This window comes from Trachypithecus francoisi, unplaced genomic scaffold (assembly GCF_009764315.1).
Source record: "Trachypithecus francoisi isolate TF-2019V2 unplaced genomic scaffold, Tfra_2.0 Contig00025, whole genome shotgun sequence".
Classification (NCBI taxonomy): Eukaryota; Metazoa; Chordata; class Mammalia; order Primates; family Cercopithecidae; genus Trachypithecus; species Trachypithecus francoisi.
The window spans coordinates 46,951-119,039 of record NW_022680462.1 but is presented as its reverse complement, the minus strand read 5'-3'; the positions used below and the strand labels follow the sequence as shown (position 1 = coordinate 119,039).

Sequence of the window (72,089 nt, the reverse complement as noted above, 5' to 3'; positions counted from 1 at the left end):
GAGCAATCCAGGCCTCTTCAGGCCTCCTGTCCTGCCCGTCTGAAGACTGTCTTTCCCCAACCCACTTTAAAAATAAGCAAAAAAGAACTGCAGTCCATTTAAATGCCCCTCCCCCCTTTTTTGAAACAGAGTCTTGTTTTTGTCGCCAAGGCTGGAGTGCAATGGTACAATCTTGGCTCACTGCAACCTCCACCTCCCGGGTTCAAGCGATTCTACTGTCTTAACCTCCTGAGTAGCTGGGATTACAGGTGCCCACCAGCAAGTCCGGCTAATTTTTGAATATTTAGTAGAGACGGGGTTTCACCATATTGGCCAGGCTGGTCTCGAACTCCTGACCTCAGGTGATCCGCCCACCTTGGCCTCCCATAGTGCTGGGATTACAGGCAGGAGTCACTGCGTCTGGCCCAAATGCTCTCTTTTTGTTTTAAACTTTTTTTGTTTGTTTGTTTAACCAGAGAGGTAGTGATGTCTGCAATGATTCTCTAGAGTGGATGCTCAGAGCAGAATCCAGGCCTCTGCATGTGAGATACTAATAGGAACTCTGAGAACTTCAATAGTGAAAGAAATCAGATAATGATGACTTATGACAGTAAGACTTGAATCCCTTTGGCAATTAAAAGGTTAAATTTGCTGGCGAGTTTCCTCTTTATGAAAAAGTCTAAAAAGTCAAAAGAAGAGCAAAAGCATGGTGTCTGGCTGGATCCAACACATTCTCCTCCCGTCCCTGGTGCCTCTTCCCTCCAAGGCTGGTGGGAGGGACAGAGAGGGATAGACAGAGAGAATTTGAGTCTCACTCTGAGAACCTCAAAATGTCAATGTTATTATAATGTGAGGCAGTAAGGAGGTTTCACTAAAAAACAAGTAACAAAAAGAAAATGCTCAGGTGAAATACTATCTTACGTTCTGCCTTTTCCATGGCAAAATCTGTAAGAACCATTACCTCCATGTCTTTCGGCCTCTGTCATCGAGCTGCTGTCCTCTCTAGTCACTTGAATGAACTCTTCGGGGTTTTCAGTGGCTTCCTTTTCTACTTTTCCACAGCCTCATTCTTCTTCTGTTCTTTTTCCGGAGTCAGGGTCTTGCTCTGTCACTCACGCTGGGGTGCAGTGGTGCAGTAATAGCTCTCTGTAGCCTCTGACTCCTGGGCTCGAGGGATCCTCCTCCCTCAGCTTCCTAAGTAGCTGAGACTACAGGCATGTACTACCATTCCCAGCTAATTTTTTAAAATTATTTTTTGAAGAGATGGGGTCTCACCTTGTTGCCCAGGTTGGTCTCAAACTCCTGGCTTCAAGTGATCCTTCCATCTTGGGCTTCCAAAATGCTGGGATTGCAGGTGCGAGCCACTGTATCCAGTTTAGCCTCATTCTTCTTAATGTCTTGGTAGCATTTCACCACCGCTTCCTCCTGGAAGCTGTCTTTCTTCACTGCAGGGAAACTGCGCCATCCTCCTGTGTTTCTGAGCAGTTCCATCATCCTTTGCTCCCTCTTTGCTGGCCAGCTTCCCTCGAGTGCCCTCCAGCTTTTTTGAACATTAAATGAGGTGATATTTGTGAAAATATTTAGATGATGTAGCTATCCCAACAAAAAGTGTTGCTAATGTGATCATGTTCTGTTTCATGTCTTCTTAGCTGAAAAGTGATCTATTTTTCAGTTGCCTGTTCTCTTTGGGTTTCTTGCTTTTCCCCTGGGGAACCTCATCCTGCACTGAACCGATCACATTTCTCTCACATTGGCCCCTCGTTCTGCCATATATCCTGTGCTTACTTAAGTTGGACAGAGGTCCCAGGAGGACAGAGAATTGTGGTGCGAAGGTCACAGCTGCTCTGAGAGTCTGTCAGTGAGGAGACATTGCTGGACATTCCTCAAAGGAACTCTCTGTCAACAAGCATGAGGTCCTGTTAGAAGGACAGAGTAACCAGCACCATGGCCTTCAACACACCAGCAAGCTTCCTAAAATTGCTATTTTCTGGGTTAATTGACCTGTTCTTTTTTGTTTCCTCAATGCTTCCAATAGTTCTGTAAGCAGGTCGCTGTGTTAAATTCCCTCTGTTCAGAATATCCAGTGTTGTTTCCGTTCTCTGGGCCACCTTAATTTGTTCTCTCTGCCTTTCCAAACTCCAGGGGCACTGGAGCTTCCACTGGAGCAGGGTCATTCGCTTATCATCAGATTCTATAATCTTGTCTGCCGAGTCCAATCATAGTTGGAAATTTGACTAAGGCTTAGGATATAAAGGGCTCGTGTGTATGTGTGTCTGTGGAGGGGAGTGGTGGTGCTGTGATAATAAATAAAACATTTTATTTTTTATATTATGGATACATAATAGTTGTACATATTTATGGGGTGAATGTGACATTTTGATACAGGCATACAGTGCATAGTAATCAGAGAAGACCTCAATGCCCCACTTTCAGCACTGGGAAAACCGTCCAGACAGAAAATCAACAAGAAAACATTGGGCTTAATCTGCACTGTAGACCAAATGGATCATTCCACACTGGTAACATTTTCTAGTTTAGCAGTTTGCTATAGTCTTTTTCGAAGACTATGAAACATAAGTAACATTTTTGACATAGATCTAGGCTTTTCAGTACAATTTGATTTTGGATTGTATCAGGAGACAGAATATCCATGAAATCTTAATAGAATAATAACCCCAAAAGTAAACAGTGTCTGGTAGGATCCTTCTGTGTTCCAGCACTTTCTGGTTCTCATAGGCACCGGTTAGTCAGGGAAGGTAGGGGCCATGCTGGTGCCAGAGCCCAGAGCATCAAGCCACGTGGGCATCAGAGCACCAGGCCATGCGGGCCAGCTGGGGCTGGAACTTCCCCCTCTGTGTGCTTTCTAAAGAGCTGTGGACTCTGGCTCAGGCCATGTTCATCTCTGCAAGGAATTCTGCAAACCTATTGCTTCTGTTTTTGTTTTTTATTTGTTTTTTTTGTTTTCCAGACTTACAGTAATCGCAGAAAGAATTTAACTTTGCTTAATTTAAAAGGATTTGGAGTGGGAGGAGCTTTTCAATTACGCACAGGTGCTGTAGGGGTTGGTGCAGGCAGTGGGGTTGGGGCAGTTCCACTTCAGAAACTAAGGTCAGCCACACTCCCTGGTGGGAAGATACTGACACATATCCCAGTGAACACTGCCAGCCTAGTCCTCTAATTGTTGAGTAACTCCTGGGGGACTCGTGTCTGATTGCTCTTTGGCAGAGTCTGAATCTGAGCTTCAGTGCTTAAAATGCATGGCATCTAATTCTAATTGAGGATAATTCCACGTCCCCACATTGATTTCAGCTCCCTGCTTCTTATGACCAAGGAACTACATTGAAACGAGTGTTTCCTGGCTGTTGAACGATGATGAAACTGAGTTCCAGCTTTCTCGGTTTGGATCTAACTGAACTGGAACAGGTCGTGGGAAGCTTCTCTTGGCATTTTAGTTGCTGATAAATGAACAATAAACTCTGTTTAATACTAAGCTGTGATTTTTTTTTTTTTTAAAGATGCACCGCCCTTCATCTTTGGGCAACATGTCTGTGACAGTGAAAGTGATCAAGGCACACGACTAAGGGGAAACTCCATGAAATGACACCAATTTAAGAAAGAAAGAGCCCTAAGCCTCAAGCATGTTAAACGAGATCATCGAAGTCAGGTGCTCAGCATAAAGTCACCATACAGCACGTGCTCAGTAAGTGTCAGGGGCTGAGACAGGTAGTCTTTCCAGGGAGGAGAAATGAATATGAAATAATGGGTAATCACAGCTAGACAGGAGGAAAAAGTTCCAGTTCTCTAGACCACTGTAGGGTGACTATAGTTACAATAGTATATATTTTTAGATAGCTAGAAGGATTTTTTTAACTTATATTTTAGGCTCAGGAGTAAATGCACAGGTTTGTTTTATAGCTGAGCTGCATGTCACGAGGGTTTGGTGTACAGGTTATTTCATTACCCAGGTAATAAGCATAGTACCTAAGAATCTTTTTTGCTGATCCTCTCCCCTCTCCCACCCTCTACCCTCAAGTAGCCCCCAGTGTCTATTTTTCTCTTAGTATCCATGTGTTCTCATTGTTCCCACTTATTAGTGAGAACATAGGGTATTTGATTTTCTGTTTCTGTGTTAATTTGCTGAGGATAATTACCTCTGGCTCCATCCATGTTGCTGCCAAGGGCGTGATCTCATTCTTTTTCATGGCTGCATAGTATTCCATGGTGTTTATGAACCACTTTTTGTTTATCCAGTCTACTGTTGATGGGCATTTAGGTTGATTCCATGGTTTTGCTATTGTGAATAGTGCTGCAGTGAACATATGTGTGTGTATGTCTTTATCGTAGAACAGTTTATATTCTAGAAGGAGAATACTGAATGTTCCCAAAATAAAGAAATGATAAATGATAGAATTGATGGATATGCTAATTACTCTGATGTGATCTCTATATATTATATGTATGGAAACATTGCTATGTATGCTATAAATATATATAATTATCATGTATTAATTAAAAATAAAAATTAAAAAATAGGTAATCAGTATTAATCAATAAATCCAAGAGATCAAGTATTAAAAGGTATTCTTATGAAATAAAGTTCACATCATTTCCACATTTCTCCAAGACTGGCCTGAATCATTTCACTCCCAACATCCTGAGACATGAATCAGAAGCACAGCACACTGCTCACTCGTGAGCTTTGGTTATGTTTTTTATCTAAATGGTGATGGTCATATTTACATGACCAGGTCCCTGTGGCTGCTAGCCTGCTAATTGTACCAACAGACTTAACAATGCAGCAAGTCATATGGTTAGCCCTGTGTCTGATGGGCTGCAGGACCTAGACCTGAATACACAGGAAAGACATGCAAAGTCCTAATTCATGTCTGTTAAATTCTGGCTGGCCGCAACGGAAACAATGAAGTAATTGAAAGACAGAAGTGTAACAGAATAAGTTGCTTAAATGCTTAGTGGGGAATAAATTCTGTAGACCTATTGCTTTTGTTCTTTTAGCTCCAAGATAGCAACATCAAACTATGTCGATAAAGGCTGGGGCCTAAATAAAAACTGGAATGACTTGCTTAGTTTTCAAGAATTACTTCCAAATTTCAGCCCACTTCACAAATCACCACTAGATCAAATATTTTTTAGACTTCAAGCAGTTTAGAATAAAAGCCAATTTAACTTTACTTAATTCAAAATGCTTTTTTTTTTGCTAGTTTAGAAAGCTTTCTTGCCCAATATATCTATAGAATATTAAGAAGAATCTAAAACATTTGCAAGCAGTTTTCTCCCACTGAGAATGATGATAGAAATTTAAGAACAATTCTTGACCCAATTCAAGGTTTGAGTGTATAAGGTACTTTCAGTGATTGTCACTTAACAGAGGTATACATATCCTTCTTTTAATGACTAGGACCCCAAAACCAAATGACTTAGCTTGCAAAAAGCAAAAATGAGAAGGCATCTACCTAACTGCATTTCATAGGTAGTGTAGAAATACCACAGATACTATAAAATTCATAGCTGACAGCAATGCCATTGGTATGAGATTATAATTTTATAACTATAAAAATATTTTTATAATAGCTGATATTAGGAGTTTTTGTATAATTTCCTATATAATCATATTTCACAGCTTGGAAATCATAGACAAAAACTGACTCTTACAGAAGGTCAAGAAAACTTAGTCTCAGTTGTGAGAGTTGGAAAAGGAAAATATACAAATAGGAAAATGCAAGACACAAAACATCTTAGTACTGGGGAAAACAAGAACTTCCAGAAATCTTGTTTGCCATCCCTGATGGTGAAATGTTCATTCTATTTGCCAGAACTTCAATTCAGAGGCTTACTAGACAAACAGAATTCTATGGGATAGTAATGTTTCCATCTTGAAAGTCTTATTACTTCCCAGCAACAATTTTGCTGCTAAGAAGCAAAGATCTTCACACATTACTCTTGTAAGTTGATATGAGTGAAAATGCTTTAGGTGAAAAACATTAAATTAAAAATTGCAAAGATGTGCTGTTATTTAAAACTTGGGTCTTTTACTATGAGGATTATATTTCCTTGTAGTTATTTTTTCCCTCTAATGATTTGGTGGCTTTAAAAGCTATTTCCCCTCCTTTTACTGTTAAATTTAAAAACTCTATTAATGCAGTTTTCTCTAATGATCAATTCCATGAATGAAATAGCAACTACCTACTCCTTTATTATAAGAGGATAAATTCAGAATGAGCTAATTCCTCCCTTACTCTTCACTCTATTTTCTAGTTCTTTTTGATAAAACTGGAATTATAGATCCAGATAATTATTATCTACTTATCTTTCGCATCTTATATGTCAATAATTACCTTTGACCTTGAATTCTGTAATCACATGAACAATGATTTAGAATTGGTTTTGTGTCCTGTTGAGGTACATTTTTTTGCCTATAATTTTTACTACAAAATTTCCAAACTTGAGTTACTTAATTTTATTCATCTCTTCAGATTACGTCTTTCAGAAATTTCCTCTTTTTTCTTCCAACTTTTTTAAACTGAAAATTTGAAAGGGACTGGAGGATATTATAAAATAGGAATATATTCTTTTTTATTTTTTGAGACAGGGTCTCACTCTGCTGTCCAGTCTGGAGTGCAGAGGTGCAATCATAGCTCATTGCAACCTTGACTTGGGCCCAGGTGATCTTCCCACCTCAGTCTCTTGAGTAGCTGGGACCAGGGGCGCAAGCTACCACTCCTGACTAATTACATTTTTTTTTTTTTTGTAGAGACAGGGTCTCACTATGTTGCCTAGGCTGGCTTCAAACTCCTGGGCTCAAGTGATCTTACTGCCTCGGTTCCCCAAAGTACTGGGATTACAGGCATGAGCCACTGCACCAGCTAGGAAAAAGTTCTTAAGCACGATGCCCAGTAGAATATTCCATAGAGGCTAAGGGAAAAAGAATGGAAGAATATCAATGTTTGATTGGGATCCCTTCCTGGCTTCACCCTGTTTCTGGGCCTTGCTTCTCTGCCTTGAGTCCCCACCCTCCATTCTCCTGGGTGGGCCCACCCTCCTTCAGTTCTTCACAGTGAGCCTCACCACACAGTTAAAGAACATCTCATGCTCTGGCCCCTGCGGCCATTCTTCAACTGAGGTACAACGTGCATATACTAAACCAATCTTAGGGGTCCAGATAGGTGAATTTTTATAGTGTAGCTCATTTCCCCAGGACATTTTGGAGGTCCCACTAATCCATAGCCTCGCATTTCCCAAAGCATGGTATATGTGGTCCAGCTAGTAAGCAGAGCTTGGGCATAGTAGACTTTGGTGGGTTCTGGCTTCTGAGTCAAGCGAAATAGTGCAGGGTGTACTGTGCACCCCATGGATGCGCTCCTTCCCAGGTCCCTATCAGCGCTGGGGTGAAGATGTGCTTCCTCCATCTTCGTGGGGCCTGCTGGTCTGTGGGAAAGTCTCGGGCAACACACATTCAACCTTCCCAAAATCAGATGATCATTTGCAGAGAGAGAATCTTTTAAAATCTCTTAAAATCAACCCAGAGAACTGTTTTCCCAAAGGCAACATATTCAGGGTTTCTCTGCTTCTGGTGAAGACAGTGTTTCATATTGTTATTGAAAGCTGTTGTCAGGGTCCCCTTGTCACCCTCCTGGCTCCAGATCACGCCTTTTTCATACAAGTGGTGCCTACCCTGTGCCTTTCCAATTCAACATCAGTCTGCTCCAGTCACGAACATTAGATACCTCAAGAATGGGCAGGGGAACTTTCATTTCTCTTCACTTAAGTTCAGCTCAAATTGTGGGCACGGCTCCTTCCCTCCCCATCCATCTCTCTAAGCATAACAGGAATTAACAGATGCCTTCATTTCTCCCCTTGTGCAGAGCACGATCTGAGGCACCAGGAACATTTTGCTGGGATATACCTGGGTATTGCACTCTTTTCATTAATGTTCCGAGCTACTTGTTGTGAACTACGGATGTCCAGGTTCAGGGCTTTCTCCAGTCTAGGAAGAAAGATCTTCTCAACTCTGATGACTTCTTCTCTTTCTGTGCTGGTTTTCCCTTCTGCAGTATTGCTTGTTGCAGTGAACTTTCTGTCTTCATCTTTGAGTTTTTGGCTGCCCATCATTGACCCCAGCTTGATTTCTTTTTGGGGAATTGCATTTCCCTCCTTGGGTGCATTCTGTTGGGACTGGTTATCTGGGAGTCCTGCCCTCTCCTCACTAAGGAATGTGAGTCTTCACCCTGGAATTTGAATTTCCAGCAGAGTGATAAAAAGTCTAACTGTGGCTGGAGTTCGTTTTCTTCCACGATTATGTCTGGATGAGACTGTTGAGTAGTCCCTGCTCCCCTGACCCGGGCAAGCATTCTGCTCTGTCCCAGCCTGGATCTCTAGCCTTGCTTGGATGATGCAGTGAGCTCCCTGGCTCCTGCCAGTAGCTTCCCTCTGAACTTAAGAACCAGAGCTGGTTCTCGGAAACTTAAGCAATCAAAGAAACATCGCTGATGTGCATAGGCTGCCTCTTTTTGATATCTTTCCCTCCTGTTTATTATTTTCATATCTTTTCTTCCTTTCATTGAGTTTTTCTTGCACTTCAATGATTTTTTTTTGGCAGCTTCCAAACTTTTGAATGTTGCTGTCATGTGTTTGTCGTAATCTGGCCCTGACTTATTTCTTGTAGCTTCATCTTTAGCCTTTGCCCCTCTGTCCTGCTCAATATATTCAGCCACAATAGTTGGATCTTCTTCCTCATACTGTCATTTTCACTCTGACCTTCCTGCAAGCACACATTGGGTATTTTCTTGTCCTAAACTATTATTTCCTCGCTTTTCATTCGGGCACACTTTCACCTGTAGAAAATATTGCTCAAACACCATCTCTTCTTCAAAGCCTGTTCTTTCTTCTCTAAAAAATGAAGAAAAACTCCATTTTTATGCTCCCTTTATTGGAAACCCTTAGCACTTGGTCTTTTTTTGATCTGTCACTTGAATTATATTTATTTTCAGCATGTCTCTCTTTTCCAATAGACTGTGAGCTTCTTGAAGACAAAGTCTGTGCTTTACTTACCTCCTTATTATGTATTTAGTATCTTGCATAGTGCCTGACATTTTTTCATGTTCCCAGCAAATTACTGGCTGATCGAATGTCTAAGTGAATTGATGAAGGTTGCTAACAGAACACCCTTCTCTGCAGTAGAGGTGGACTCATTGGTTGTGTGTCCTTAGCCTGCTGTTGGGCTCTGGCACATTTTGAGCATGCATAAGTTGTTTAGATGTGTGACCGTCCTTTGTAGGAATTAGACAGTGACTCTGTTGGTGATTATTGGACCTGGGCATCCTACTTCTGACACCAAAATTTTTGGCCTTGCCAAATATAAGAAAGCATTGATTCACTTCTCTATATAAGCAATATTTATTGAGTATCTGCAATGCAAAAAGCTCAGTACTGGTCACTACGTGAGACGCACAGACAAATGTGAAACACACACGGTCCTCAAGGAATACCCAGTAGAGAAATGTGTTGCTATAAATAACCATCACCTAGGTGAAGAGTGTTGGGAACCACAAAAGATATGCACCCTAGATATTTGAATAGGCCCTTAAAACGTGGTCCATGATTCATTATAAGGAGATGAGAAGGAGGCAATTTTGATGTACTCACTTACGAAGAGGTAACTTTTTTCATTTTTCATTTAATGAAGTGTATATTTCTGATATTATAAAAGACCTATTTGGAGATTTTTCATTCATAATTTGAACTGGTCTTGACTTTCTCATGGAGATCATTTACCTTGGAATCTTTAAAAATGTCTTTAAGTGACTCTTTGGATAGGAAAACACTCCTACACAGTCCAGGGAGATTTGGTTTTCCTTGACATTTTCATCAAGTTTTCACAACAAAAGAGAAAATTTAATTCAAGCATTTTGAGGTTTTGTGTTCAGGTCTTTTTCCCATGGTTACCACACAGGAGAGAAATCTGATCCATGGAGAGACAGCAGTCATGAAGAAGATCACAGACCCAGGCCAGTCAGCATGGAGAGGCACCTGTGATCTCGGCCAGCCACAGTCAGCTTTGATCTGCCTTTCTAGAATCTTTTGTAGTTGGTAAAGTTGGTGAGGATTTAGTATTTACCTCTCTTCTTAAATTTAGTGCATGAACAAAGACACACTCAATTACGGTGGTCCTTAGAGGAAATGACCCCATACGAGAGATGCGGCACGAGAGAAATGTGAGGCCTTCAGAAGATCCAGACAGACAGAATGACATCCTTGGCTTGGCTGCGGTTACCAGATTATCAGCAGTGGGTTGGTCAGGAGGAACTGGGATTCTTATCAGAACAACTGCATTTTCCTTAGAGGTCATTCTACAAAAGTGTGTCCAGCAAATGGTCAGGATTCTCCTTGTAGGCCATGTGTTCAGCTATTCTCAACAAATCCATAACATTCTGAGTCAAAGAATCCCTCAAGATACAGCTAAATATACATATAATGAGTGAGTGCAATATATCTGATCTCTAGAGTCAGCACTGGGGTGGGAAAAACTAGATAAGTAGAATTCTGTTTGGATACACTGCAGATAACAACATTGTTTTCAAATTTACAGACCTAAACTCAATGATTTACACATGGGTGTGCATTTGTTTACTTATCATCCATCTGCCCATCCTACAAATTAGATTGCATTTATGAATATTTATTGAGTACCTGTTATAAAGAATTGTACCAAATATTTTTTCTGGGGAGTACAGATAATTTATGTCAAAAAGAGCTCTGCCTTTAAGAGTTTTCCAATGTAGTTGAGAAATTAAGACATATATATGCAAAATAATAAGAGTATGAGTGGTAAGAATGGCTGAAAGTGGCAGGGGAAGGTTTCTCCATGGTGTTGCAGATCCAGTGTTAAAGGAATCGTGCCAAGAGACACTCAGGGGAACAGGTCTCTGCACACCTTTGGGACCACTGCAGGACTTGGGGGGCAGGAATTGAGGTAACATTTGGAGGGGTTAGCAGGGTTTGCCTGGTCTATAGAGGAGGAGGGAAGGTATTAAGGGAGAATTCTCAGCTTGAGCGAAAGTCTAAAGACCAGAAAATGCCCAGGATAGACTGGGGTAATGAGTGAGCCAGCTGCATAGGGTATATATAGAGGGGAAGAGGTGGGAGGTGAGAATGGAAGATACTCTGGGGCCAGACTGGAGAGGTGAAATTAAATTATCTGTGTCTTAAAGGGCACACAAGTCAAAAAAAAGTAGAAATAACTTTTTCCTTTAAACCGTATAATTTTAATTTTTCTATTAACTTGCAGGCATAGCCTCGTATCATGAAAACACCGAAAAATTGGCAATGAGAGGCCTTGGAGTTCATGGCTGTCAGCTGGTCCACAGCAAATCCCATTCTCCCTGGGCAAAAGCACAGGAATGAATAGCCACTCAGGCCCCATCCAGCCCTGAGATCTTCCCGCCTCTTTGCTCCCTGTCAAATATCCTGGGTGAAGTGGTGCATTGTCCCACAAGTGGACCATTTTTGGAAAGCACAGGGCTCATCATTTGGAGAAATCGGAGTGACTGATTTCTGCTTTTATCTCTGTATTGAAAAAAAGGAAGAAAAAAAAAGAAACAGGCAGGTGAGCCCAGAGAAAACAAAAACCCATTTGATAAACATTCTCCCAGTCATTAGTAAATTCTGACAAAAGAGACATCTCAATCCTCAAATACCAATGGGTGGTAGACAGCAGTGAGAAGCATTCTGTCCAGCAAATCCTCCCTGCCTTGGAGCAGCTTTTGTTGGGTGGTACTCCAATTCCATCTGTGGCAGCCAGGGGAGCTTCACCGAGAGCCCTGAGGGCAGAGCATGAATGGTAGGTCTTAGGCAAGGCTCTGATGAGCTTCATGTTTCAATGTGCTTTCCAGGAAGGCACCCGAGAATTTGAGAATGAACACAACAGTGCACACCTTTATTGAGTGGGCAAGTCGTTACTTCCTCCCAAGAAACAAGACAGAATTAAAGACTTTTTTTTCTTTTCTTTTTGAGATGGAGTCTCGTCTAGGTTGGAGTGCAGTGGCACGATCTGGGCTCACTGGAACCTCCACCTCCCAGGTTCAAGCGATTCTCCTGCCTCAGCCTCCTGAGCAGCTGGGACTACAGGCACCCACCACCATGCCTGGCTAATTTTTGTATTTTTAGTAGAGACGGAGTTTCACCATGTTGGTCAGGCTGGTCTCGAACTCCTGACCTCATGATCCACCCACCTTGGCCTCCCAAAGTGTTGGAATTACAGGTGTGAGCCACTGCACCTTGCCAGAATTAAAGACATTTTAAGAAGAAAGGCCAATCTGTCTCAAAAGGTCCCTTTAAAATCTGAAGGGGATGTCTACTGGAAAGACAAAATGATCAGCCCCAAACCGCAATTACCTTTGCACCCACCTAGTTAATCCTCTGAAGGTATTGTTAAATGGAACATTTTAATATAAGTTTCCAGTTGGATTGGCCAGGTCATTTAAAAACAGTATCAAGTAAAAGAATGTTTGCACGAGTCAGGCACCCATCATTTACTAAGGCCATTCCCATTTTCTGCTGAAGAATGTGCAGGGCTGGGTGGTTTCCCATTATTTCTGGGGTTTGCAGCCACTTTCTCCTTTTCTGTGTGGATGGAATTAATTTCCCCATGGATAGGCTAGGTGGACTCTGTGGGATTCTGGTGACTACCACTTTTGGATTGTTTTCAAATGACAGAGTGCTCTATGGAATTAATTGTTTGAGTCATTATACAATGAGTAGAATTCCAGTATCTTCATTTTTTTAAAAAAAGGTTATGATTATCATTAGTAGTATTTTTTCTTGTTTTGAAGAGTTTTGTTCAACAATAATAAAAAAGCAATTAGAAATATAAAATCATGGAAACTCTCATACCATTAAGAGGTCATTAAACTTGGCAAGAATTGCTACATTCAAAATTTTGGTCTCATTCCCTGGTCTTCGGATTACATTAAAAAAACAGTGATTACATAAATTTTAATAAAATAAATGATGTTTGGCTAAATCTTATGTATTTCTTTGGGGAAAAGGCAAAACCTTGTGAATTTAAGATGGAGAAGCACACTTAATTCTTTATTACTGTTTTGAATCCAACTTTTAATTACCAAAAATGGATCCAGATTTTGGTGGGGGGGGCAGAAGCTTATACGACTTTGAAGGACGCTCTTTAAATTGTGAATATAAAGTTAGGTAAGAAATTGAACATTTATTTATTAATTATTTTTATAGTGATGGGGCCTCTCTATGCTGCCCTGTGTCTCTCTATTTACAGGCACAATTATTGCACTCTGCAGCCTGGAAGTCCTGGGCTCAAGCATTCTCTCACCTCAGCCACATGGGTATATGGGATTACAGGTGCTCACCACTGCACAGGGCTGAATGTTTGTTTAGGATAAAGAAAAATCACATTGCATCACAAACTTAGAAATTCCACAGACATTACCATAGGCAACAATGTCCTTTTAGACTAACCCATAATATGCTGCTAAAATACTTTTCCCTGATATTTCCTTGATTTTTATTGTACTTGTTAGATGGTTGAAGGATTTTCCACAGACTAGCTTCCACTTCTATTTGTTTCAAACACTTTCTCCTACCACTGAACAACATGGGACTCGTTCTCCTAACAATGAAACTTCTGGCCCTGACCTGTGTCAGGATGGCAAGTGAGTTGGCACGGTGGACAGGATTATTCCTGGAAGCCATTCCTACCTTGGATGGCTAGTAATACCTATCCACAGAAGTGATGCAAACTATATAAATATGTCCCTCTAGATCTAAATTAAAAGTACCTTCAATTTATCTCTTTAACCAGCATCCAAAACTAGCCCCACATCTCTGCCTGACACTGTGGTAAGGGTAACAGCGGAGAAGCTGAGGTGCAAAGAGACATGAGTCTCAATGGACTGTGGTTAAAATACCTACCTCTGCAAATTACACAGAAAACATGTAGTCTCTTGTATGTTCATTGCTGTGCTAGTCACAATAGCAAAGACATGGAACCATCCCAGGTGCCCAGCAATGGTAGGTTGCATGAAGAAAATGTGGCACATATATACCACGGAATACTATGTGGCCACAAAAAAGGATGAAATCGTATCCTTTGCAGTAACACAGACGGAGCTAGAGGGGCCAAATCCTTTGCAAATTAATGCAGGAACAGAAAACTAAATACCACATGTTCTTACTTACCTGCAGGAGCTAAGCATTGAGCACACATGGACACAAAGATGGGAGCAGTAGACACCTTGGACTCCTAGAGGGTGGAGGAAGGGGAGGGTGGATTTAAAAACTGCCTATTGGGGCCGGGCACAGTGCCTCATATCTGTAATCCCAGCACTTTGGGAGGCTGAGGCAGGCGGATCACTTAAGGTCAGGAGTTCGGGATCAAACTGACCAACCTGACCAAACTGGCCAACGTGGGGAAATTAATTTTATCACACAGAAAGGCAGAAAGTGGCTGCAAATCTCAGAAATAATAGGAAACCACCTAGTTCTGCACATTCTTCAACAGAAAATGGAAATGGCCTCAGTAAATGATGGTCACCTGACTCACTTAAATCACCTGACTCACTTAAAAGAGTGAAACCCCAACTCTACTAAAAAAAAGGCAAAAATTAGCTGGACATGGTGGCACGTGCCTGCAAGCCCAGCTACTCGGGAGACTGAGGCAGGAGAACTGCTTCAACCTGGGGACGGAGGTTGCAGATAGCTGCGATCACGCTGTTGCACTCCAGCTGGGGTGACAGAGCGATACTCCATCTCAAATAATAATAATAATAAAAACTGCCTATTGGGTACTATGCTCAATACCTGCGTGATGGGATCCGTACTCCAAACCTCGGATCATCCAGTATTCCCACATAACAAACTTGCACATGTACACGCTGTATCTAAAACAAGAGTTGAAATCACAAAAAAAGTGTGCCCTTGTGAATGGACTGCCAAGCCTTCTTCCAGGGCCTGGGAATGAGGAATCTAAACCACGGTGAAGCCACCTCTGCTAATGATATCTGTTTTTCCTAAATGACTTTTTTTTTTTTTTTTTTTGGCAAAAGGAATGTGAGACAGTCTTCTTCAGGAAGGTAATCCGTGTCCCCCTCCGTGTCCCCTCCATCAGTGCCTTCAGGTGCTGGGCATTTCAGCTCACAGCCCGGTTCTCTCCGCGTCCTTGCTGCCTGTAGGTCCTAGCTCAGTCCTGGTGACTTCCAGGTCATTTCCTCCCTCGCCCTGACCATGCCGGGCCCAGCCTCTTTCACTCAGCCAGGGCTTCCTCTGGGCCAGTCAGGGCCAGGCTTCTCCGTGTGACCCCCCGCCGCCTGCCCTCCCACCGCTGTCTCAGCCTCACCCCAGGACCTCCCAGGGCGCTCAGCAGTTCTGCCTTTGTTTCCAGCAGCTTCTCTACACCTCCGTCTTCCCACCGTGCAGCCTGGACGCCACGCCTGTCGCTCGCTGCCCTCTAGGGACCTTCTGTCCTCCCTGTCAGCCTTGAGGTCGGCTCTCATCAGAAGCGCAGGGCTCACTGGTTGCCCCCTCGCCTCCCACACCCACCTCCCACTCAGGAAATAAAGACTCTCCTCTGCCACTCCCACAGTTTACTCTGGCTAAAATCAACAGTGGCTCTTGATTGATAAATCCTGTGGATACTTAATTTTTAAAATAATGAAATAGATCAAGCATTTTGAAAAATACAGATCATAATAGGATATACTCTCATGTGCCCAATAGTCAGATATAAAAACCCTGTATTTTGCTTAAGGTGTGTAAAGTGGTTTTTTTTTTTTAGCAATAAAATGTAAAGTTTTTTTTCTTCAGTGATTATGAAGTTGGCATTTATTTAAGAAGCAGTGTTATTTTATGTGTTTTAAAAATGCACACAAATGGTAATGCACTGAGTATTGTTTGTTTATCCTTTTTTTTTTTTTTTTTTTGAGGTAGAGTCTCGCTCTGTTGCCCAGGCTGGAGTGCAGTGACACCATCTTGGTTCACTGCAGTTCTGAATCACAAAGTTCCAAAATGCTATATGCAGCACATTATTCTCTAACTTGCTTTTCTTATTCAAATCAATGTTTTCAACATTTATCCGTATTCCTAAAGCTGTATCTTGTTTATTTTAATTTTTTGAAAGTGGTTCTATTTTATGAGATCCTGCGGTTTCCTTGATCCTTTTCTCCATGGACAGAACTGCAGATTGTTCCCAGCTGTTCAATATTTCAAGCAATGCTGCAATAAAAATTCTAGCGCCATGCCTCTTGTGTCCACATGGTAAAGGCACACTTTGTAACAGTGTTCACAGGTCATAGAGCATGCCTATGGACACTTTACTAGATGTTACCAAACTGTCTCCAAAGTGGTATATCAACTGATGCAACCATTGGCATCATGGGAGCTTCCATTTCCCCATATCCTTGCCAATACCTGGAATTTTCATACTTCAAAGTTTTTCCAGTATTATGGATATGGAATGGCATCTTTTAATTTCCAATGACCTCGTGATGACACAGTTTGGGTATCTTTTTGTGAATTTCCTGTTTGCATTCTTCAACTGTTTTCCTGTTGTCTGGGGTTCTTTATATATTATCATTACTAATCTTTTATTCTTTGGGAGTAATTTTCTCTTTTTAAAAATTGTATGTGTGATTGGCATATCTATGGAGCCGAGGAGTTTGACAAATCATGGCCTTACAGTGCCATCTTCACTAGAAGTTCTTGGTTTTGCTTCCTATTTTGTGCTTTTTAAATGGCTTTTGAAGTAATACTTACTCACTGTATGAAATTCGGGAGTTTGAAAAAAGTGTCCAGGAAAAATTGCCCATTCCTAGGGCGATTACTGATAAAGTTTTGGCATATTTTCTTCTTGCCTATTTGATTTTTCAGTATATATTTGTTCTTTTTTAAAGATGCATTTTTGCATTCTGTTTTTCAGGTTTTTTTTTTGATATAGAGTCTCGCCCAGGCTGGAGTGCAGTGGCGTGATTTTGGCTCACTGCAACCTTTGCCTCACATATTCAAGTGATTCTCATGCCTTGGCCTCCAGAGTAGCTGGGACTACAGTTGCATGCCACCATACCTGGCTAATTTTTGTATTTTTACTATTTTTAGTAGGGTTCGTAATTTTGTATTTTTGGTTTCACCATGTTGGCCAGGCGGCTGTCTTGAACTGGCCTCAGTGATCCACCTGCCTTGGCATCCCAAAGTGCTGAGATTACAGGTGTGAGTCACTGTGTCTGGCCTGTTTTTTGGCTTATCCTAAAGGACATATTCTGTTTTTTTTTTTTTCTTGTTTATTTTAATAAATTTCTATTTAAATATATTCTATCAGGGAGGGAAATCTTTTTTTTCTTTGAAGGAAGTTGCATAGCAGGATACGTGTTCATCGTGGGATAATCCTGAGAGTTCAGATGGCCTGGGCAATCTGATCTTTCTTAGTTTGTGCACAACCAAAACCCAATACTTTTTCAGAAAGTGTCAAGGACTGTGGCTGTGGCCTCCTGAAGTGACTTTTCTCAGTCTTTCACTTACTAAGAGAATCTGGCTGAATATATTCCTTCGTAGAACTCACTCTTGCATTTGAGACACAAGGGCAACATTTTAAGCACTGTACTGCCTTTCCCAGTCTGAGATTTATATTCTTAGAGTAAAAATATGTGAAGATACAAATCCAGAAAAATTTTGTTTTGTATCTTTCGGTTTATCTTCTCAAATATGAAAACCACCACTACTTTCCCCTTCCTAGTAGCATTCTTGAACTTCTTCAATTAAAATGGAATTTCTTTTTAGACTAGATGATTCAAATAATTTAAAATATCAGACTCTCTTTCAGTAAGTAAAGTAAGATATTCTATTGGAAAGACTGTCTCCAAAGCTCTGAATGAGTAGTCAGAGAATGTACCAGCAACATAAAAATCTTCCTTCAGCTATGGGTGTCTTCTGATAAAGACATTTCTTAGCTTGTCCCTGTGAGAAATTAGTTCACAAGTCTTTTCTGTTGACACATTCTTCTCTTGTCCCAGGAATGTGGGTTCCAGAAATATGCTGAGCTGATTCTAGAAAGGTTTCAAAGTTCTCAGCAGCTCAGTGCTTTCGGGACAAGTTTGTTTCTTTGTTTTAATAAAAGTTGAAATAAATAATTTAGGCAATTAATTAAAAAGAGGAATATGATTTGAAGTCTTTATAGCAGTTGTCCTGGCTTACTCTACTTGAAAATTATTTGTACATACCCTATCCTAGCAGTTATTTGCCTATTATGATGTGGATTCTAGTGCAACTTTCACATGACTCTTTCAGCATTTGCCAATCTGTTTTGCTGATTCAAGATAAAAAATCTTGGAAAGAAAATACCTAGGCATTGAGCTGTTCTCTTCATTTTATTTCTGCTACCGATGATCATCCTCATCATTTTTCACTGAAATTCTAAATGGAAATCCATAATTGTGTTTTGGAAAAACTGTTATATATATAATTTTTTTATTCTTTGGATGCATTGATTGAATTTCCAGGCAGCAAAGCTAAGTGATTTGGAACTCACTTTTCAGTGCATATCTGTGGTTACACACAGGCCCTTTTGTAACTCTTTTCTGGAATTCCCTCTCCCCCACTTCTAAATCCCCTTTAGACTTTTGGTTAATATATGCTATTCATTTTCCTTAGGAAAATTCAGCTCTGGAGCCTGGTGACAGATCTGATTCTGTGTAATTGATGATGAGTATAAATTTCAGTTGCTTCTGTTCTTTGTAGCAAGGGCAGGGATGTAAGGTCATATTGGTGAGGCCCAGACTCTAAGACTAAGGGCCTTTTGTGTTTTCTTAAGATTTCAGGAAGTTTGAGTCGTTTATTTAGTGCAGCATAGTTAAGACACATGAGACGGGTTTCTCTGAAACTAAGACATTCACGTGTCTACCTTTTGCTAAACTGTGGAACGTTCCTGGTTCTGATAATGTCGCAAGGCCCTATGTGAAGGTGAGAAGCTATATCTTTATGTTTATGACATTTTAACTAGGAACGGCCCAATTAACCTCTGCCCTTTCTTGAGTTCATCAGGAAATAGACTTTAAATACTCATTGCTTAATGGTAGGTTTGTGGTTATAATTACACATTACCAAAATTAAGTCTAGTAACAGGAAATGTGTGAGAACTAATCTGTAGAAACAAAAACAAACCTTTGACTTACCTGGAGTTTCATTGGAATTTCTCTCTTGAGTCTATTTTCCTTTAAGTCAATAAAAACCTGGGGTTGGTTGTTAAAATTTCTTCGCTGGCAGCCACTTTGTGGCCCCTCTGCTCTGTTTCTTCAGGGGACTGTCCTGAGCTTGAGGGAGGCCTTAGGGAACACTTAGGATAATCATGGCAGATGCCCTTCACTCTGATTAGAGCTTCCTAATGTCATAATTTTTACCTTAATGGTACCCAGAAACACACAGTTGGGTCCATGAATGGATTGAACAGATCAAGTTTTGCTGTGTTTACCTCTGTCAAAGACGTATTCTCGGTGGTAGATACAGTGGGCCCTTGGGATCTGTGGGTCCCACATCTGAAGATGCAACCAATGTGGATCAAAAATATTTTTTAAAAAAGGATGATTAGGTCTGTATTGAACATATATAGACTTTTACGTCTTGTCATTATTCCCTAAATAATACAGTATAATAATAGTTTACATAGCATTTGTATTATATTAGGTATTATAAGTAATCTAGAGATGATTTCAAGCATGTCAAAGGATATGTGAATGTTATATGCAAATACCACACAATTTTATATCTGGGACTTGAACATCTTTGTGTTTCAGTATCTGCAGAAAGCCCTGGAGCCAATCCCTTTCAGATATTGAGAGACAACTGTATAGAACAAATGCTAAAATCAGCAAATAAATGAAAATATGACTTGTATTATTGAAGGAGATAAGATAGGTTCTTCCTACAGGAAGTCTTGGATGGGACCTAGGGGATATTTCTGTCCATGCTCTGTAATTGACTGAGGACCCAGGGCCACTAAGTTTCTGTCCTCACTTTTAAATGTCTAGAATGGAAATAACAGAACATGCACAGCCTCTGTATTTCCCAGAATTTTTTGACAGCAAGTAAAATACTAGCTTTTAAAAAGCACTTTATAAACATAAAGAAGTTAAAAGGTATAGTGGCTAAAATTCCAGGCTCTGGAGTTAGACAAACCTGAGTTTGAATCCTATTTAATAGTATTTCTCCTGTATACTAACTATGTGCTCTTGGCCAAGTTGCTTTACTTTTTTTTAAACCTCAGTTCTAATTTGTAGATGATGGTGAATCACAAACAGTTAAACCCTGAACAATGTGAGGGTTAGAGGCACTGACCCACTTCACAGTTGAAAATTCTTGTATAACTTTTGACTGACCAAAAACTTAACTACTAACGGTCTACTGTTGGCCAGAACCTTACCCATTACATAAATAGTCAATTAACACACATTTGTATAACATATGTATTCTATACAGTATTCTTTTTTTTTTTTAGTCAGAGTCTTGCTCTGTCTCCTAGGCTGGAGTGCAGTGGCGCAATCTCGGCTAACTGCAAACTCCTCCTCCTGGGTTCATGCCATTCTCCTGCCTCAGCCTCCCAACTAGCCGGGACTACAGATGCCCACCACCATGTCCAGCTAATTTTTTTGTATTTTTAGTAGAGATGGGGTTTCACTGTGTTAGCCAGGATGGTCTCGATCTCCTGACCTCGTGATCCACCCGCCTTGGCCTCCCAAAGTGTTGGGATTACAGGCGTGAGCCACAGCACCTGGCCTACAGTTTTCTTAAAGTAAGCTAGAGAAAAGAAAATATTATTAAGAAAACCATAAGGAAGAGAAAATGTATTTACTATTCATGAAGTGGAAGTGGTCACCATAAGGGTCTTCATCCTTATCATCTTCACTTTGAGTAGGCTGAGGAGGAGGAAGAGGAGGGGATTGTCTTGCTGTCTCTGGTGGCAGAGGTGGAAGAAAACCTACATGTAAGTGATCCCCTGCAGTTCAGACCCATATTCTTAAAGGGTCAACTGTGGTCTGTCATCTACTTACATAGCTGCAGTGAGGATTAAATCAGAAGACTGGCACAAAGCATTCAGAATGCTGTTTGAGATGCAGTAAATATTCCAGCACTTTTAGCTAGCTTGTGCTGGTAATATAGAAGAACTACATGGTCAATATGGATGAGGCTGATTTCATCCTCTGAGAAGTGGGAGGAGACATGTGTCTGGGGACTGCAGCAGGGTCTGCAGAACGCCCTTAGCTCTGTTGCAGGCTGAGCAGAGAATGAAGAAGGGATGAGGGGAGTGGAGCCCTTTCTGGCTCCTTCAGCTCCTTAGCTCCCTGGACAGGGGCATTTCTGTCTGGGAAGCTGAACTCTAGCATTGAGCGAAACATGCCTATTGGCAGCAAGGCCAGCATCCTGCTGTCCCAGGCTGTCACTAGACTCTCCCTTTCCCCCACAGCCTTTTTCTTCTCCCCCAGACAACTCCCCTCCCCTCCCCCAGGCCCAGCACCTATCCAGGTCACATTCCTGGCACACTTTCACTCTCAGCTGGTTGTCAACTAAGGTGTTGGCTGATAACAAAGCTATGAACTGATAAGGCTTAATACCTTGGAGTGGTATTTTAAAAGGCCAGGAAGCCTTCAAGAGCTAAAGAAATAGTGGAGTAATAATAGGCATTGTGTGTGTGTGTGTGTGTGTGTGTGTGTGTGTTGGGGAGATATTGCTAATTTGGGGCCAGGAGCCTGGACAGTCATTAGAATAAGCCCTCCAGAGACTATCTGTGCCACTAAGGTCACATTAAAATGCTTCTTCCATCTAAAACTGAAACCGATCCCACTTAGGAGCTAATTGCAGTCATGGTTTTTCTCTTTGAGATTTAATACATTTTACTCAGCCCAGCAAGCCTCAGGACAAGCATAATGAAAATGCAATTAGTTAAAATGTTAAAATATTTGTATGCCACATTATCTGTGATTGAATAAAAGAGTACTCACCATGGTCAGGAATATGAGTCTCAAAGAGTAAAATAAAATAAAAAATACCTCTTAAGAAAAAAACTGCTGGCCAGGCACGGTGGCTCAAGCCTGTAATCCCAGCACTTTGGGAGGCCGAGACGGGCGGATCACGAGGTCAGGAGATCGAGACCATCCTGGCGAACACGGTGAAACCTCGTCTCTACTAAAAAAAATACAAAAAACTAGCCGGGCGAGGTGGCGGGCGCCTGTAGTCCCAGCTACTCGGGAGGCTGAGGCAGGAGAATGGCGTAAACCCGGGAGGCGAACTTGCAGTGAGCCGAGATCGCGCCACGCCTGGGCGACAGAACGAGACTCTGTCTCAAAAAAAAAAAAAAAGAAAAAAAAAAAGAAAAAAACTGCTTGCCAAGTATTTTGAGTTGAAGATGCCCAAGTTAAGAGAACAGTAAATACAGGAAGGCAAAGAGTTCCTGTCACTTCCTTCACTGGAATTCCATCTCTTTCTCACCATACATAGGAAATTGCACCAAAATGGAAAGCTGCTGGCTGCCACAAGTTAAACCATACTCAGAAGATTTGAAATCCAAGTGTTCTGTTGCAAGTTGGGGGAAACGAAGACCCTGCAGGGAGCTCTCTTGTAAAGGATTTGCAAATATTCCACTCATTTTGAATCAGAACAATTGTTATTGGGCGTTGGGCAAGGATTTGTTGATTACAGTGCAGTCACAGGTAACCGTGGATACAGCCTCGTGTGTGTACTCTATTGCCTTTTCAATATCCTTATCATGCTTTTAAGGTTGCAACTAATAGTATTTTTTGAGGCTTAATTTTTTTAGTGCCGTTTTAGGTTCATAGCAAAGTTCAGAGGAAGGTACAGAGATATTCCATCTATCTCCTCCCTCTACACCTGCACAGCCTCCCCAGTTAACAATGTCACCCACCAAGGGGTGTATTTGTTACAATGGATGAACCCACACTGACACATCATTATCACCAAAGTCCATGGTTTATTTACATTAGGGCTCACTCTTGGTGTTGTGCATGCTATGAGTTTGGGCACATATACTACATTTGTCTAATGACATGTATCTATCGTGATAGTATCATACAGAGTACTTTCATTGCCCTGAAAATTCTCTGTGTTCTGACTGTTGTTTGCACCATCCAACCTCCAACCCCTGGCAACCACTAGTCTTTTCACTGTCCTCATAGTTTTGCAATATTCAAAATATCATATGGTTGGAATCATACAGTAGGTAGCCTTTTCATATTGGCTTCTTTTTCTTAGTGATATGCATTTAAATTTCCTCCATGTCTTTGCATGGACTAAGAACTGATGTCTTTCTAGCACTGAATGATATTCCATCTTGGTTGTTTCCAAGCTTTAGCAATTATGAAAAAAGCTACTGTAAACATCTATATGAATTTTTGGTGTGGACATGTTTTCAACTCTTTTAGGTAAATAGCAAAGATTGTGATTGTCAGATTGTATGTTAAAGGTATGTTTAGTTTTTTTGTTGTTTGTTTGTTTTTTATTATACTTTAAGTTCTAGGATACATGTGCACAACGTGCAGGTTTGTTACATATGTATACATGTGCCATGTTGGTGTGTTGCACCCATTAACTCGTCATTTACATTAGGTATATCTCCTAATGCTATCCCTCCCCCTTCCCCCCACTCATGGCAGGCCCCGGTGTGTGATGTTCCCCATCCTGTGTCCAAGAGTTCTCATTGTTCAATTCCCACCTATGAGTGAGAATATGCAGTGTTTGGTTTTCTGTCCTTGTGATAGTTTGCTGAAAATGATGGTTTCCAGCTTAATCCATGTCTCTACAAAAGACGTGAATACATCCATTTTTATGGCTACATAGTATTCCATGGTGTATATGTGCCACATTTTCTTAATCCAGTCTATCATTGATGGACATTTGGGTTGGTTCCCAGTCTTTGCTATTGTGAATAGTGCCGCAGTAAAGATATGTGTGCATATGTCTTTATAGCAGCATGATTTACAATCCTTTGGGTATATACCCAGTAATGGGATGGCTGGGTCAAATGGTATTTCTAGTTCTAGATCCTTGAGGAATCACCACACTGTCTTCCACAATGGTTGAACTAGTTTATAGTCCCACCAAGAGTGTAAAAGTGTTCCTATTTCTCCACATCTTCTCCAGCACTTGTTGTTTCCTGACTTTTTAATGATTGCCATTCTAACTGATGTGAGATGGTATCTCATTGTGGTTTTTTTAAGATGGAGTCTCACTCTGTCTCTGTTTTAAGATGGAGTGCAGTGGTGGGATCTCGGCTCACTGCAACCTCCACCTCCCAGGCTCAAGTGATTCTCCTACCTCAGCCTCCCAAGTAGCGAGGATTACAAGTGTGTGCCACCACACCTGGCTAATTTTTGTATTTTTAGTAGAGACAGGGTTTCACCATGTTGGCCAGGCTGGTCTCAAACTCCTAATCTCAGGTGATCCACTGCCTCAGCCTCCCAAAGTGTTGGGATTACATGCGTGAACCACCATGCCCAGCCAAGTATGTTTAGTTTTGTAGGAAACTGCCAAACTGCCTTCCAAAGTGGCTATGCCATTTTGCACTCCTACCTGCAGTGAATGAGAGTTCATGTTGCTCCACAACCTGGCCAGTATTTGATGTTGTCAGTCTTTTGGATTTTGGCCATTTTAATAGGTATGTAGCAACATTCCATTATTGTTTTCATTTGCATTTCCCAATGAATAATATTTTGAGTTATATTTTGAATGATGAAAGAAAGGTGATCCCTGAGTCCTCTACTCCAATAGAAGGACATTTTCTGTATCTGCAAAGACTTCCTGAAGATTTTCCCAAGCCTGTGGGGAGCAGCAGAAGTGAGTTAAGAGAAGCTGTGGGAAGACGACACCGCCAGCCACTTCCAAACACAGAGCAAAGTTCACTCGTTCGTTTTGCAAATATTTTTCGAGCTCCTAATGTGTGTGGCACTAGACCAGGCTCTATGGGCACAGGGTGAGCAAAAAGGGCCACATAGTCTCCACTCTACAGGCAGAAGCTGAGTGGGAGAGTCCTTGGAGCCATGCATATGGGGAAAACCACCTGATCAGGGAGGTCCTGCAAGGCTTCCCGGGGGAGATAACAGTTGGGTTGAGATTTGAAGGGCATTCTGGGAGAAACGGGGAGCAAAGAGTGCTCCATGCACAAGAGGAAGTATGGTGAGCATGAGGAACTGAAAGGAGGCCCGCATGGCTGGAGCATGGAGAAGGAGGTGGGGGTGTCCTATAAGGGGGAGAGAAAGGCAGGAGAGACCATTCAGAGCCTTGGAGAAAAACCAGTGATTGCCAGACGTGTGGGAAATTTCAGCAGCACCTTTTCAAGGCAACAGGAAAAGGGAGATTAAAAAGCTGCCTTTAGAAGGGAAAATTGGGAGTCAGGACCACTGTAATTATCAGTACGCAGCAAAAGGCAACCCAGAGGAATGATTAGGAACATGGACTGAAGAGCGATTGTCTGGAACAGAGTCCTGGCTCAACTGTTTACTTGCTGTGTGACCTTGGGCAGGTTACTTAACCTCCCTGGGTCTTGATTTCATTATCTGTAGAACACTTTGTAGGTCCATGTGCAGATTACGTGAATCAATATTGAGAGTTTAGAACAGTGCCTGACATGTTTTAAATGCCACATAAGCATTTACTGTCATTATCATCATCATTATCACCTCATTCTTTTTTTTTTTTTTTAATAAGAGATGAGGTCATGCTATTTTGCTTAGGCTGGAGTGCAGTGGCAAGATCGTGGCAGTCTCGAACTCCTGGGCTCAAGTGATCCTCCCACCTCAATCTCCAGGCATACTACCATGCCTGGCTAATCTTGTAATTTTTTGTAGAGATGGGGTTTTGCTATTTTGCTCAAGCTGGTCTTGAACTCCTGGCCTCAAGTGATCCTTCCACCTTGGTGTCCCAAAGTGCTGGGATTACAGGTGTGGGCCACCGCACCCAGTCTCCGTTCTTAATTGGGCAAATAAATGTTACATTTGGCAGAATCACTTACAGAGGGTAGGTACATTGCACACATGCTATTTAATTTCACAATAATTTCCTGGAAAAACATATTACTATTTGCATTTTAGAGATAAAAAATTTGAAAATCAGAAAGGTTAAATATCTCATCAAGCAGTTCACAATAAGTAGAGGCTGGATTCAAACCTAGAAGTGTCTGAATTCAAAGTCTGTGCTCCCTCTCAGCTAAGATCTGCTTGAAGACAAACTATTGACTATTATGAGCTCTATATGGAGCCAGCTGACAATTAAGGGGTTCTGGTCATGGGCTTGTTGTAAGAAGCATTTGGCTCTCCCAGATCTCTGCTGATTTTAGAGAATGATGGGAGCAGAGAGAATAATGCTATATGCATTTTTAACTTTAATTACAGATGCATTTTTTCCCTTTGTAGGGAAAACTATTCCCAAATACAGGCATACCTCAAAGATATTGCAGGTTTAGTTCCAGACCACTGCAATAAAGCAAATATTGCAACAAAGACAGTTATGCAAATTTCCCAGTGCACGTCATAGTTATGTTTATACTACACTGTACAACTGCAGTAGCATTATGTGTAAAAACATGGACATACCTTAATTGAAAATATTTTATTGCTAAAAAATGCCGCTAATCATCAGCCTTCAGCAAGTTGTAATCTTTTTGCTGGTAGAGTGTGTTACCTCACTGATGTCTACTGATTGATCAGGGTGTTGGCTGCTGAAGGTTGGGGTGGTTGTGAAAATTTCTTAAGGTAAAACAACAAAGTTTGCTGCATTGATGAACTCTTTCAGGAAAGATTCATTTGTAGCATGCAATGCTGTTGGATAGCATTTTCCCCACAGTAGAACTTCCAAAATTGGAGACAAGTCTCTCAAACCCTGCTGTTGCTTTACTGACCAAGTTTATGGAATATTCTCAGTAATTTGTTGTCATTTCCACAGTGTTCACAGCATCTCCACCAGGAGTAGATTCCATCTCAAGAAGCTACTTTCTTTGCTCAATTCAATTAGATTTTTATCATGAAATTGACGCAATTCAGTCACATCTTCAGGCTCCACTTCTCATTCTAGTTCTATTACTATTTCCACCACATCTGCAGTGACTTCCTCCACTGAAGTCTTGAATCCCTCAGTCATCCATGAAGGTTGGAATCAACTTCTTCCAAATTCCTGTTAATGTTGGTATTTGACCTCCTCTCACGAGTTGTGAATTTTTTAATGGCATTTAGAATGGTGAATCCTTCCCAGAAAGTTTTCAATTTACTTTGCCCAGATCCTCCAGAGGAATCACTGTCTATGGCAGTTACAGCCTTGTGAAATGTGTTTCTTAAATAATAAGACTTGAGAGTTGAAATGACTCCTTGATCCATGGGCTGCAGCATGGATGCTGTGTTAGCAGGCAAGAAAACAACATTCATCTCCTTGTACAATCTCCTTGTGCATCTCTTGAGCTCTCGGGTGACCAGTTGCATTGTCAACATGCAGTAATATTTTGAACAGAATATATTTTTTTCTGAGCAAGTTTCAATAGTGGGCTTAAAATATTCAGTAAACCATGCTGTAAACAGATGTGCCGTCATCCGGGCTTTGTTGTTCCATTTCTAGAGCACAGGTAGAGTAGATTTAGCATCGTTCTTAATGGCCCTAGGATTTTTGGAATGGTAAATGAGTATTGGCTTTAACTTAATGTCACCAGCTGCATTAACCCTTCACTTAACTTTGAGTCAGCCTCAAAACCCTTTGAAGCTATGAAGTCTGTCATTGACTTCACCCTTCCTTCTAGCTAAGAAAGATCTAGATGGTATGTTCTTGCAATAGAAAGCTGTTTTGTTTACATTGAAAATCTGTTGTTTAGTGTAGCCACCTTTATCAATGATCTTAGCTGCGTCTTCTGGATAACTTGCTGCAGCTTCTCCATCAACACTTGACACTTCAGAACCTTGTACTTTTATGTTGTGGAGACAACTTCTTTCTCTCAATCTTATGAACCAATTTGGCTCCACATTTTTCTTCTGTAACTTTCTCACCTCTCTCAGCCTTCATAGAGTTGAAGAGAGTTAGGGTCTTGCTCTGGATTAGGCTTTGGCTTAAGGGAATGCCATGGCTGGTTTGATCTATCCAGACCGCTCACACTTTCTCCCTATCAGCAACAAGCCTGTTTCACTTTCTTATCATTCCTGTGTGCACTGGAGTAGCACTTTTAATTTCCTTTGAGAACTTTTCCTTTACATTCACAGTTTGGCTGGTGCAAGAGGCCTGCCTAGCTTTCAGCCTGTCTCAGCTTTCAACTTGCCTTCCTCACTAAGCTTAATCATTTCTAGCTTTTGATTTCAAGTGAGAGATGTGTGACTCTTCCTTTCACTTGAACACTCAGAGGCCATTGTAGAGTTATTCATTGGCCTACTTTCAATATTCTTGCATCTCACATAACTGGAAGGCCTGAGGAGAGGGAGAGATGGGAGAATGGCCGGTCAGCAAAACCAAAGACATGCATACAACATTTACAGGTTAAGTTTGTTGCCTTACATAGGCAAAACAATTAGAGTAGTAATGTGCAATACCACTAATCATAGGTCACCATAATAGATATTATAATAATGAAAAAGTCTGAAATTGTGAGAATTATCAAAATGTGACCCACAGGCACTAAGTGAGCACATGCTGTTGGAAAAATGGTGTCAAGATGCTTGCTTGATGCAGGGTTGCCCCAAACCTTCAATTTGTAAAGAGCGTGCCATCTGCAAAGAGCAATAAGCAATGCACAATAAAACGAGGCATGCTTGTAGCTGAACAAATAATTGTTTTCTTGGAAGTGTATCTACTTTTAAAAGCTAAATTATGGGCCAGGCACAGTGGCTCACGCCTGTAATCCCAGCACTTTGGGAGGCTGAGGAGGATGGATCACCTGAGCTCAGTAGACCAAGACCAGCCTGGCCAACAGGTTTTAGTAGTGAAACCCTGTCTCTACTAAAAATACAAAAATTGGCTGGGTATGGTGGCGTACACCTGTAATCCCAGCTACTTGGGAGGCTGAGGCAGGAGAATCTCTTGAACCTGAGAGGTGGAGGCTGCAGTGAGCTGAGATTATGCCACTGTACTCCAGCCTCAATGACAGAGTGAGACTCTGTCTCAAATAAAATAAAATGAAAATAAGTAAATAAAGTATGCACAACACAGAAGATATGCCCTTAGCTGACTTGGAACTCCATGGAGCTCCAAAAGTGAAGTATAGTATGCATGTGGTGCTGCCCGTTGTGATTTACGATGGAAATAGAGGAGTAGGGAAGTGCATTTGCTATGCCTCCCTAGAGGCTTCAGGATCATTCTGTGGGTAGAGGAGCAGCTTCTGGAGATAATAGAATTGTCCTCCAGCTGCTCACACTTCACCCAGTCTGTGGCCAGATGTAAAAGGCTGGAGAACTTGTTTCCAGGATCAGAGATGAGGAGATGCAAGAGGCTTCTGTAAGCAAAGCAATGAACTATGGTATAACCCAGTTTGTGAAGGAAGATGCCTCTGAAGAACGAGTGGAGGTCAACTTAAAAATCAGCAGAATGCAATGGACTCTCATTTCCCCACTGATTACCTTCACTGTGGCTAGTGTATAAGCTGGGCTGTTTGTTCCTGGTAAATGTCCCTGATTCTGTCCTGAAGCTTTGGCCCAATCAGGAGCCCGAGCTGTGCATTTTTCATCTCCCAAGGCTGCAGCAAGATCAGGGAAGCATACCTTTGCAAATAAGACATGCACCGTGTCAAATGGAAATGCTTTCCTTGGCAGTGAGTGAAGCACTTTCATGATAACAATTTGGAATCCTGGAAAACTATCTGGACTTCGAAATGGAAAATGAGCTCTGCACTTTGCTGCTTTTGGGACTCCTCGTCTCCAAATGCGAATGTTACGTTAAGTTGCCGGAGTGGCAGCTGTCTGGCCAGGGTTGTCTTCCTCTCTGTGGTTGCCATAGTGTGCTGAACATTGGCCTCTCATTTTAAAACTCCCAGTTCTTTCTATCCTAAGGCCAATTATAGTACTATCTTTAACCTAAAAATTAAGATTTATATCATAGTATGACAGTTGTGGTCAACATTCTTTATTTCAACAACTTCTTGATTTTATTAACTTTATTTCTTTCAACAACTTTCCGTTTAGCTATGTTGTTAGAAAAACGTATGGAATACTGAGGGAAGTTATAGGACAAGAAATACGTACTTGGAAAGATAGTTTTTGTCTCCTAAGAGATTGCCCCCAGTGTGGTGGGTTGTGTGGTATACCTTATTTAGCTGTGTGAGGTTGGTGTTTTTGAAGGGCTCCCCATAAATGTCATTCTCAACTCTGCTGGGGATCTAAAGAATTTGAAAATTTAAACCAGGAGAGACAGATAGGGGCAAAATATCAAGTTAAAAAGAGCAAAGTTGGAGAATGTGGCCTTAGGGCTGACAGCCAAGCGTGCTTGTGAATACCGAGCCCAGAAGCAGGCCCCTCTCCACTACCAGGCAGCACAGCGCTGGCCTTCCCCACCAAGCTTAATCATTTCTAGCGTTTGATTTAAAGTGAGACACGTGCAACTATTCCTTTTACTTGAACACTTAGAAGCCAATATAAGATTCTTCATTGGCCCAGTTTCAATATTGTTGTGTCTCAGGGATCAGGGAGGCCACGTGTTGGGGCGGGTGTGCTGGTTTGCTACAGGTGCCATAATAAAGTACCACAAATTAGATGGCTTAAAGCAATAGGAATTTGTTGTCTCATAGTTCTGAAGGCTAGAAGTACAAGATTAAGGTGTTGGCAGGGTCTTCTTCCCTCCAAACCCCATAAGTGGGAGTCCTTCCTTATCTCTTCCTAGCTTTTGGTGGAGCTGTCAATCCTTGGCTTGCGGCTGCATCACTTAGATCTCCACTTCTGCACTTTCATGGCCTTCTCCCTGTTTATCTCGGTCTGTGTCCAATTTTTTTTTCTTCTTCTCCTTCTTCTTTTTTGAGATGGAGTCTTGCTCTGTCACCCACGCTGGAGTGCAGTGACATGATCTCGGCTCACTGCAACTTCTATCTCCCAGGTTCAAGCATTTCGCCTGTCTCAGTCTCCTGAGTAGCTGGGATTATAGGCATGCATCAACATGCCTGGTTAATTTTTCTATTTTTAGTAGCGATGGGGTTTCACCATGTTGGCCAGGCTGGTCTCTAACTCTTGACTTCAGGTGATCTGCCCACCTCAGCCTCCCAAAGTGCTGGGATTACAGCTGTGAGTCACTGTGGCCGGCCAAATTTTCTTCTTATAACAACACTATTCATGTTGGATTTAGAGCCCGCACTTATGACTTCACCTTAACAATTTCATCTACAAAGACTCTATTTACAAATAAGGTCACATTTTGAGGTCCAGGTGTGTCGCGAGTGTTCCTTCTGGTGGGTTCATGGTCTCACTGACTTCAGGAAGGAAACCACGGACCTTGGCAGTACGTGTTACAGCTCTTAAAGGTGGTGTGGACCCAAAGAGTGAGCAACAGCAAGATTTTTTGTGGAGAGCAAAAGAACAAAGATTCCACAGCATGGAAGGGGACCCAAGCAGGTTACTGCTGCTGGCTGAGGTGACAAGCTTTTACTCCCTTATTTGACCCTGACCACGTCCTGCTGATTGGTCCATTTTACAAAGTGCTGGTTGGTCCATTTTACAGAGTGCTGATTGGTTCATTTTACAGAGTGCTGATTGGTCCATTTTACAAACCTCTAGCTAGCCACAGAGCGCCAATTGTGCATTTTACAGTCCTAACTACAGAGTGCTGATTGATGCATTTTACAATCCTCTCGTAAGAGAGAAAATTCTCCAAGTCCCCACTTGACCCAGGAAGTCCGGCTGGCTTCATCTCTCACTGGGATTTGGACTTCAATATGTCTATTGGGTGGTGGGGCCGGGACACAATTCACCTCACAACTGTGAGACTTTGTGCAGCTCACAGCACTGGTCACAGAGAACACCGGCTCTCTGAGCACAGCTTTTTCCCTAAGACAAAGAGTCATGCATATGGAGTTATTTACTTCAAAGATAGGAGGAGAACTCAATGAAATTGAGAAAAAAGAACAATACAAATGAGGAACAAAATGAAACAGATGAAGACAATCGATGGATTCCTAGCTTGACTATGAAAAGAAAATGTCCAAATAAACATGAGCAGAAATTCAAAGGGAGATATTACAAATGTTACCACAGAAATGCAACAGATCATCAGAGACTACTAGAAACAACAATATGCCCACAAACTAGAAAACATAGAGGAAATGGATAAATTCCTGGAAACGAGCCAGGCGCAGTGGCTCAAGCCTGTAATCCCAGCACTTTGGAAGACCGAGACGGGCGGATCATGAGGTCAGGAGATCGAGACCATCCTGGCTAACACGGTGAAACCCCGTCTCTACTAAAAAATACAAAAAACTAGCCGGGTGAGGTGGTGGGTGCCTGTAGTCCCAGCTACTTGGGAGGCTGAGGCAGGAGAATGATGTAAACCTGGGAGGCGGAGCTTGCAGTGAGCTGAGAGCCAGCCACTGCACACCAGCCTGGGAGACAGAGCGAGACTCCGTCTCAAAAAAAAAAAAAAAGATAATAATAATAAATTCCTGGAAACATACAATTTCCCAACATTAAACCAGGAAGAAATAGAAATCCTGAAGAGACCAGTAACAAATAGTGAGCTTGAATCAATAAAAAGTCTCCCAGCAACAACAAAAAGCTCAAGAGCAGGTGAGTTTACAGACAAATTCTACCAAACATACAAAGAAGAACTGGTACCAATCCTCCTGAAACTCTACCTCAGATTTCACTATCAGTTAAATGTACCATTTTTCCTAGGAACCAAGTGAGCCAAGACTTACAGAGAAGTGAGGAGTGTCAGCCAGTGGAGGTCCATCTTCTGCAGTGAAAATTAGTAAGAAAGAAGAATCGTACTCCCTGCTATGAGCTTAAAATTTATGCCCCCCCCCCCAAATTAATACATTGCCTAGTCTTCCATGCAATAGTATTAAGAGGTGCAGCCTTTGGGAGGGGATTAGGTCATAAGGGTTCCACTCTCATGAATGGGATCAATGCCTTTATAAGAAAAGCTTTAGGAAACCTGTTTGCCCCTTCTGGCATGTGAGGACATAGCAAGAAGGTGCCATCTATGAAGCAAGGAAACCTTGTCAAACACAGAATCTGCCGGTGCCTTGATCTTGGACTTCCCAGCCTCCAGAACTGTGAACAATAAATTTCTGTTATGTATTGCCCAGTCTAAGGTATTTAGCTATAGCAGCTGGAATGGACTAAGACACCTCCCATTATTCAATTTTAGTATCCATTGAACATTCAGTTTAACATATTAACGAAAGCTCATTTTCAGGGCATTGCCTTTCTCATGAACTTTAGAAGTATAGTTTCTTTTTTGTGGGGATGCTTTGCATTTTGCTTGCAACTCATATTCCTAGAGAAAAGAGAACACTATTTCCCTGGCCATCCCAGCACATGTTCTGGACAAACTTCTCAACCTCCTGTTTCTAGTATCGGAAGTCCTCCAGGGAATGCCCTCTGGTGGGCGTCTCATTTTGACTTCCACCTAGGCTCTGTCTTACAACATCTCCTTAATTCTACGCAGAAGCACCTTGATCAGATTCCTCTATAATACTACTTAATAGTTTTCCATTCAAGTTATCCTCATAAGCATTAAAAAATCAAACTCTCTGGAATTGTTCTGAACTTCTAATCCTCTAAGCCTCCATTCTAGGGTTAGAGAATATGAGAATCTGTTTTGGGGAGGCTTGGGGTGGCTACTTCCTACAAAATTAACAAGTCTGATAAAGACGATGGTGTGACTCTTTATTCTATTTTAGTTCAGTTGGCATCAGTGAAGGCAGGAGCCATGAATTCACTGCATGGGGCTTATGAAACGTGCCTGGCTGCTTCAGATTTTTCTTTGGAGCTCATAACTCATAAGTGTTCTCCTGGGTTAGTGATAGGAGATTCTTCATCTGTCCTGGGAGAAGAAACATTGAGTTGGGGACAGGGATTTGGATTTTTAATTCTTTGGCTTGAAGTCAAATTTTGGTGCAAATACATTACATGAAAGAGGTAATGTTATGAAAAATTATCTATTATTAATAGGTAGACATGAATTTGTTTCCAAAATGAGACCCATGGACTCTGGAGCTGGGAGGAAGAACCGGATAACTGGTAAGCATGGGTCCTGCCAGGTGAGGCAGACCTGTGGAAGTCCTTGTTCGTTGGGAGGAGGCATTAGGAGAGCTCTGGGAGATGAAGAGGGCATGACAAAATGAAGGAGAGCAAAAAAAGAGAGGCAGAGGAAACACAAAACCAAATGTTTCCTCTATTAAAATGTTTGCTTTGGTCAGGCACTGTGACTTATGCCTGCAATCCCTGCACTTTGGAAGGCTGAGAAGAGAGGGTCACTTGAAGCCAGGAGTTTGAGACAAGCCTGGGCAACATAGAGAGGCCTCTGTCTATAAAAAACTTAAAAAATTATCCAGGTGTGGTGGCACACACCTGTAGTCCTAGCTACTCAGGAGGCTGAGGTGCGAGCATAACTTGAGCCTAGGAGGTTGAGGCTGCAGTGAGCCATGATCATGCCACTGCACTCCAGCCTGAGTGACAGAGCAAGACACTGTCAAAAACAAAAACAAAAACAAACAAACAAAAAAAGAAACATGCTTGAACAAATCCTGTGAGAAACGATTACACAGTCTTAACTGGGTCAGTATTTGTATGAATGAAGAATGCTTGTGTGTTTGCAGAAAGGGAGACAAAGAAAGTCAGCCTTTGTTTTAACTTCCTGTGATGTCAATCAGGTGAGGTGGAACTCGAGGTGTCAAGGCAGACTGATTCTTATTTGTAGGGGTGTTTCATTTTGCACAATATGAACAGTGCAAATATTCATTGCACAATAGTTCACATACTCTTCTCAATAAAAACTAATTTTTTAATTACTTTGGGAGACATTCAAATAAATGTTACGGTGAGTGGAGTTTTGATGAAGCACACACGCTTTTGTCATTGCATTGCAGTTAAGTGAGTAATCACTTTCCTGCTTCTGCTCCACAAATCTCGATTGCCTGAGGTCTGGTGTGCTGAGTGAGTCCACCTGCATGGACCCTTATTGTGCATGGTGAACGTGCTGTGCGCAGTCAGCCCAAGTTCTACTCCGGCAGGTCAGAGTCATCTGAAACAGCTCTCGAGTTTCTCATACAGTCTGAGCTAACTGCTGCCTGACCAAACAGGCAAGTGCAGTGGGAGGAATACATCATAATTCCCCTTCCAAATCTGTCTGAATAAACATTTGCACAATGGCTGATCAAGGCTCTGTGTGTTAACTATCACGTCCGGTGCTGACAATTTATACAACCTCTTCGTGAAGATTCTCCTGGTGAACCTTTCATTTTTGCAGTTCACGCTATGACATTACTAGGAAGTACTGTTTGTGTTTGCAAAATACAGCTACATGCTTGCATCCATTCATGTTTATTTATATAGATGCTCTTAGCACCAGGGTAACAGCAGGTTTGACAGGAGAGGAACTTTTCTGCTGAAGACATACCACAGATGCCGTGACTTGAAAGAACCCCATTGTTTCTTTCTTTGCCTGAACATAGCTAAGCAAGAAGGTTTTTTGGAAAAACAGTAACACGAAGAACATGGATAAAGTTAATCTTCAACTTGAGACCATTACAGCCAGGAAATGGAGGTGAATTTTAAATCTTGTTGGCTGTTATTCTGTCTTTATACCTGTAATTACTTCCCTTCCTTCCCATCCTTTCTTTCCCCCCGCTACAAAGATGGTGCCAGTGGGAGTAGAGCTGGGAACAAGGTTTAATATTGTGATTTTGAGTTATTATCTTTAAAGTCACTTTGCTACCAGGTTTCCTTGGGTGTTGAATTCAAATCACTTTTGTTTAAAAACATTGGTTTTCTTTTTGTTATTTTTTCCCTCTATTGCTCCTTTTTCATCGGGGTGTATTTAAATATGGAAATCTTCCTCTCAAAGGGGCTGATATGAAGAGTGGGAAAACTCCCACAATGAGAAAACCCTGCACTCCACCGAATCACAACTCTCATTCCCAGGTGATTAGTGATTTGGTGGAGCTCAGTGTTCATTATAAAGTTATTCATAAGCAACGATGATCATTTCCGGAGAAAAAGACAATGATCAATTTCATGGCCCCATATGTAATCGTGACTACTTTCAGGCATTTATCAATGATCAATTACCCATTCCCTGTTAATTAAGAGCTTAATCTTCCCACTCATGTAATGTGAACAATGGTGCACTGTTGCAAGCTGCCTATTATATTTCCTCAGGACAAAGACCAAAGTAACTGGTCAGGGAGTGCTCAGAGCTGTCACAGTGGATTTCCTGCCTCTCCAGCCAAACACAGTAGGCACAGTTCAGTATCAACAGATTCATGTTTTCTGTGAGCTAGGATGATGTCCTTCCCCCATAAAGCCAACGTTGAACACATTTTATCTTTTAGCCTCAATATCATCACTCTTTTTTATATTTTTACAAATATGCATAGTGAATAAGAGAAGAATAAGAGAGGGAAGAGAAGAATAATGTTCCCAACACAAAGAACAGATAAATGTTTGAGGTGATGGAGATACCAGTTACTCTGATTTAATCATCACACATTGTATACAGGTATCAAAATAGCACAAGTACTCCTAATACGCACACAACTATTAGTTATCAATTAAAAAGAGAAGAAATGTCTCAGATACCAAGTTTCTTGCTACCTAGGTTAATGCTTCATTTCCCTGCTGCCTTCTCCAAAAACAGCATCTCATCACCTGTATTCCTCCCAGTATTGAGCCTCTGGGTGGGTGGGGACCCGCCATGTTCTCTGCATGGCCACTTCCACAGAGACTCTCACTTTGCTCCCCTCCTCTTCTGGAATCCCTGCATTTGAATTGCATGTTAGACTGACCAGTCACTGTTACAGTCATCTACAACCCCAGGGCCCTTCCCCTGCTCTCTGTTGGTTTTTTCAATATGACCATTGCCTTAACTCTTGGTGACTTAAATACCCACATACTGTACATAAGCTGGTCTCTCTATTCCCTGACCTATTCTCCAAAGATCTCATTCTAGTCACCACTTCGGTTCCCCATTCCACAGTCACATCCTGGAATAGCTAGAAAGTTCATATTTCCATTGCAAACATCCTGGGCTCCAGCTGCAGCCTTCTTCCTCTGTCACTCACTTCCTTCACTGCCCTGTCCGCAATGATGCTTTGACCTGCCTGCACCCCTTAACTAACTGTGTCCAGAGAAAATCACATGCCCAGGCTTACTACTCTAAGTCTCTTTCATGACCCTGAGCTTCCAGGGGGACTTGAGTGCACGTGGCAGCCAGGCTTCATCTCTATGGTCCACTCAGTGCTCCTGGCCCTTGTCAGGACTCACTGTCCTTTCTGCGCTCTTGCACCTTCTTCATTCAGTTGATGATCTTCCTTCCTTCCTATCTAACAGAGAAAGCAAAGGTGATCAGAAGAGAACTTCCACCTGCTCTCCTCATTTTTTTCTGCTCACCTATCTGAAATCTAGGTGGAGTTTCCGAAATCTCAATGCTTGACTCCCTGCAGCTGAAGGCTCAACACCACATGCAAGCTGCCAAGGCTTAAAGCTTGCATCTTCTGAAGCCACAGCCTGAATTCTATGCTGGCCCTTTTCAGCCAGAGCTGGAGCAGCTGGCACAAAGGATACCAAGTCCCTAGGCTGCACACAGGATGGGGACCCTGGGCCCAGCCTATGAAACCACTTTTTCCTCCTAGGCCTCAGGGCCTGTGATGGGAGGGGCTGCCCCGGGGACCTCTGACGTGCCCTGGAGACATTTTCCCACTTTGTCTTGGGGATTAACATTTGGCTTCTCATTACTTATAAAAATTTTTGCAGTTTTCTTGAATTTCTCCTCAGAAAATGAGATTTTCTGTTCTATTGCATGGTCAGGCTACAAATTTGTTGCACTTTTATGCTCTGTTTCCCTTTTAAAACCGAATGCCTTTAACAGCACCCAGGTCACCTCTTAAATGCTTTGCTGCTTAGAAATTTCTTTCACCACATACCCTAAATCATCTCTCTCAAGTTCAAAGTTCAACAAATATCTAGGCAGGGGCAAAATGTTGCCAGTCTCTCTGGTGAAGCATAACAAGAGTCACCCTTGCACCAGTTCCCAACGAGTTCCTCATCTCCATCTGAGGCCACCTTGGACTGAATTTTATTATCCATATCACTATCAGCATTTTGGTCGAAGTCATTCAACAAGTCTCTAGGGAGTTCCAAACTTTCCCACATTTTCCCATCTTCTTCTGAGCCCTCCAAATTGTTCCAACCTTTGCCTGTTCCCCAGTTTCAAAGTCACTTCCACATTTTCAGGTATCTTTTCAGCAGTGCCCCACTCTACTGGTACCAATGTACTATACTAGTTTGTTTTCATGCTGCTCATATTTTCATCCATACCCAAGACTGGCCAATTTACAAAAGAAAGAGATTTAATTGGATTTACAGTTCCACATGCCTGGGGAAAACCTCACAATCATGGTGGAAAGCAAGGAGGAGCAAATCTCATCTTACATGAATGGCAGCAGGCAAAGAGAGAGAGAGCTTGTGCAGGGAAACTCCGCCTTATAAAGCCATCAGATCTCATGAGACTTATTCACTATCATGAGAACAGCACAAGAAAGACCTGCCCCCATCATTCAATTACCTCCAACTGGGTTTCTCCCACAACATGTGGGAATTCAAGATGAGATTTGGGTGGGGACACAATCAAACCATACCAGTCATCGTGATGAGATGCTGTCTTCCTTTCTGCTTTCACCCCTTCTAATGCACCTTACACACTACCATCAACCTTCATAGAGTGCACATGAGTATGGCTTGATTTAGTCTGTTTGGGCAGCTATGACAAAATGCCATCAATTGAGTAGCTAATAAATGATAGATATTTGTTCCTCATAGTTCTGGAGTCTGGGAAGTCCAAGATCAAGGTACTGGTAGATTCAGTGTCTGGTGAGGCCACCTGCCTCACAGACAGCACCTTCTGTATCCTCATGTGGCAGAAGAGGCTAACTAGTTCTCTTTGATAATGGCACTTATTCCATTCATGAAGGTTTTGTCCTCATGATCGAGTCACCTCCCAGTGGGCCTGCTCTCTATACAAGCACATGGATGATTAGGTTTCTATACATGGATTTGGAAGGGAACACAAACATTCAGATCATAGCACTATTCCCTTGTCTACAATCCAGCAACCTGTCTTAGGTTACTTCATCCCTTTGGATAAATATTCAGTCTGTTCAAAATCTAGGTGCTGACATGTGTATGCTTGAGTCTTAAAGGTGAAAGTTTCCTACAAGTAGTTTTGGGCACTCCCAGGCAATCCGTTCTGTTCAACTGCAAATAGACCCTCCAAGAGAAAGAGGAGGTAGACTGTGCTTCTTAAAGTATGCAGCAATCTAAATACAGTAGTCCCCTCTTATCTACAGGGGGTATGTTTCAAGACCACAGTGGATGCCTGAAACCCTGGATAGTATGGAACCCTATGTGTACTGTTGTCCTTAGTATCTGCAGGGGATTGGTTCCAGCGTCTCTGGCAGATACCAAAACCCACAGGTGTTCAAAAGTTCCTTATATAAAATAGTTAATATTTGCATATAATCTACACCTCCTATATACTTTCAATCTTCTCTAGATTATTTATTGATATGGTTTGGCTGTGTTCCTACCCAAATCTCATCTTGTACTGTTGCTCCCATAATTCCCACATGTTGTGGGAGGGACCTGGTGGGAGACAATTGAATCACAGGGGTGGTTTCCCCTGTACTGTTCTCATGGTAATGAATAAGTCCCATGAGATCTGATGGTTTTGCAAAGGGGAAACCCTCTTTGCTTGGCTGTCATTCTGTCTTGTCTGCCGCCATGTAAGATGTGCCTTTTGCCTTCTGCCATGACCGTGAGCCCTCCCAGCCACATGGAACTGTGAGTCCATTAAACCTCTTTTTCTTTATAAATTGCCCAGTCTCAGGTATGACTTCATCAGCAGCGTGAAAACAGACTAATATACTTATAATACCTAATATGATGTAAATACTATGTACATAGTTATTATATTATATTGGCTTTTATTTGTATTATTTTTTATTGTTGTATGGTTATTTTTATTTTTATTTTTAAATATTTTTGATCCAAGGTTGGTTGAATTTGCAGATGTGGAACCCATGCACATGGAGAGCTGGCTGTGTTGTGTTCTTTTCCTATATATACAGAGCTATGAAAAAGTTTTCTTTATAAATTAAGCACAGGAAGAAATTAAAAACAATAACTAGTAATAAAATATAACAATTATAACAGTGTGCTGTAATAAAAGTTATGAGAATATGGAAAAAAATCTTTTAACTCTCCCAGGTAGGCTCTGGGTGGATGAGAGGGAGCTCCTCTTGGCAGAAGCTGGAGGTGTTAAGATATACACATTTGCAGCCCGTTTGCTGCCTCTGCTGGGGTGCTGCTCATCATGTCTCATCCCCTGGTCCCATCTGGCTGAGCAGTCCCACTGCTACTTGCCTCTGGATAATTGGAGTCTTGGCCAATTGCTTTTTTGAAATAGAAGGAAAGACATGATATAGTGCTCCAGATGCAAATAGGTGGGCAGACAAGTGGGGAGACCATGTGAAAGTTCTCTTCTGATTACCTTCGCTTTCTCAGTTAAATAGAAAGCAAGATCATCATGCAATGATTAACAGGGAAATCTCTCCTCCATGTTCACGGTTAAGGCCAAATCTCTGTCACCGCATGCCATGCCCTGCGTAGCTGGCTCTGCCCACCTCACTTCTTGCTGCTTCTCTGTAATGTACTGCATGGGAGACTTTGGAGCATGCCTCTCAGTCCCTAAGTGTATGCCCTGGCCTCCAGCCTTCTGTGCCTGCCCTCATGTGGCTCCTTCTGTTGGGCTTACCTCACTTTTGTCTGCCAAATGGTCCCCTACCCATACCTCAGGGCCAATCCAGTGGGTTACCTCCGGGGGCAAGTTTCCATGAATACCCTGGATGGAGCTAGCTATCTTCCCTTTGGTCCCTGACATAGTCTGAATGTCTGTCCCCTCCAAATCTCGTGTTGAAATGTGATCCCCAGTGTTGGAAGTGGGGCCTGGTGGGAAGTGTTGGGTCATGGGAGTGAATCCTTCATGAATGGCTTGATGTCTTTCCCATGGTAATGAGTGAGTTCTTGCTCTGTTCACTCAGGAGTTGGTTGTTTAAAGGAGCCTGGCACCTCATCTCTCTCTTGCTTTCTCTTTCATGCTCCCTTTCTCAACACATGACATGCTGGCTACCTTCCCTCCCACCATAACTAAAAGCTTTCTGAGGCCTTACCAGAAGTCAAGCAGATGCTGACGTCTGGTCGTGCTTGCACAACCTGCAGAACTGGGAGCCAAATAATCTTTTCTTCATAAATTTCACAGTCTCAGATGTTCCTTTATAGCAACGCAAAATTGATAAACACAGGTCCCTTATGGTACCTTGTCCACATGCCTCTGTGACCATGTATACAATGATTTATTGGAGACCTTTATTTTTGTGTCTTACTCACCCTCTCCCCCAGGGTAGGGACCTGTCCTGGCTCATGAAACCACCAGTGTCTAGCACAGTGTCCTGCACATAGTAAGTGTTCAATGTTTGTTTGTTTGAAGGCAAAAGTGGATGAATGGGCAGGATTTTTGCCTTTATCTAGGTCTTCAGCTAGTCACTGATTGTAGAGATACAAAATGGAGCAATTTTTAAAAAGTGAATAGTAAACAAACAAAGAGAACATGTAATAACAGCAACTTAACTAATATTTTAAAGTTAAGTTGCTAATTTCACTCCCAAGATTTAGAAATGCTGTATAAGTCTAAGTCATCACTTTCTCCCTCTCATTTTCAAAGTAGAACTTCCAAATCAAATGATGCTGACCATTTAAAAAAATTTGTTTTCGGAAATAGTAGAATATATAAAGTGATTAATCAGAAGGGCTCAATATCACTGAAAATAATACCAAAAATTCCAATAGCAATGTTTTGCAACACATTAATAAATAATCAAAAAGGGATGTACAGAAACCATCATTTAGACTTTGGGATGTACAGATAAACTTGGTTGAAAGAATTGGTATCATCAATTCAGACAATAGCTGTGACCCAGGAAGGGATTACCAGTTTTGCTGTACTTAAAATTCTGTACTTTGCTTTGCTCTAAGTCTGCATTTCGCTTGTGCCACTAGATGCTTGTTCTAACTCTGTTTCATGTTGGGTTGTTGCTGTGCTGGGAAGATGAGCTTTCAGAGACTCAGTTCACAGCAGACAGTGGACTTTGGTTAAATATGAAGAATGCCTTTCTCTCTAAACTATAATAAAGTCCTTTTACATCACATTCATCCTGATATTACCTTATTCGCTTTATTGACTACAGAGTACTTATACATGCATTCAAGTCTTATAAAAATTGAATCTAGCAGCAGCTATAAATAATTAAACTTCTCCTAGCTGGGACTTGCCTGTATAAAGATGTTACAAATTCAGAGTCATAACAGGGAGGGTAGAACAGTGATTTATCATTGGGAAGCCTAACAACTCCCAGCTCCTGGCTTTGTGTTTCTACCCATCTGGCTCATTGCTGAGTCCTAGGGTCATTTGTGTCCACAAAGCTCCATGGCGGGAGACAGAGAGACACAAGAAACCAGAGTAACAATCTCAGTGGTGGTTTCTCATAACTGGATCCATGCATGCCTACGTTAGAGTGAGACTTTTCATAGCTAACTTCAATTGCTATTTCAGGAAGATCCCTCACCATCTGAAGAAATGCATCCACTCTGCATTAATTTTAGAACATGCCACAGTGATATGGGTGGGGAAAAATGGGCCGTCTCTTAGGAGCCTGGCGCCTGCTTGTAGTAGCAGACACACCTCTTATCTTCCCTGCTTTAAAAAACGTAACCATTCATCATTAGATAAACTCACTTTAAAATGTGAGCACAGTCGTTACCAGATCAGTCTCAAACTATTCATTTTTGTGACAATATTTAATTATGATCTCAGTGCAAGATAAAAGCTTCTGATGAAGTCTTTGTATATTCTCTTATAAATTTGATTACCAATTCATGTAAAACACTACTCATAAAAGTAGAGATTAAATGAATAACAATTGCCTTGAAATAAAATTGTTACCAGAGAGAGAAAGGTGTGTATTTTCATTTTCCTTGGGTGTAACAAGGGTGCTTGATGCTGCACGTGTGGGATGTGGTGCTGAGGTCAGTTCCCTGGCACTGCTGTCATCCCACGGAAGCCAACTTTAAAAGGACTAAAAGCATCCATGGAGATGGGTTCACGGTAGGAATCCCATGTCACAGATGAGGATGGTGGGTGTTGGGGAGGGTGTCATGCCCACCTACCTGCATCAGGACCAGGATGTGTGTTTTGTGTGACCACAAGGCCAGAAGGGCTCTGGAGAGCAGATACTTCAAAGGCAGTTATTGTGTGCACAGTACGCATGCAGAAGGAGCAAAAACTGCTTGTGGGGAAGAATTTGATCAAACAAAAAAATGAGAAGCAAAAGGGAGGAGTGAGAAAAGGAAGGTATGGGAACAGGCTTGGAGAAAAGGGAAGATGAACAATTTAAGACAAATGTGAAATACTACCTCTCTATTTTGTCTGGAGCCAACCTGATGGCTACCAGGCATTTTCTATGCTTGAGTGTGAAATTCCATTTTTGCAATTAGCCCGAGTGTTTTCAAAAGAGAGGCCCGCTACTCCAGGCCTGGGGACACCTAAGACGAAGGATGAAGGACGCCTCTCATAGGCGGCCACTTAGGAGCACACAGCTTAAGCCCCACGGACACCAGGACCTGCTGGATGACTCATCCATTCAGGACAGCTGGTTTCTCCACTCTCTGTTTCAAAAATCTCGGGAGATGGAGACTCCAAAATCTCACATCTCACTTCAGTGGTCAAGCTCTTTGAGAGTAATTTTTTCCTGCTTCAATGAACAACTGTTCCCACTTGTTTATTCCTCTGTGAGAGAGAAAGCTGTTCATCAACATTAAGAAAAATCTTGTACCTGACATTGTTGAAAAGTCATTATGTAACCATATCTCAGCCATTTCAGTCCCTTTGCATATTTCTCTAAAATTGAGAAAATTTATATTAAATGAGATGCAGAGTGTATGGCAGGGAGATAACGTTTGAATGCATTTTTGCATCCAATTCTCAACTTAGCCACTTACTGAGCACCTACTATGTGTAATTAAGGCTGTTAATGGCAACATCCTTCTCTGGAGTCAGTTGATCATGAATGTGATTTTGTACAAGTTTTTTTTTTTTTTTTTTTTTAAATTTATTTTTGAGAGAAAGTTTTGCTCTTGTTGCCCAGGTTGGAGTGCAATGGCATGATCTCGGCTCACTGCAACCTCCACCTCCCAGGTTCAAGCGTTTCTCCTGCCTCAGTCTCTCCAGTAGCTGGGATTACAGGCACCTGCCACCAAGTCAGGCTAATTTTTGTATTTTTGGTAGAGGGGGGTTTCACCATGTTGGCCAGGCTGATCTTGAACTCCTGACCTCAGCTGATCCAGCTACCTCAACCTCCCAACATGCTGGGATTACTGGCATGAGCCACGGCGCCTAGCCTTGCACAAGTTTCTTACTCCTTCTAGGTTTTCCCTAAAAGTGATTTTGTAAAATGGTGATGATGATATTTAAATGATCATCATAACAATGGCATCTTTGAAATATGTAGAATGTCAACTAAATACTAGATGCTTAATAAATTTTAAATTTTGGCCAGGCACCCTGGCTCATGTCTGTAATGCCAGCAGTTTTGGAGACTGAGGAGGGAGGACTGCTTGAGTACAGGAGCTCAAGACCAGCCTGGGCAACATAGTTGACTTTTAAATTTTCATATGGTAATAGCCCTATTTAGAATTAGTGACAAAATGATGAATTAATTACTCAATAATTAGGTTTGGAACAATGGGATAATCATATTTTTAAAGTTAGATTATTATCCACAAAATCTCAAATTGCTTAATGGCTCTAGGTCTTCCCTAAAAGCAGAGTTGTAAAATGCTGATGATGAAATTTAAATGATTATCATGAGAATGGCATCTTTGAAATGTGTAGAATGTCAACTACATATTAGATCCTTAATACATTTTAAATTTTGGCCAGGCACAGTGGCTCATGCCTATAATTCCAGCACTTTTGGAGGCTGATTTTAATGTAAAACACAAAACTATAGGAGTACTAGGAAAATTTTAAGAGAAATACGTTATAGCCTTCGGGTACAAAGGGCCTTTCTTAGCATTACATCAAAGCTAGAAATTGTGAGAAAAAATATTCTTATAGGAATGATTGTACACAGATAGTCATTCAAAGATGTCAGTTGCCAAATAGTTTTACTGTTAATGACATGTAAAATGCTTAGTATATAATTTTACATGATAAAAATCATGCAAAAGCAGCATACAAAACTGTTCACTCCATATTCTACGCTATTTTGAGAATGCAAATTAAAATACCTACAGCCAGTTGTGATGGGTTACACCCGTAGTCCCAGCTACCTGGGAGGCTGAGGTCGGAGGATTGCTTGAACCCTGGAGTTGGAGGCTACAGTGAGCTACGACGGCACCACTGTACATCAGCCTGGGTGACAGAGTGAGATCCAGTCTCCGAAAAAAAAAGTTAACAAAGAAATTTTAAATTTTAATTTGGGGACTATGCCACGTGTAAAGGCTCACAGAAAAATCATGATTCAGATCTTGCCCTCCAGGAACACGTTGTTTAGCAGGAGCCAGGCGATACAGGAGGGATGTGAGAAAGCCTCCAGGGAAATAGACCAGGGGTCGGGCTTGTTTGGGGGTGACCTGGAAAGGCTTACCTGGGTAAGACCTGTCTGTGAAGGGCAGGGGTACAGGGGAAGGTGACATGAAAGCCTTAAAGGGGGGCAGTTGCCACCGCTACAAGAGGTAGCTGTTGAAAGTCTCATCTGGGAAGAAGCTGGTCAGGCGGTGGCCTATTGTGACTGCATTCCTCTAAAACCAGACAGTTTCCTGTTGGCGAGCTGAGGCCCAAGCGTGGACAACAGCACAGCTCTCCCCGCTGGAGCCTGGTCTAGGAAGGAGGGCAGCAGGAAGCAAAGTCCGTGTCTGGGGACTCTCAGCCCAGGGTGTAGGACCCTTGGCCTCTGAATGGTGCCGCTGCAGGACTGTGCCTGGGGATGCTATTGAGGTCGTGGAAAGACTCATTTGGACGTAAACTCCTGGTTGCCTGAATGGCTGCTGTTCTCAAATTCACATAGATTGGACAGAGGCCCGTCATGGTGGAGGGAGCGGAGCCTGGCTCCCAGGCTCTCGGTCTCCAGCCTCCTCTTCTGCTATCAAAGCCCCAGCCTGGGCTGGCAGCTTTTCAGGGAAGCTTGTCTATCCATCGCTATGCAGCAACTCTGATTCCCATGATGGCTAGTTCCACAGGGACGTCCATAGAGTAAAAATCCTTGAGAGACTAAACTGAGGTTAAGTGGTAGGAAGCCTAGAACAGCAGTCCCTGACTGGATAGAAAATTAACAGATCCCTCAGAGAACAACACCCCTGGCCACATCCCTCCTCCAAGGGCCGAGGTAGGTCAGTCGTGCAAATGACAAAGCCGGTGGCTCCCTGGGCTTGGCTCTGCGTCTCAGGGGCCATCAGTGTGTGCGTGACATCCAGCATGAAGAATGAGTTTGAATGGATCAGTGCCACCGAGACTCCTAATCTGTTTTGGAGAAGGAAATGCAGTTGACATAATTTCTGTCATGGGCTGTGTGCCCCACGCTCTCACATTACCATGACTCACCTTGCAGGAAACTGATGTATAGCTGTGGGTTGTGCTGGACCAGGGAACAATACCATTTTCAATGCTGAGAGGGGGAAAGAGTTTGCCAGACACATGGGCCTTGGGAGTGGTTTCGATGTCTGCCAGGCGTCAGGTGGCCTCCCTCAAATCCCAGAGTCTTGTTCACGTCACCACAGAGCATCAGCCGAGGCAAACACCACCTTCCTCACTAAGCATTTGCCGTCCCCTGGTGATTTCTGCAATAAAATAATAATCACTGCTTTTTCCTGAGAGCTAACTCAAAGCCCTGCATGTTGCATCATCTTCAATGCCCGTTAGACCTAAAAGGCAGGATGATCACCACCATTTTGTAGATGAGGAAACTGAGGCTCAGGGAGTTTTCAGGACTTGTTTGGGTTTGCACAAGCTTGGAAAAAGATTTGAACACAGGTAGGTCTAACAAAGCTCTTCTGTTTTTCTCCACCATATTATGCTTTACATTGTTTTAAAAGTTTGAGATCTATGTGTCTGTTACAGCCTTTTTTTTTTAGAATTGGAGTTCTCAAGAGACATTTGGGTCACACGGTGACTGTGCTGGAACTCCCAGCCACCTCCACTGGCTCCCTTCACCCAAACTGTAATCTGCTTGTTACTTTTCAGTCATTTGTCCTGAAATCTCATCAGAGATGAAATATTTCCTACCCTATTTCCATACTCTCTGTTTTTTCTTCAGAGACAGAGTTTTGCTCTGTCACCCAGGCTGGAGTGCAGTGACATAATCACAGCCCACCGCAGCCTCAAACTCCTGAGCTCAAATGATCCTCCTGCCTCAGCCTCCTGAGTAGCTGGGACTACAGGTGCTTGTCACCACACCTGGCTTATTTTTGTCTTTTTGGTAAAGATGGGGTCTCACTGTGTTGCCCAGGCTGGCCTCAATCTCCTAGCCCCAAGCACTCCCCTTGCTCTGGTCTCCAGAAGTTCTGGGATTACAGGCATGAGCCATCTCACCCAGCCTCTATTTTCATATTGTTTAACTGCACATTTCCCTGAGCTAGTCTCAGATTCTGCTCTCTGTTTTTCTTACTGATTGTGCAGATTTTGAATGAAGCCTCTCTCTTCTGCACATTTGCCTTCCCCAGACAGAGCTTGCTGTGGAAGTAAAATTTCAAAAGAATCCTCCAACGTGATTGTGGCCTAGAGGAGCAGAGCAGCGGTGGGAACAATTTAATTCCTAATACACTCCATACCTCTAACTCGCTGCGTGTGTGCCACTGAAATGCAGAGAAGTTGCTAGAACTCCTCCACTCCTGCAGAGCTGTTGCCTCTATGAGCCTGTGTGACAATGTTTGCTCTCCCTGCTGTCACTTTGCACTTCCTCGAGTCTCTTTGGATGGCACTTCATGATTTCTCCCTGCAGCAATGATGGAAATATGTCAGCTGTCAAAGGCTCTGGCAGCAGAAGGCAGCTAAGAATAAAGCAGCTTCATGGTAAAGTCGGTGACCCCTAACCATACCCCGCTTTCCACCGATGATTTGCCTGGACAATGTTTAAAGCGGATGAAATACATATTTTTTGAATCAGGTAACTGTTTTTGATAGAAGCTGGATACTTTTATTATAGATTAAACTTGACAACCTATCATTCTTTGGGAGAAAATATAACAACTTATTCTGGGTTGGTGTAATATTTAGATAGAAAGGCGTTTCCCTCTCCCTTCCAAATGAACCTCTCCAGATGTGTGTTGCACAAGCACATTTGTCAAATGCAACTTCCTCTGAATTATAGAATAGATTAACTATGTTAAATAACCTTAACAAGGACAGAAATGCAGATGTTCATATGTGTGCACTTGTGTGAATTTCCATCATTGTGTGAAATGTGTGCTTCTTAGATACTGTACTCCAGTGAGCACTGACGTGGCTTGTGGGTGACTTAAGGTTACAGTCAGAATCATAATGTTGTTATTGGCCTTGATCTTAGTTTCACATTACCAGTGTTTCCCACCACTTGACTTTCCTATTTTAAAAAAGAAAACGAAATCAAAATTATTCACACAAAAATGCCCCTTGTACACTTTGAATATTTTTAACGTTATCTGAGTAAAGTGATGAAGGGACTGTTTTACTCCTGATAGCCAAGACTGTTCACCTTAAAGACCAATTTACTTTTATAAATGCACAAATGTGCAAATCAATTGTTTTATCACACTTCTAGCTAAAAGTCTTAAATGTTTCTAAACTTAGTAACTTTATGAGAATGAAAGTGGCCTTAGACTTTGCACGTCCTCATTTACAGATGAAGAGATGGACGTCCAAGTGAACCAAGTTGCCTGAGATCAAATAGCTAATTAGTAGATGAACTAGAACTAGAACTTGAACGTGGATCTCTGCCCCACAAATGAGCCATCTTTCTGCCAGCTGCTAAATATATTCAGCTTGTGATCATTTTGGGTGAAATGATGCTTGCTTTCTTGTCTTAATTTGTTTTTACTGTGATTTTTAAATTCAAGGATATCTCAAATTACTGGCCCATTAAATCTTGTATTCTTTTGCTTGTTGAAGGCAACAGGAGATGACCAGTGCTGGGTTTCATGGGAACCAGAGGATTTACAACTTTGCTGGGGCTCCACGTACCAGCAGGAGCCTGATGAGGAGGGCGGCTGTGTTCTGAATTATTTTCAGGAAGTCTCCTTTAGCCCGAGACCATCCAGGCAAAACTGCCACAGGATCCTGCTGCTGCAGCAGGATGTTACCAAATGAGACGTTGACTCAAAGAAGGGGAGCTGAGATCAGGAAGGCCAAAGTGGCTTCCGAGAATTCAAACACTCCAAGGAGGCTGGTGCGGTGGCTAACGCCTATAATCCTAGCACTTTGGAAGGCCCAGGTGGGTGGATCACCTGAGGTTAGGAGTTTGAGACCAGCCTGGCCAACATGGTGAAACTCCGTCTCTACTAAAAAAAAAAAAAAAAAAAAAAAAAATCAGCTGGGTGTGGTGGCATGCACCTGTAATCCCAGCATTTGGGAGTCTGAGGCAGGAGAATTGTTTGAACCCAGGAGGTGGAGGTTACAGTGAGCCACGCCACTGCACTCTCACCTGGGCAACAAGAGTGAAATTCGGTCTCACATACACACAAAAAAAACCACAAAAAACAAAAAAACACCAAAACCCAAAAAACAAAACCTCCAAAGGACATATGTGCGCTCTTGCTCTCAGGAGGCTTGCGATTCCTGGGGAGAAACTGATCACACATATACCAAGTATTGTAAAGTGATTCAAAGTTGCAAAAGGGAGAGGCAAGTTCTGAGTCTCCTCCTGCCTCCCAATTCCCTTCCCTGAATGGAGGGTCACTGACTAATTTGTCACACCCCAAGACCATGATTGGCTATTTTACAAGTAGACAAGGTTACCATGCTTTAAAAGGCAAGGCCCCGTAAGCCACCTCTCTTTGTTGGAAGTTGCCAGCCTCTGGCCCTCCTCTCATTTCTCGAGTGTGGGTTTGAGGTCTGGGAATGCTGCTGGTAGCTGTGGTCTGTCCCTTTCAGGACTGGGATTTGGAAGAGAAAGGAAAGACCCTGTTTGGAGGCTGAGCCTAAGCTGAGAGCTCCAGCCTGAGGTTGCAAAGAGGCCCAGCCTTGGATGTGGGTTTCAAGCCCAGATGGCAATAAGGGAGCACCCTGTCTTCCCACGGGCTGGAGTTCCTTGTGAGAGTGCTTCCTTGGAAATGCTGTCATAACATTGACAGGGCAGAATTTCAGCATTTCTCACCCTTGGCCCTAATATCCGTCTCCCAAATCAACCCCAGTACCAGGAATCATTAAGAAAGCAGTGGTAGTATTGAGACAATCAAAAGACTGTTTGTTTAAGAATTGTCACGTATAGCAGATGAATTTCTGGAAAAAGTGTCTTCAGCATTAGGCAGAGGTATATTGTTATATACAAAGAAAGGCAGGAGAAAAACACCAAGAACTTTCTGGAGTAACTTCTCAACAGTAGGATGCTGTGTCCCCCTAGACAGCTCTATCAACATGTGAGGACTAGGAATCTAGTGGTGAATTGATGTGATTGGGTTGGGGCAGAAATGCCATGGGGTCTGATGCAGCACAGCTGTACGTCATGGAAAATGGCTACTGAGACAGGCAGCAACTAGATGTAGAATGAATCTGTTTAAGTAAAGAGAGTGTTTGCTTTAGGAGAGCAGGATGCAGGACCATAGCCAGAAGGAGAGAGCAAAACCTGTCTGAGAGTTGAGGGATTTGTGATGTCCTGCCTGACACACCAGCACCCTTGATGATGCTGTCAATGGCTTTCTCTCAATTAGGCCCCCTGGACAGGTGGAAGCCGAGGTAAGTTGGGTAACTGATGTCTTCATGCTTCCACAAAGGGCTCGCTTTGGGCAGATGGAATATGTTAATGCAGGTCCCTGAATCAAGCAGGGAATTCTGAACACATTTGCAGGCCAGCGAAGGAAAGGTCCTTCCCCATGTCATGGTTCCACGTGCTCTCCACCATAAACTTGGAAGAATTCAAGCTGACACATCATGTGAAATTCAGGGTGAAAAAAGTCCGTTGAAATGGATAATGGAACGTGGAAGACCTGTGGAACTTGTAGTTGGACCTTTACCTCTGTCTCTGTCCACGCAAAAGCCTGTAATAGAATGTGCAAGGATAACATCCTCAAATTTTTCAAAAATAACTTTACAGTTGATCCATTTATTTTGTCAGGGGGAGGTAAGGGGACAGAAAAAAGAATGGGAAAGAGAGTGAGAGCAGGGAAAGAGAAGAGTGATGAGTGAAGGGGAATAGAAGGAATTTTCTAACAACTCCTTGCCACAAAATGATGAGTGATGGTGAATGATCTAATTAGGTCATTAAGTGGATGAAACAATATGGCCAAGGTAAACTTATGTAAACTGTTTCTTATTTAAATTACATTGGGTATTTGGATCATCTGTTTAATAAAAAATCTCATCCACTCTTCCATATTGGCTTAAATCCTCTCCCCTTAACAAAACCTTTTCTAAGCACTGCAACTGGCAAATTTTTTAAGTTCTTTTTACATTTTTTACCATATTATTTAGTTGAAACTAATTGCATGGAGCTTCATTTCACGTAATTACTTCCATGGGTCTTATTTCTCCCCAAAGACATTTTTCTTAGGGAGGAAGAAACCAAGCTACAAACGTTTTTCTCATGTTTTTCTAGTCTGTGTTCTGTGCAGTAGATGCTGCTGAACATTTGCCAGGAGCCTGATATTTGGAAAGTCTGGCTCATTTTCAAGGCTATGCAATTTAATGATACGACAAAACCCAACATTTCTAGATCCCAATTAAGTACTTCATTGTCCTGACTTCATTCATCATAATGGGAAATTAACTCACTGTCTAATATCTTATTTTCTTCTCTTTAACATAGATAGTAATAAACTAACCCATGCGAGTGTTTTGAAGAATAATGAATAAATAAAATTTGCAAGCAAATGTAAGTATAAAGATGTATCTAAATGCAGGTAATATTAATTGAGACTGATAAAATAAACCAGCTAGTAATGATGTGGAAGTGATAAGGTTAAAAGTTGCACTTTTAAGTTACATGTACACATCGTTAAGTTACATGTATACATCGTTTTGCAAACCAGATTTTTAGTAACTAAATAGAAAATGACTTGGAGAAAATACATGAGACTTTTTGAGTAATTCTGAGGTGGGAGAGAAATTTTTAAAAATTCTGAGGATGTATGATGGGATTATCTAAGACTGTTTCTCTCTTAGTCTCCTGAACTCTGTTTATAGTGTAGACATTAACTTTGTTTATAAATTTAATGAATCAATTTTTGATTAGATAAACATGTGTATGGTAAAGAAATTCCATGAGACTAAATAATTCTTCCACTTCTGTCTCCCAGTTTCCTGGTTCTCTTCCTCAGAGAAAACTACTATGTTTCTTGAATTTTCTTCAGTGGTATTCTCTGTAGATACAAACATATTTCTAAATGTGCCTTTCACTTTTATAGCATGAATGTTGGTGTTCTAAGCAAGGATTCTACACTTTGCTTTTTTTCACTTGCCAGTATGTCTGGAGATTGTTCCATACATACATGTCAATCTACCTCTTTCTTTTTAACACTAGAGTCTCTGATATATATATATACACACACACACACACACACATATATATATATATCACACTTGGCCGGGAAGATGACTTCTCAGCTTGGCATTTTCAAGATTGTTACATAATAATGATCTTTTTAATGGATTTGTCCTCTTCAGAGCAGGTCTGGGCTTTTGACGTGCCATATGGATTATTGCTGCAAATTTATGACTACATTGTCTGGAGTTTCATTCACATTCAAGTCTGTATTATAACATCCACAATTATATGACTTGGACCCTTCACCTTATTTTAATTTAGATTCATTGTAATTCTGGACTTCCACACCACCATTAGCCTTGAACTTATTTTGAAGCTCTCCTATAGGAAAGCTAGACAAGGATATTTCTTGTCTAATATCCTGGACAATATTCTCCAGTAGCAATGTACAAAGAGTTAATGGAAGCTAAATTGTTTGAGTACTCGAACATCTGAATATGTCTTTATTCTGTTCTCACAATTGACTTAACAATTTGACTAGTTATAGGTATCTAGATTAAAAAAATTTTCTCCGTAATATATTGGGCCTCAATCTGGCATCTTACAGTGTTTGCTATTTCTACTGAGAATTCTAATTCTTTTTCTTTGCATGTAACTTATGTTTAGATCTAGATCTTTAGGTGTATTGTTTAGGTATGTCCATCTTTGGATTTCTGATCTGTTGTTATGTGTATCTTTTTTCTTTGGTTGTGACAGACATTTGTTTAATTCTTTCAATTTAGTGAATTGTATGCTTTTGTTCTGAAAATTTTCTTGTACTATTTTTTTGACAGTTTCATTCCATCTCTCTGTTCTCTGTTTTTTCTGGAATTCATATTTTCCAGGGTATTGGGTCACCTGTATTTGTCCTTTACTACCTTATTTTTCTCATATATTTCACTTCTTTTCATGGAATGTCACTTCTATGAGGGCAGAGATTTCTTTCCGTTTTGTTCACTTTGTATTCCCACCACCTGAAACACTGCCTGGAACGTGAGATGTTTGCAGTTAATATTTACTGAATGTTCATTTTCTGTTCTCTGTGTGTAGATTTCTTCTATCCTATATCCCAACCACATTTTGGATTTTTAAAATGTCTTCGATATTTCTACTTTTCAGGAATTCTTTGTTTTCTGATTTTTCTTTTACTATAACAACTTGTTCTTGTTTTATGGGTGCAATAGAATGTGTTGTGTTTCTTCTTTTAGCTCCTGCATTACTGTGATCTCTTTTGACTTCGTTTTTTCTTTATTTTGGGCTCTTCCTCATGTTGTTTTCTTTTTCTTAATATCTTCTGTGAACTTGAATGGGGATTACCAACTAGAAAACTTCATTTTGGGTTAAGTGGTGGGGAGCTGGCTGTTTTGTTGGAAGAATTCCACAAATCAGAATGTGGAGGTCCTTCTCTGCAGCTAGTCAGTTTCTGCAGAAATGTCTGGGTGACCAGGAGGCTGTTTTTGCCAAGGGCCAAGGATGTAATCACACTATATGCACAGTTTGAATAAACACCTCTGTTTCCAGTCTCATGATTCACCTTGGCTTTAAGCTAAGGCTGAGACTTCCAAATCCCTAGCTTCTCTCATTTAACTTTTCCATGAGAAAATAAAAACAAAACACAGCATCTTCCTACTTGGGTGGGAGGGGGTGGATTGGGCACTTGAATAACAGTGTTCTGGGAGGAGAGTGGAGGCCGGGTCCCAACACGGCTTGATGCTGCTTGTTTTTGATGCTGCCAATTCCTGAGTCTGTCTGGTATTCTGCTGAACAAGATAGCTCTTTTCTAAGTGGTCTGCTAACTGCATGCCTGCTAGTTTTGGCTCCCACTGGTCTCCATAGGCAGGCATTTCACAGAGGCAAGTTTCCCTGTTCTGTCCAGTATTTCATCTAAATTTTGCTGAAATTTCACACCCACTGATGTCCCCTTTCCTGCTTTAGTTTGAATGGTACCATTTTCATTCTCCCGTTTTCGTTTTATTGGACTTTGCAGAAGGTGAAGACATAAGCCTCTAAAAGCTACGCATTGTCTTTACCCTTCAGAAAGCTCCACGCTGTCTTAAGTCAGAACGTGTAAGAGCACTCAGCTGATGCTGATGGCTACAAAGAAGGCTTTGTTTGCCCCTGGTAGGGGAAGGTACAGGTAACACCAATCCTTTCTTAGGACTCACAGGTACTCAGGGCTTACTGCATTTGAACATTGATCTACAGTCTAACAGAAAATGAATGTTTACTAACATCTGGCTTAAAGAGGGGCCAAAGTGGTAAGACAGAGAGGAGAAGGATGTCAAAGTTGGGTACTACATGTTTGGCTGAGGATAACTCATTATTATTTACAAAAATAAGTATTTAATAGGCAAGAAAACTCTGAAATAAATAGCAAATTTTACACAATTATTAATTTCATTGTATTTATTTTATTCTTCTTTGTCTATAAAAATTACAAATATAAGAAATATTTAAAAACTACATATAGATAACAGAATAAAAACCAGTCACAATCTTACTACCCAGAGGTAACTACTGATATTTTTCATAGTTTCTTCTTGTAGGTATTTTAATTTACATTCTCAAAATAACATAAAATACGAAGTAAACAGTTTTGTATGCTGCTTTTAAAAAATCATACAAAGACCGGGCATGGGGGGGTCATACCTGTAATCCTAGCACTCTGGGAGGCCGAGGTGGGCGGATCATGAGGTCAGGAGATCGAGACCATCCTGGCCAACATGGTGAAATCCCCAGTCTACTAAAATACAAAAAAAAAAAAAAAAAAAAAAATTAGCTGGGTGAGGTGGCACGTGCCTGTAGTCCCAGCTACTCAGGAGGCTGAGGCAGGGGAATAGCTTGAACCCAGAAAGCGGAGGTTGCAGTGAGCTGAGATCATGCTACTGCACTCCAGCCTGGCGACAGAGCGAGAGTTGGTCTCAAAAAAAAAAAAAAATGCAAAACAATATGTTAAGCATTTTACATGTCATTAACATTAAAACAATTTGGCAACTGATATCAAATAGTACAAATGTAACAATTGTACAATTATTCCTATAAGAATATTTTTTCTCGTGACTTCTAGCTTTGATGTCATGCTAAGAAAGGTTCTTTGCACCCAAAGGCTATAATGTATTCCACTTAAAATTTTTCTAGTACTCCTGTAATTTTGTGTTTTACATTAAAATCTTTAATTTATTTTGAATGTATTCTGTATTGTGTGGATAATAATCTAACTTAAAAAATATGATTATTGCATTGTCCCAAACCCAATTATTGAACAATTAATTCATCATTTTGCCACTAATTCTAAATAAGGCTATTATGCTATGAAAATTTCAAAATTAACTGTTTTTGGACTTTCTATTCTACTTCATGCACCACCACATCCATGGTAAACCTAAAATGATTTAGGTATTCTGAAACCATTTCCACACTGTTTTATCTATTTATTTAGAGATAGGGTCTTCCTCTGTTGCCCAGGCTGGAGTGCAGTGGCATGATCATAGCTCACTGCAGCCTTGAACCCCAGGGCTCAAGCTGTCTCAGCCTCCCAGAGTGCTAGGCTTACAGGCATGAGCCACCACAGCCAGCCTCCACACTGTTTTAATTTGTAGCAGTAATTTGTAGCTTTCTTTTATGTTTTGAAAAGTCCTCCTCATTTTTTATCAGACATTTTTTGGCCAGTTGTTTTACTAGATGAATTTTATAATCACTATTCAAGTAAAATCAAACCAATCAAACAAAAGTAATAACACAATTTTGGAACTTTGATCAATACTCTGATTTTATTTTGGCTGTATTACTTACTCACCCACTGATTTCTGGCAAATAAAATAGCATTCACAGTCTGTTTCTTCATTGGTGAAATGAAGATAGTAAGATGATAACAGCATCTATCTGTGGAAAGCCTACTCTTCCCAAAGTGTTTGCAGCTCAAACAAGCATCTGCTTTGAGAACTATAAAGTGCTATGTGCCTACAGGTATCATTTAGCATTTATTTTAATATGTGGACTTTGACAGAAGAGATATATTTAAAGTATTAATCTTCTTGTGTGGAGCCTGATATCTTCTTACTGTTCTTCGGTTTAATTTCAGATCTTTCCATAAAGTTTGAACAGTCTTTTCATGAAGGTCTTTCACAGTTTTTTGGTCTTTGCACCATAGGTCTTTGCACACTGAAGTTTAAAGTGAAGACTGTTGGTTGGGCGTGGTAGCTCACGCCTGTAATCCCAGCACTTTGGGAGGCTGAAGAGAGTGGATCATCTGAGGTCAGGAGTTCGAGACCAGCCTGGCCAACATGGTGAAATCCTGTCTCTACTAAAAATACAAAAATTAGCCAGGCATGGTGTCAGGTGCCTGTAATCGCAGCTACTCAGGAGGCTGAGGCAGGAAGTTGCAGTGAGCCAAGATCGTGCCACTGCACTCCAGCCTGGGTGACAGTCAGACTCTGTCTCAGAAAAAAAAAAAAAAGGGAAGACTGTTAATGTATGAACCTGAAACATTGCAGAGAAGCCGCAAGGTATAGATTGCACAAAAATTCCTGTATTGAGGGACTCCTTACCTTTAATTTGGGAGCAGACAGCAATGCTTGATAATACAAGCTTTTGAAGCACTGCCGTGGTTGAAGTAGCACTCTACCTTCTTGCATTTCCCAGAACATGGGCCTGGAACGTGCTTCAGGAGGACTGGGAAAACCAGGTTAGTACCATGTTGAGCAAGCTGTGGAATAGGGCCAAGCTAAGAGGACTTCCTCACATACTCTTGTAGAACCCCAGAATTATTCTGAGAAAACATCTTTTCATTCTGGCTGAGTTTGGGCGAAGATAAAAAGGAATTGCATGGTAAATTGCCTTTGGAGATATATGAGACACTTAGCTCTTGCCTACATAGGCAAAATGTTAAAACAGAGGAAAACATGTTACTAACAAAATGAAAATGTCACTATAGCTTTATTCAAGATCACTGACTTGGAAGTTGTAATTTGAAGATATTTTGTTAGTATCATATTTAAAGGGGCTGAGTGCAGTGACTCACTCTTGTAATCCCAGCACTTTAGGAGGCCAAGGCAGGAAGATCACTTGAGCCTGGGAGGTCGAGGCCACAGTTAGCCATGATGGTGCCACTGCACTCCAGCCTGGTCAACACAAAGAGATTCTGTCTCAAAAAAAAAGCACCCCAAAAACAAACCAAACCAAAAAAACAGAAGAAGGAGGAGAAGGAGGAGGAGGAGGAGGAGGAGGAGGAGGAGGAAGAGGAGGAAGAGGAGGAGAAGAAGAAGAAGAAGAAGAAGAAGAAAACAACATACCCTTAAGTAAACATTTTATATACTGAGAAGAAAAAATGTCTCATAAGAGTAGCACATAAAGTTACAGTACTTAAACTAGCTACTGGTGAGTCATTTTTAGAAGAGCTTAGCAAACCATTTCACTCTGCCAGTGTCAAGCAATCTGAAAATTCAGACTATATTTTTTTCTTGAAATATCTTGGGAAAGTGAATGAAGCAGTATACTTGGTCCCTGGAATTAGAGCATTGAAGGTGCAGAGATGTTTTGTTAGTTTGCAAATATTGGAACATTGATACCTTTCCCTGAAGACAATGAGCTGTAGACAGGGAACCAGACCACTGGTCAGAAAACTTAGCTTCTGGTCCAGGCGGTGTCACTGACTGACCTGTGATCTTAGTTGGGATAATTGGCCTTTGTGAGCCTCAGTTTCTGCATCTGTGCACGATCATAGTAAGAGCGTAGCAATATTGATGCCGTTTGCCTCCACAAAACTATAAGAAGGTCCAATATGCATGCACCCTGAGAACCGTAATATGTTATGCACATGTAGGTTTAATTTAAATGCAGTTGAAGATGTAAAATTTGTCCCATTCTTTTACCAGAAAAGTATATTATAGATGGACTGGACTTGATCTCTCACTCCTTTACAAAACACTGTTTGACCTTGGGTAAGTCACCTGACTGACCTCTCTGTGCCTCAGATCCTTTATTGATACAGTGAGGAAGGTGATGATATAGACTTCACGGAGTTATTGTAAGACGTAAATAAATGTACGCACTTGGGATGGTGCAAACACAGAGTAAGCACCAGCAACTTGAAACTTACCATCTGTAGGTATAATTATAAGCTATGATTTCATATTCATTTAGTGAAATTCTCTATTTGCACTCGATCAAGTGAAACTGAGTACTGCACACCGATTACAAAGTGGAAAATTCTCTGCATCTGGTGTTGACTTAATGACCATCTAAACACTGACAAGCTTACTTTGATTGTAAGAGAGTTAATCAGATCCATTTTAAGCTTAAGAACAAAACTATTTTGATTCAACTGAATACCCACCATGCCCTCATCTCTTAGCCACTGCCTTGCCTCTTCCTCTGGCTCAGCACCCACATCACATACGCATGGTGCTGCTGCGATCTCACTTTCTTCTTTCTCCTCCACCTGCCTCAATCCAGCCTCCAGCCCCAACGGTGCCCTGAACTGAAACACTAGATTTACCTATAATCACCATGTTGGTGAATCTGTTGGGGAGTTTCCAATAATCTTTCCTGGCCTTTGAGCGGCATTTAATGCAGTGGACCACTCCCTCTTTCTGTAACACTCTTTCCTTGCCTCCTCTGAGGCCATTTCCTGTCTTCCGTCTTTGCTCCTTTTTTCTTTTTCATACTTCTCCGTCCTTCCCACTCCCCCTTTGCAGTTATTTCTTTCCTATCTTGCCTTTAACTGTGGTAGTTAAATTCCCTTTTCATATATTGTCTCCCTCTGTCTGCGTGACTTCATCTAAACCAGGGTTGGCCAGTCATTTTTGTAAATGGTCGGACAGTAAGTATTGAAAATATGTGGGTCATGTGGTCCGTGTTGCCACTCTTCACCTCTGCCATTGTAGGAAGAAAGCAGCTATAGATGGTAGGTACAAAAATGGTCTTAGCTGTGTTCCAATAAAACTTTATTTACAAGAGCAGGTGACAGGCTGAATATGGCCTCTGGGCCATTGTTTGCTGGACCCCAATCTAATACAAGGTCTTCAATTATCCAGATGTAGACAACTCTCTGTATCCTCAGTCCAGAATATTTTTCTGCACTCCAGACTGGTGTGTCCAGCTGCTTACCGAACATCTCACAGGGATTGCACCTCCAAAGATGTACTTAGGGTGGTCTTCCCTTCAGACCCTCATATCTCATCTCACTACAATGTTCCTATCACAGTGCCTAGCACTGGAAGGGAGAAAGTCAGGCATCATCCTTGTTACAAGAGGCTTGTACAGTCTTCAGACACTCTGAAGCCAACCTGTGTGGATTCCAATCTCAGCTCTACAACTTACTCCTTCTGGGACAGGGGTGAGTTAATTAATCTCTCATGCCTTCATCTGTAACATGGAGGTAGTGATAATGGAACAGTACACACCCATGGTAGGTGATATGTTGCTTTGGGCTTTATTATGGCTATTATTATTATTTCTTTCTTTCACTTTCATTCACAGCCAATCAATCAAGGAGTGTTGATTTTACTCATTAAGTAGCTGTTGAATCTATACATCCATCTCTACACTCTATTGTCTCTGCTGGTTGAATCGAGACCATCTCTTGCCCAGGGCACTGTGAGAGCCACCTAGCTGTTCTCTCTGTTTTCTCTTGCTCACTCCCAATCTGCTCTCCACAGTGCTCACAGGGGAATCTTAGAGATGTCAATCTGCATATACCATTGCCTTCTTCGAACTCTCCAGTGGTTTCTATTGCTCATGGGATAAAATCTCCATCTAAAGAGCTCCCCTGGCCTGGTCCTGGCCTTCCCTTCAGCCTCACCTGCCACCTATCCCCAGACCTGCCTCTCTTGCATCCACCACCCTGACTTCTGCTTCAAGTGTCCAGCTTCCTTCCCACCTCAGGGCCTTTGCACCTACCATCCTATTTGCCCCACCAGCTGCATCTAGTTCATGCCTCCTCCAGCACTCATCCTTGCATGGACGACCCTGCATTGCCTTTCATGCCACAGTGTGACACGCTTTCTTATGAGTGTGGTTTAAAATTGTCTCCAGTACTGGAATGATGCTCTTTGAGTCTAGAACCGCATTGGTCTTACTCAATGAGGTTAACCCACTGACCAGGATGATGCTTTTGCTCAGTAAATATTGAATGAATGAACTAAATACATTACACTCATAATTTGCCTAAAATCTCAGTGACTCAGCTGTGTGCCAACTTAACTATTTTGCATTTGTCCAGGATTTTATACTTTAAAGATACTTTCACAGACATTTGCTGCATCAGCCCTGGGAGTCAGGGATGGCAACTCTGATGATTTGGATTCTGAAGCTGGAGAAACCCAGTCAAGGTCACACCATTAATAAGAGAGGGGACATGGCTCTTGTAATGTGCACATTGCTGGACTTCTCTGTATACCATTCTTCTGCTTTCTTGGTCATCAGGACAAAGTGTGGCCAAGAATGTCTCTAGCTGCTATAAAAGAGAAGCCACTGCTACACTGAGACCAGCTAAGGTTCACCTTTGTCATCTGAGAAATCAGACCTGGAAGAAGTATCTGCAGAGTCCACAGGATCAGGGGATTAGGATAAGCCTGAGGTGGGAAGAAAGTGCGGTGTTGGTGCCCTTAGACCTCAGTGAGGGAACTAAATGAGAGAAGCAGTCTGTTCATGCATCCGAGGGTGAGCAAGCCCAGCTATCTGTGATGTCCAGCATTTGGTGTGGTGGGATCCAAAGGCCACATGACCTGACCTCTTCCCTCAATAAATGAGAAAATATAAAGCAAATGAGCATGTGAGAATACATCAAACATACCACTATTTCATAAGCCAAATGAGCTACATAATGTCACATGCTTTTGATTTTTTTGCAAAATGTAAACAGTATCAAAGTTTGAACATTGGAAAGAGTTGGACAGGTGGAAGAGACAGATTAAATTTGTTCATTAAAAATATGTCTTGGGCACCTACCACATGTCAAGCCCTTATCTAAGCCCTGGGGTTGCAGCAGTGAACAAAATGGCACTGTTCCTGCTTTTATGGAAATGTAAGGATAGAGAACAAGCAAGGCATGTTCCAGAGAGTGATACCTTTGCCTAGAATCGTGCTATCCAATATAGCTGCAACTAGCCACTTGGGGCTACTTAGATTTAAATCCATTAAACCCAAGATAAAATAGCAAAAACAAAAACAAACAAACAAAAAAGGAACCAAAAATTCGGTTCTATAGTCACACAAGTCACATTTCAAGTACTCAACAACCACATATGTCCAGTGGCTACCATATTGAACTGAACAGATACAGAACATTTCTATCATCACAGAAAGTTTTGTTAGACATTGCTGGCCAGGGATGTAATATTTAGTTTGAAAACTGTCTATGAAATGAAGAACTGGTCTTGGTTGACAGGCTGGAGTTGGGGAAGATATGCTTGACCTAGGGTGGGGTCTTCCCCAGGCAGTGACTGTAGTATAGGAGATGGATCTTGCAGGTGGCAGCAGAATTGCAGGTGAGGGCAGTAGTTGGCGATGACTCTGAGCTTCCCTCCTGAGTGACCAGAGGGTGGGGTCACCTGAGTGACCAGACATGGAAGAATTAAGAAGAGAAGCAGTTCTAGGCACCATATGATAAGAGCAGTTTTAGACAGGGTCTGCTTAAAAACAAAGGAAAAAGCAAGTATCAATGTGTAGCAGGCAGTGGAAGATGAGATTGGAGAGAGAGAGAGAGTGTGCAGCTACTTTGTCTAAGATAAGTAGCTCATGAGTTAGTCAGCCAAAGTTCTAGACAGGACTGCCCATATCATCTTTAACCTAACTTGCCTGATTTTCTAGCTCAACTGGTGTGAAAAATGTATCATTTGAAAGTCTGTGTTTTGAAAACCAAAATTGAGCCTTAGCTTTCAAGCCTAAAACTAAGAATTTAAATGATTTTTAAAAAAATTTCTCATGAAGATTAAATATGATAATGGGCCAGACGTGGTGGCTCATACCTATAATCCCAGCACTTTGGGAGACTGAGGCAGGAGGATCACTTGAAGCCAGGAGTTCAAGACCAGCTGAGCAACAAAGTGAGATACTGTTTCTGAAAAACAAAAACAAAAACAGATTAGACATGCAAATAAGTGCCTAGCACCATCTCTGGTCCTGAGTTGGTGATTCATATAGGATGGTGGTCTCCATATAGAGTGGTGCTCCCCCTTTCTAGCCTGGGAATAGATAACAGCAAATCCCTGATGAATGCCTCATAATTCAGCTGGACTCTGCAGTTGTGTGTATCCAATGGAGCCATAGCTAGCTGTGTGACACTGAGCTCTCATTCCTGATGGGGTGATGGCAGCTGCCTGTCAACCAGAGGATCAACAAGGGCAGAGAAGGAGCTCTGGGCTATTGTCAGTGACTCTGGCTTCTGTCTCCCCAGTGGTGTGACCGGGTCACAGGATTATTCCCCATGTGTAAAATGAGAAAGTTGAACCGGCAGATTTCAAAGGTTCTTTCCAATCTCGATTCTGTGATCTCAGCACTCAGGCCCAGGAGGGATCTTCTATAGATTGTCACCTCTCAGACTGTCACCTGTCAGACTTGGGTCTGAGATTGAGAAGGTAGCTATGCTTATGCAACTTGAAATACTTTTTAAAAATCATGTATTCATCTAGGCACACTTTTCCAGTAGACATTGAATAATCATGGAATGGATGTGGAATGAGAATTGGCCAGTGTGGCCTTGGGACCTGATATGGTTTGGCTGTGTCTCCACCCAAATCTCATCTTGAACTCTAGTTCCCATAATTCCCTCGTGTTGTGAGAGGGACCCTGTGGGTGGTAATTGAATCATGGGGCAGTTATTTTCATGCTGTTCTCATGATAGTGAGTGGGTTCTCATGAGCTCTGATGGTTTTATAAGGGGCTTCCCTGACTTCGCTCTGCACTTTTCCTTCCTGCCATCATGTGAAGAAGGATGTGTTTGCTTCCTCTTCCACCATGATTGTAAGTTTCCTGAGGCCTCACCAGCCCTGCGAAACTGTGAGTCAATTAAACCTCTTTCTTTTATAAATTATCCAGTCTCTGGTATGTCTTTATTAGCAGCATGAGAATGAACTAATACAGGACCCAAGTGGTGGCCTCTGTGCATGATAGTCCTAATGTGGACACGGTTGAGTACTTTTGAAAGTAGCACATTCAGGGCTTTTGATACAACAATTGATGAAGTTGGCCTGGACCACACCATGGTGAAAGATGGATTATGCAGAGGGGACAATTGCAGGGTAGTGAAAAGGGCACTGAGGAAAGGAAAGGATGAGAAAGGCTACATCGTCCGATTGGGATGCCACCCTCCATGGAGGGCCTGGGCAATCTTTGTTTACTTCTTTGTTTTTTTTTTAGACACAGTCTTGCTTTGTCACCCAGGCTAGAGTACAGTGCAGTAGCACCATCATGGCTCACTATAACCTCAAACTCCTGGGGTCAATCTATCCTCCCACCTCAGCCTCCCAAGTAGCTGGGACTACAGGCTTATGCCCCCACACACAGCTAATTTGTTTTTTTTTTTTTTTTTTTGAGTATTTTTTTTTTTTTTTTTAATTATACTTTAGTTCTAGGTACATGTGCATGACGTTTATATCATGTATAACTCCCCAATGCAATCCCTCCCTCCTCCCCCCTCCCCATGATAGGCCCCAGTGTGTGATGTTCCCCTTCCCGAGTCCAAGTGATCTCATTGTTCAGTTCCCACCTATGAGTGAGAACATGCGGTGTTTGGTTTTCTCTTCTTGTGATAGTTTGCTAAGAATGATGGTTTCCAGCTGCATCCATGTCCCTACAAAGGATGCAAACTCATCCTTTTTGATGGCTGCATAGTATTCCATGGTGTATATGTGCCACATTTTCTTAATCCAGTCTGTCACAGATGGACATTTGGGTTGATTCCAAGTCTTTGCTATTGTGAATAGTGCCGCAATAAACATACGTGTGCATGTGTCTTTGTAGTAGAGTAATTTATAATCCTTTGGGTATATACCCAGTAGTGGGATGGCTGGGTCATATGGTACATCTAGTTCTAGATCCTTGAGGAATCGCCATACTGTTTTCCATAATGGTTGAACTAGTTTACAATCCCACCAACAGTGTAAAAGTGTTCCTATTTCTCCACATCCTCTCCAACACCTGTTGTTTCCTGACTTCTTAATGATTGCCATTCTAACTGGTGTGAGATGGTATCTCATTGTAGTTTTGATTTGCATTTCTCTGATGGCGAGTGATGATGAGCATTTTTTCATGTGTCTGTTGGCTGTATGGATGTCTTCTTTTGAGAAATGTCTGTTCATATCCTTTCCCACTTTTTGATGGGGTTGTTTGTTTTTTTCTTGTATATTTGTTTGAGTTCTTTGTAGATTCTGGATATTAGCCCTTTGTCAGATGAGTAGGTTGCAAAAATTTTTTCCCATTCTGTAGGTTGCCTGTTCACTCTGATGGTAGTTTCTTTAGCTGTGCAAAAGCTCTTTAGTTTAATTAGATCCCATGTGTCAATTTTTGCTTTTGCTGCCGTTGCTTTTGGTGTTTTAGACATGAAGTCCTTGCCCATGCCTATGTCCTGAATGGTACTACCTAGATTTTCTTCGAGGGTTTTTATGGTATTAGGTCTAACATTTAAGTCTCTAATCCATCTTGAATTAATTTTCGTATAAGGGGTAAGGAAAGGATCCAGTTTCAGCTTTCTACTTCTGACTAGCCAATTTTCCCAGCACCATTTATTAAATAGGGAATCCTTTCCCCATTTCTTGTTTCTCTCAGGTTTGTCAAAGATCAGATGGCTGTAGATGTGTGGTATTATTTCTGAGGACTCTGTTCTGTTCCATTGGTCTATATCTCTGTTTTGGTACCAGTACCATGCTGTTTTGGTTACTGTAGCCTTGTAGTATAGTTTGAAGTCAGGTAGCGTGACGCCTCCAGCTTTGTCCTTTTGACTTAGGATTGTCTTGGCAATGCGGGCTCTTTTTTGGTTCCATATGAACTTTAAAGCAGTTTTTTCCAATTCTGTGAAGAAAGTCATTGGTAGCTTGATGGGGATGGCATTGAATCTGTAAATCACCTTGGGCAGTATGGCCATTTTCACGATATTGATTCTTCCTATCCATGAGCATGGTATGTTCTTCCATTTGTTTGTGTCCTCTTTGATTTCACTGAGCAGTGGTTTGTAGTTCTCCTTGAAGAGGTCCTTTACATCCCTTGTAAGCTGGATTCCTAGGTATTTTATTCTCTTTGAAGCAATTGTGAATGGAAGTTCATTCCTGATTTGGCTCTCTGCTTGTCTGTTACTGGTGTATAAGAATGCTTGTGATTTTTGCACATTAATTTTGTATCCTGAGACTTTGCTGAAGTTGCTTATCAGCTTAAGGAGATTTTGGGCTGAGATGATGGGGTTTTCTAAATATACAATCATGTCATCTGCAAACAGGGACAATTTGACTTCTTCTTTTCCTAACTGGATACCCTTGATTTCTTTCTCTTGCCTGATTGCCCTAGCCAGAACTTCCAACACTATGTTGAATAGGAGTGGTGAGAGAGGGCATCCCTGTCTTGTGCCAGTTTTCAAAGGGAATTTTTCCAGTTTTTGCCCATTCAGTATGATATTAGCTGTGAGTTTGTCATAAATAGCTCTTATTATTTTGAGGTACGTTCCATCAATACCAAATTTATTGAGCGTTTTTAGCATAAAGGGCTGTTGAATTTTGTCAAAAGCCTTTTCTGCATCTATTGAGATAATCATGTGGTTCTTGTCTTTGGTTCTGTTTATATGCTGGATTACGTTTATTGATTTGCGAATGTTGAACCAGCCTTGCATCCCAGGGATGAAGCCCACTTGATCATGGTGGATAAGCTTTTTGATGTGCTGCTGAATCCGGTTTGCCAGTATTTTATTGAGGATTTTTGCATCGATGTTCATCAGGGATATTGGTCTAAAATTCTCTTTTTTGTTGTGTCTCTGCCAGGCTTTGGTATCAGGATGATGTTGGCCTCATAAAAAGAGTTAGGGAGGATTCCCTCTTTTTCTATTGATTGAAATAGTTTCAGAAGGAATGGTACCAGCTCCTCCTTGTACCTCTGGTAGAATTCAGCTGTGAATCCATCTGGTCCTGGACTTTTTTTGGTGGGTAGGCTATTAATTGTTGCCTCAATTTCAGAGCCTGCTATTGGTCTATTCAGGGATTCAACTTCTTCCTGGTTTAGTCTTGGAGAGTGTAAGTGTCCAGGAAATTATCCATTTCTTCTAGATTTTCTAGTTGATTTGCGTAGAGGCATTTATAGTATTCTCTGATGGTTGTTTGTATTTCTGTGGGGTCGGTGGTGATATCCCCTTTATCATTTTTTATTGCGTCTATTTGATTCTTCTCTCTTTTCTTCTTTATTAGTCTAGCTAGCGGTCTGTCAATTTTGTTGATCTTTTCAAAAAACCAACTCCTGGATTCATTGATTTTTTGGAGGGTTTTTTGTGTCTCTATCTCCTTCAGTTCTGCTCTGATCTTAGTTATTTCTTGCCTTCTGCTAGCTTTTGAATGTGTTTGCTCTTGCCTCTCTAGTTCTTTTAATTGTGATGTTAGAGTGTCAATTTTAGATCTCTCCTGCTTTCTCTTGTGGGCATTTAGTGCTATAAATTCCCTCTACACACTGCTTTAAATGTGTCCCAGAGATTCTGGTATGTTGTATCTTTGTTCTCATTGGTTTCAAAGAACATCTTTATTTCTGCTTTCATTTCGTTATGTACCCAGTAGTCATTCAGGAGCAGGTTGTTCAGTTTCCATGTAGTTGAGCGGTTTTGATTGAGTTTCTTAGTCCTGAGTTCTAGTTTGATTGCACTGTGGTCTGAGAGACAGTTTGTTATAATTTCAGTTCTTGTACATTTGCTGAGGAGTGCTTTACTTCCAATTATGTGGTCAATTTTGGAATAAGTGCGATGTGGTGCTGAGAAGAATGTATATTCTGTTGATTTGGGGTGGAGAGTTCTATAGATGTCTATTAGGTCCGCTTGGTGCAGAGATGAGTTCAATTCCTGGATATCCTTGTTAACTTTCTGTCTCGTTGATCTGTCTAATGTTGACAGTGGAGTGTTGAAGTCTCCCATTATTATTGTATGGGAGTCTAAGTCTCTTTGTAGGTCTCTAAGGATTTGCTTTATGAATCTGGGTGCTCCTGTATTGGGTGCATATATATTTAGGAGAGTTAGCTCTTCCTGTTGAATTGATCCCTTTACCATTATGTAATGGCCTTCTTTGTCTCTTTTGATCTTTGATGGTTTAAAGTCTGTTTTATCAGAGACTAGGATTGCAACCCCTGCTTTTTTTTGTTCTCCATTTGCTTGGTAGATCTTCCTCCATCCCTTTATTTTGAGCCTATGTATGTCTCTGCATGTGAGATGGGTCTCCTGAATACAGCAGACTGATGGGTCTTGACTCTTTATCCAGTTTGCCAGTCTGTGTCTTTTAATTGGAGCATTTAGTCCATTGACATTTAAGGTTAATATTGTTATGTGTGAACTTGATCCTGTCATTATGATATTAACTGGTTATTTTGCTCGTTAGTTGATGCAGTTTCTTCCTAGCCTCGATGGTCTTTACATTTTGGCATGTTTTTGCAATGGCTGGTACCGGTTGTTCCTTTCCATGTTTAGGGCTTCCTTCAGGGTCTCTTGTAAGGCAGGCCTGGTGGTGACAAAATCTCTAAGCATTTGCTTATCTGTAAAGGATTTTATTTCTCCTTCACTGATGAAGCTTAGTTTGGCTGGATATGAAATTCTGGGTTGAAAATTCTTTTCTTTAAGAACGTTGAATATTGGCCCCCACTCTCTTCTGGCTTGTAGAGTTTCTGCCGAGAGGTCTGCTGTTATTCTGATGGGCTTCCCTTTGTGGGTAACCCGACCTTTCTCTCTGGCTGCCCTTAAGATTTTTTCCTTCATTTCAACTTTGGTGAATCTGGCAATTATGTGTCTTGGAGTTGCTCTTCTGGAGGAGTATCTTTGTGGCGTTCTCTGTATTTCCTGAATTTGAATGTTGGCCTGCCCTACTAGGTTGGGGAAGTTCTCCTGGATGATATCCTGAAGAGTGTTTTCCAACTTGGTTCCATTTTCCCCCTCACTTTCAGGCACCCCAATCAGACGTAGATTTGGTCTTTTTACATAATCCCATACTTCTTGCAGGCTTTGTTCATTTCTTTTTCTTCTTTTTTCTTTTGGTTTCTCTTCTCGCTTCATTTCATTCATTTGATCCTCAATCGCTGATACTCTTTCCTCCAGTTGATCGAGTCGGTTACTGAAGCTTGTGCATTTGTCACGTATTTCTCGTGTCATGGTTTTCATCTCTGTCATTTCGTTTATGATCTTCTCTGCATTAATTGGTCTAGCTGTCAATTCTTCCACTTTTTTTTCAAGATTTTTAGTTTCTTTGCGCTGGGTACGTAATTCCTCCTTTAGCTCTGAGAGGTTTGATGGACTGAAGCCTTCTTCTCTCATCTCGTCAAAGTCATTCTCTGACCAGCTTTGATCCGTTGCTGGCGATGGGCTGCGCTCCTTTGCAGGGGGAGATGCGCTCTTATTTTTTGAATTTCCAGCTTTTCTGCCCTGCTTCTTCCCCATCTTTGTGGTTTTATCTGTCTCTGGACTTTGATGATGGTGACGTACTGATGGGGTTTTGGTATAGGTGTCCTTCCTGTTTGATAGTTTTCCGTCTGACAGTCAGAAGGACTGTCTGTTGGTCTGTTAGAGATTGCTTGAGGTCCACTCCAGACCCTGTTTGCCTGGGTATCAGCAGCAGAGGTTGCCGAAGATAGAATATTGCTGAACAGCGAGTGTACCTGTCTGATTCTTTCTTTGGAAGTTTCCTCTCAGGGGTGACGCCACCCTGTGAGGTGTGGGGTATCAGACTGCCCCTAGTGGGGGATGTCTCCCAGCTAGGCTACTCAGGGGTCAGGGACCCACCTGAGCAGGCAGTCTGTCCGTTCTCAGATCTCAACCTCCGCGTTAGGAGATCCACGGCTCTCCCCAAAGCTGTCAGACAGAGTCGTTCGGGTCTGCAGCGGCCCCGCTCTTTCCCCTAATGGACTGCAGCTGTGCGCTGTCCGCAGCGGTAGAGTCTACAGAGACAGGCAGGCTTCCTTGAGCTGCTGTGAGCTCCACCCAGTTCGAGCTTCCCAGCGGCTTTGTTTACCTACTTAAGCCTCAGCAATGGCGGGCGCCCCTCCCCCAGCCTCGCTGCTGCCTTGCGGATAGATCGCCGCAGACGGCTGTGTTAGCTGTGAGGGAGGCTCCGTGGGCGTGGGACCCTCCCGGCCAGGTGTGGGATATATTCTCCTGGTGTGCCTGTTTCCTTAAAGCGCAGTATTGGGGTGGGAGTTACCCGATTTTCCAGGTGTTGTGTGTCTCAGTTCCCCTGGCTAGGAAAAGGGATTTCCTTCCCCCTTGCGCTTCCAGGTGAGGCGATGCCTCGCCCTGCTTCAGCTCACGCTGGTCAGGCTGCAGCAGCTGACCCGCACCGATTGTCCGGCACTCCCTAGAGAGATGACCCCAGTACCTCAGTTGAAAATGCAGAGATCACCGGTCTTCTGTGTCGCTCGCGCTGGGAGTTGGAGACTGGAGCTGTTCCTATTCGGCCATCTTGCTCCGCCCCGCTAATTTGTTAATATTATTTTTTGAGGAGATGACGGGTCTCACTTTGTTGTCCAGGCTGGTCTTGAACTGCTGGCCTCCAGCAATGCTCCTGTCTCTGCCTCCCAAAATGCTGGGATTATAGACATGAGCCACTATGCCTAGCTGGCCTGGACAGTCTTATCCTAAAACCCAGAAATCCAAATTATGATTGGGGTTGTGGTGAGAAAAAAGTGCATTTTGCTGAAAATCCAATTAAAGGAACTATTAATTGGGTACTTACTACTCACAAAGCACTACGCTTGATGATTTTAAGAAGACAAGGATGAATCACATAGGCTCTGTATCCTGAGGGAATTTATAACATAAGGAGGTGGGGGTGGGTGGGACATGAGTGAAACAACAAAGGGATGAGTTGATGCTTCGTAAAGAAGATGAGCTTGAGATGAGTGCAGATAACCAGGAGATAATATTTAAGTTATGTGGGACTGGCTATTACCAAAGAAACCCCCAAAGAATCAGTCTCTGTATGACATCCCCACTTGTCCACAACCCCACCACCCATTATGCTTTGCTGTGTGAAAAGAAAGAGAAAAACTTTGGTAAATTATGACTTTCCTTAGTAAATCACATTTAAATGAGACAGCTGTATTTTTGTGCTTCATGCTTAGCCAAATCCTATTTAATTAACCTACTTAGACTTGTTGATTGAGGTTAATTAGACCCTAGGATTGATGTTAATTGCCATTGTAAACTGCCAATGTTATAGGCAGTATGTTTTGGATTTGGTGAAAAAAAAATTGAGGTAGAGGTCTATTTTTCTTAGCTTGCTTACTTTTTGTTTTATGCTTCCTTCCTTAGATAAAAAGGCATTCCTCCATCCCTAATTGTATTTGACTTTGCTTTTGTTGTGGGGAGTTGGTAGATGGGTTATTGAAAGAGCTGATTCCATTTAAGTCAGTAATTCCTTAGGTATGTAGGCAATCTCTTTCTCTTGCTTCCCTTTTTCTGTCTTCTGATGATGCTGCCTGAACACATGCACATACACACATGCATTCATGCATACATGTACACACATGCATAGACACACACATTCATATACACACATGCATGCACACACATAAATGTGCACACGGGCATTTACACAATGCACAAATACACACACAAACACATACATGCACACACAGCATATACATCTACACACACACACCCCACACAGTTTATTCCTTCTAGTTTCACTCTCCAAAGCTGTGTGGATTTTTCTCAAGCAGCTGCATGCTGTTTATAGGACACTCAATGGACCAACAAAGAAAATCAGGAAGATTTTGGTAAAATGTGTGTGTGTGTGTGTGTGTGTGTGGTGTTGGTGGTGATAGTGTATGAGCAGGGCAGAAAGGGAAAGCAAGTAGATATAGCAAGAGAAAGAAAGAGAAAAGGCAATGCTTTCAGAGCCAGATATATAAGCGGTATGGTGTTTTCCCT

At 41.8% G+C, this 72,089-nt stretch overlaps 1 long non-coding RNA gene across 1 annotated transcript; it reads left to right on the top strand.

Annotated features, from left to right (window-relative positions):
• The first annotated feature begins 29,701 nt into the window (after window positions 1–29,701).
• LOC117087847 lies at window positions 29,702–52,348 on the top strand. The gene is made up of 3 exons (XR_004438977.1): window positions 29,702–29,913; window positions 48,009–48,451; window positions 49,432–52,348. It is a non-coding gene; the product is annotated as an uncharacterized LOC117087847 (long non-coding RNA).
• The last annotated feature ends 19,741 nt before the right edge of the window (window positions 52,349–72,089 follow it).